The sequence below is a fragment of the Myodes glareolus genome, chromosome X, assembly GCF_982192425.1.
Source record: "Myodes glareolus chromosome X, mMyoGla1.1, whole genome shotgun sequence".
Lineage (NCBI taxonomy): Eukaryota > Metazoa > Chordata > Mammalia > Rodentia > Cricetidae > Myodes > Myodes glareolus.
The window spans coordinates 78,625,564-78,697,652 of record NC_142053.1 but is presented as its reverse complement, the minus strand read 5'-3'; the positions used below and the strand labels follow the sequence as shown (position 1 = coordinate 78,697,652).

At 39.8% G+C, this 72,089-nt stretch overlaps 3 protein-coding genes and 1 long non-coding RNA gene across 5 annotated transcripts; 2 read left to right on the top strand and 2 right to left on the bottom strand.

The window, feature by feature from the left end:
- Window positions 1–20,304: 20,304 nt before the first annotated feature.
- Window positions 20,305–23,314, bottom strand: LOC148117370 (uncharacterized). Its single transcript, XR_015736986.1, has 2 exons — window positions 22,910–23,314; window positions 20,305–20,597 (listed from the first exon to the last, which is right to left on the bottom strand). It is a non-coding gene; the product is annotated as an uncharacterized LOC148117370 (long non-coding RNA).
- A 77-nt stretch (window positions 23,315–23,391) lies between these two features.
- On the top strand, window positions 23,392–23,505 carry LOC125389465 (dolichyl-diphosphooligosaccharide--protein glycosyltransferase subunit 4-like). Its single transcript, XM_085684718.2, has one exon. It carries the CDS (start codon window positions 23,392–23,394, stop codon window positions 23,503–23,505), a length of 114 nt encoding a protein of 37 aa, XP_085540844.1.
- On the bottom strand, window positions 23,410–52,678 carry LOC125389466 (uncharacterized). Its single transcript, XM_087902902.1, has 12 exons — window positions 52,519–52,678; window positions 48,096–48,249; window positions 43,608–43,698; window positions 41,919–42,068; window positions 40,161–40,319; window positions 38,825–38,926; window positions 38,630–38,710; window positions 38,015–38,188; window positions 30,736–30,867; window positions 29,280–29,435; window positions 27,314–27,401; window positions 23,410–23,544 (listed from the first exon to the last, which is right to left on the bottom strand). The coding sequence occupies exons 7-10, from the start codon at window positions 38,642–38,644 to the stop codon at window positions 29,427–29,429; spliced, it is 330 nt and encodes a 109-aa protein (XP_087759028.1). The 5' UTR covers window positions 38,645–38,710; window positions 38,825–38,926; window positions 40,161–40,319; window positions 41,919–42,068; window positions 43,608–43,698; window positions 48,096–48,249; window positions 52,519–52,678; the 3' UTR covers window positions 23,410–23,544; window positions 27,314–27,401; window positions 29,280–29,426.
- A 54-nt stretch (window positions 52,679–52,732) lies between these two features.
- Window positions 52,733–63,605, top strand: Pbdc1 (polysaccharide biosynthesis domain containing 1). Of its 2 annotated transcripts, XM_048418025.3 has the most exons (6): window positions 52,739–53,065; window positions 53,167–53,232; window positions 54,624–54,683; window positions 61,916–62,056; window positions 63,012–63,123; window positions 63,283–63,605. In XM_048418025.3, exons 1-6 carry the CDS (start codon window positions 53,036–53,038, stop codon window positions 63,462–63,464), a joined length of 591 nt encoding a protein of 196 aa, XP_048273982.1. In that variant the 5' UTR covers window positions 52,739–53,035; the 3' UTR covers window positions 63,465–63,605. The 2 variants fall into 2 exon arrangements, with proteins under 2 accessions (XP_085540842.1, XP_048273982.1); XM_085684716.2 differs by lacking the exon at window positions 54,624–54,683 and having other exon boundaries at window positions 52,733–53,065.
- The last annotated feature ends 8,484 nt before the right edge of the window (window positions 63,606–72,089 follow it).

The window sequence follows — 72,089 nt, the reverse complement described above, 5'->3', positions numbered from 1 at the left end:
TGGACAGGTCAATCAAACAGAAACTCAAGAGAGAAATAAGAGAATTATTAGAGGCAATGAATCAAATGGACTTAACAGATATCTATAGAACATTCCACCCAAAAAGGAAAGAATATACCTTCTTCTCTGCAGCTCATGGAACCTTCTCAAAAATTGACCACATACCTGGAAACAAAGCAAACTTTCATAGATACAAAAAAATATTAGTAACCACCTGTGTCTTGTTAGATCACCACGGATTAAAGTTAGAATTCAATAAAAATTCTAACACCAGAAAGCCTACAAATGTGTGGAAGTTGAACAGTCAACTACTGAATCATCCCTGGGTCAAGGAAGAAATAAAGAAAGAAGTTAAAGTCTTCCTTGAATTTAATGAAAATAAAGACACAACATACTCAAATCTATGGGACACAATGAAAGCAGTGCTAAGAGGAACGTTCATAGCACTAAGTGCCCAATTAAAGAAAATGGAGAAAGCACATATTGGAGACTTAACAGCACACCTCAAAGCTCTGGAAAAAAAAGAAGCAGACTCTCCCAGGAGGAGTAGAAGATTGGAAATAATCAAATTGAGGGCTGAAATCAACAAAATAGAAACACAGAAAACAATCCAAAAAATCAACGAAACAAAAAGTTGGTTCTTGGAGAAAATCAACAAGATTGACAAACCCCTAGCCAAACTAATCAAACGGCAGAGAGAGAACATGCAAATTAATAAGATCAGAAATGAAAAGGGGGACATAACCACAGACAACATAACATAACAACATAACACATAACACATAACAACAGACATAGAGGAAATTCAGAGAATCATTAGATCTTACTACGAAAGTTTATATGCCACAAAGTTGGAAACTGTACGAGAAATGGATTGGTTTTTAGATAAATACCATATACCAAAGTTAAATCAAGACCAGGTGAACAATCTAAATAGACCTGTTAGTCGCAAAGAATTAGAAGCGGTTATCAAAAACCTCCCAACCAAAAAAAGCCCAGGGCCAGATGGTTTCAATGCAGAATTCTACCAGAACTTTCAAGAAGACCTGATACCTGTACTCCTTAAGGTATTTCACAATATAGAAACAGAAGAGTCATTGCCTAACTACTTTTATGAAGCTACAGTTACCCTGATACCAAAACCACATAAAGACACAACCAAGAAAGAGAATTACAGGCCAATCTCACTCATGAACATCGACGCAAAAATTCTCAACAAAATGCTGGCAAACCAATTCCAAGAACACATTAGAAAAATTATCCATTATGATCAAGTAGGCTTCATTCCAGAGATGCAGGACTGGTTCAACATACGCAAATCTATCAATGAAATCCATCATATAAATAAACTGAAAGAAAAAAACCATATCATCTCATTAGATGCTGAAAAAGCATTTGACAAAATCCAACATCCCTTTATGATAAAGGTGTTGGAGAGATTGGGGATACAAGGATCATACCTAAATATAATAAAGCTATTTACAGCAAGCCAACAGCTAACATCAAACTGAACGGAGAGAAACTCAAAGCCATTCCATTGAAATCGGGAACAAGACAAGGCTGTCCACTCTCCCCATAACTCTTCAATATAGTGCTTGAAGTTCTAGCAAAAGCAATACGACAACATAAGGGGATCAAGGGGAATCGAATTGGAAAGGAAGAAGTTAAACTCTCGTTATTTGCAGACGATATGATAGTATACATGAGCGACCCCAAAAACTCTACCAAAGAACTCCTACAGCTGATAAACACCTTTAGTAATGTGGCAGGATACAAAATCAACTCCAAAAAATCAGTTGCCCTCCTATACACAAAGGATAAAGAAGCAGGGAGGGAAATCAGAGAAACTTCACCTTTCACGATAGCCACAAATAGCATAAAATATCTTGGGATAACTCTGACCAAGGAAGTGAAAGACCTATTTGACAAGAACTTTAAGTCTTTGAAGAAAGAAATTGAGGAGGATACCAGAAAATGGAAAGATCTCCCTTGCTCTTGGATTGGGAGGATCAACATAGTAAAAATGGCAATTTCTACCAAGAGCAATCTATAGATTCAATGCAATCCCCATCAAAATCCCATCAAACTTCTTCACAGACCTTGAGAGAATAATAATTAATTTTATATGGAAAAACAAAAAACCCAGGATAGCCAAAACAATCTTATATAATAACGGAACGTCTGGAGGTATAACCATCCCTGACTTCAAACTCTATTACAGAGCTACAGTATTGAAAACAGCTTGGTACTGGCATAAGAACAGAGAAGTCGACCTATGGAATCGAATAGAAGACCCAGATATTAACCCACAAACCTATGAACACTTGATTTTCGACAAGGGGGCTAAAGGTATGCAATGGAAGAAGGAAAGCATCTTTAACAAATGGTGCTGGCATAACTGGATGTCAACCTGTAGAAGAATGAAAGTAGATCCATATCTATCACCATGCACAAAACTCAAGTCCAAATGGATTAAAGACCTCAACATTAATCTGACCACATTGAACCAGATAGAAGAGAAAGTAGGAAGTAGTCTACAAGACATAGGCACAGGAGACCACTTCCTAGGTAGAACCCCAATAGCACAGACAATAAGAGAATCAATGAAAAAATGGGACCTCCTGAAACTGAGAAGCTTCTGCAAAGCAAAGGACACCGTCAGTAAGACAAAAAGGCTGCCTTCTGACTGGGAGAAGATCTTCACCAACCCCTCATCAGATAAAGGCCTGATCTCCAAAATATACAAAGAACTCAAGAAACTAGACAATAAAACTCTAATTAACCCAATTAAAAAATGGGGTGCTGATCTGAACAGAGAATTCTCAACAGAAGAACTCCGAATGGCCAAAAGACACTTAAGGTCATGCTCAACATCCTTAGCGATCAGGGAAATGCAAATCAAAACAACTATGAGATTCCATTTTACACCGGTCAGATTAGCTAAAGTCAAAAACACCAATGATAGCCTATGCTGGAGAGGATGTGGAAAGAGGGGAACTCTCATCCATTGTTGGTGGGAATGCAAACTTGTGCAGCCACTGTGGAAATCAGTGTGGCAGTTTCTCAGGAAACTGGGAGTCAACCTCCCTCAGGACCCAGCAATTCCACTCTTGGGAATATACCCAAGAGATGCCCTATCATACCCCAAAAGCATTTGTTCAACTATGTTCATAGCAGCACTATTTGTAATAGCCAGAACCTGGAAACAACCTAGGTGCCCCTCAATAGAAGAATGGTTAAAGAAGGTGTGGAACATATATACACTAGAGTTTTACTCAGCGTTAAAAAACAATGACATCTTGAATTTTGCATGCAAATGGATGGACATAGAAAACACTTTACTGAGTGAGGTAAGCCAGACCCAAAAAGAGGAATATGGTATGTATTCACTCATAAGTGGATTCTAGCCATAATTAAAGGTCTTTGAGCCTATTATTCGAGATCCTAGAGAAGCTAAATGAGAAGGTGAACCTGAAGAAAATCATGTACTTATCCTCCTGGAGATTGGAAATAGACAAGAGTCCCAGGTAACCTCGGGTGCATGGTGGGGTGGGTGGGAGGGTTGTTGGAAGGGGAGAGGGTTAGAGAGAAGGGAGTAGGGGAGGAATGGGGAAAACTCGGGGGACTGAGATGGGGGGAGTGAGGAACGATGAATATGGGATCAGGGAAGAATATATCTCAACTAAGGGAGTCATTTTAGGGTTTACAAGAGACTTGATTATAAATGGGATCCCAGGTCCAAGGAGAGATCCCCAGACTGTTCTCTAGACAGAGGAGAGGGTGCCTGAACCGGCCTTGGCCTATAACCATACTGTAGAAGATTTTGCTTATCACCTTAGATCCTTCATCCGACGATGGATGGCGATACAGACGGAGACCCACATTGGAGCACCGGACTGAGCCCCCCATGGTCCAAATGAGGGGCAGAAAAAGGAAGAACATGAAAAAAAATTCAGGACCGCAAGGGGTGCGATCACCCACTGATACAAGGGGACTGATCTAATGAGAGTTTACCAAGGCCAGTTGGACTGGGACTGAACGAGCATGTGATCCAACCAGATTTTCTGAATGTGGCCGGATTCTCTGAATGAGGCTGGTCCGGAGCCTTTCTGAAAAGCCACTGACAATGACACTGGGACTTGTTTCCTCTGCATATACTGGATTTTTGGGATCCAGTCTGTTTGGATACTCACCTTCCTGGACCTGGAGAGAGGGGGGAGGAACTTGAACTTCCCACAGGGCTGGAAGCGCTGACTGCTCTTAGGGATGGAGAGGGAGGAGGAGGGGGAGGGAGGAGGGTGTTGGGAGGAGGGGCGGAAATGGACACTTTCATAATTTAATAAACTTTGAAAAAAAAAACCAGGAAGATGTAGAACACAGTTTTCATGTTACGTGTACATGTATAGCATTCTGTCTTGTGTAAAAAAAAATAGCTAAATGGTTGATTCAAGGCATTTGTCTTTACTGAACTTGGAACTAGGAAGGAGGCATTCACTACTGCTCACAAGACTGCAAGGAAACAAACTACAGGACAGGATGGGACAAGATGGGGCAAGCCATCATAAGAGGAAGCATACAAAGGCCCTGTAAAACACAAGGAAGTTGAAGGAAGACTGTCCAGGACGTCAGGATCTGTAACAGCTGCCATATCACGTGGGAATTCATGAAAGTCACTGGCCCGATGAGGCAAGCTGTGCACTCAGAAAATGACCTTGAGAAGCCTGATTTCACCCGCCACCCCCATCCCTGGGGAGCCTTTAGACTACCCTTTAGTCCTCAAGGACTGTCCCAAACAAATACCAAATCTGCAAAGCCTTGGAAAGCCCACAGACTTCAAAGAAACTTGTTAAAACGTTAGCAAAGGACTGGGCAAAGCTTAGTGGGTCAAGTGCTTGAATTGTAAACAGGAGGACCTGAGTTTAGAATAAACTTGAAAGTAAGACAATTGAAATTAATGACTTCAGACAACAGACCAAAGGCAAGAAAAAAACAAACCGAGTCTAGGAAATCTCTTTTAAGGGTTTAGCTCATAAAACTGTTGAGAGCAAAAACTACAAAATTACCAGGAAAGGCTGCTAAGTAAGGTTCATGAGCACACTAGTTCGGAAAGGTGCGTAGGTTCTTCAGTACCTGGCATCATTTCCCTTATGCCGAGTGGGCTTTAAGTCCAATTAGACAGATGCTAGTTGCTCTGACATGTGAGTGCCACTTCTTGCACCTTTAGGCATAGCTTGCCATGGTGGTCACTGTCCTTTTCCACAGATGTTGCAGCTGAATAGGGCTGTTCAACTGCTTATGTCCCTTAGCAGCTCACATAATATTTTCTGGTACCATGGATGCTAGACTACAGGAAAGTAGATTCCAGATCAGATCCAGTTTGAATTATACAGGTCTTGTGCCTTAAACTTGTGGTGTCTATCTACAGCAACAGCGGCCCACACTCAACCCATGAGATGCTACCAAGGGGCTACATCAATAGTCTGAATTGTTTGGGGAGTCATTTGGACTATCCTGACTAACCATTTGAAAAGAAGTTTCACATATTCAATGCAATGCCCATTAAAATCCCAGCAAAATTCTTCAGAGACCGCAAAAGAACGGTACTCAACATCATATGGAAAAGCAAAAAACCCAGGATAGACAAAACAATTCTGTACAATAAACGAACTTCTGAAGGCATCACAATCCCTAACTTCAAACTCTACTACAGAGCTACAGTACTGAAAACACTTTTGGTATTGGCATAAAAACAGACAGGAGGACCAATGGAACTAAATCGAAGACCCGGATATTAATCCACGCACCTTTTTTCGAACACCTGATTTTTGACAAAGAAGCAAAAATATCAAATGAAAAAAAAAGAAGGCATATTCAACAAGTGGTGCTGGCATAACTGGATTTCAACATGTAGAAGAATGAAAATAGATCCATATCTATCACCATGCACAAAACTCAAGTCCAAATGGATCAAAGACCTCAACATAAAGCCAGCCATACTGAACCTCACAGAAGAGAAAGTGGGAAGTACACTTGAATGCATTGGCACAGGAGACCACTTCCTAAATATAACCACAGTAGCACAGACACTGAGAACAACAATAAATAAATGGGACCTCCTGAAACTGAGAACCTTCTGTAAAGCAAAGGACACCGTCAATAAGACAAAAGGCAGCCTAGTGAATGGGAAAAGATCATCACTAACCCCACATCAGACAGATGACTGATCTCCAAAATAAACAAAGCTCAAAAAATTGGTCTTCAAAAGAACAAATAATCCAATTAAAAAAAAAATGGAATACACACCTAAACAGAGAACTTTCAACAGAGGAATCTAAAACGGCTGAAAGACACTTAAGGAACTTAAGGAAATGTTCAACATCCTTAGTCACCAGAGAAATGCAAATCAAAACAACTCTGAGATTCCATCTTACACCTGTAAGAATGGCCAAGATCAAAAACACTGATGACAACTTATGCTGAAGAAGTTGTGGGGTAAAGGGAACATTCCCGCATTGCTGATGGGAATGCAAGTTGGTAGAGCCTCTTTGAATGTCAGTGTGGCAATTTCTCAGAAAATTAGGAAACTACCTTCCTCAAGACCCAGTAATACCATTTTTGGGTATATATCCAAAGGATACTCAATCATGCCACAAGGACATGTGCTCAACTATGTTCATAGCAGCATTGTTTGTCATAGCCAGAACCTGGAAACAACCTAAATGCCCTCAACCGAAGAATGCATAAGGAAAAATGTGGTACATTGACACAATGGAGTCTACACAGCAGAAAAAAATAATGACATCTTGAATTTTGCAGGCAAATGGATGGAGCTAGACAACATCATTTTGAGTGAGGTAACCCAAACCTAGAAAGACAATTATCACATGTACTCACTGATAAGTGGTTTTTAAACATAAAGCAAAGAAAACCAGCCCACAAATCACAATCCCAGAGAACCTAGACAACAAGGCCCCTAAAAGAGGCATGCATAGATCTAACCTACAAGGGAAGTACAAAAAGACAAGATCTCCTGAGTAAATTGGTAGCATGGGGACACTGGGAGAGGGCTGAAGGGGACGGGAGAGGCAGGGAGCAGAGCAGAGAAAAATGTAGAGCACAATAAATATCAATAAAAAACAGAAAAAAAGATTTAACATTTTCTTTGATAAAAAAGAATATCAAAATTAACAAAATCAGAATCAAAAAGGGGGACATAACGACAGACCAAGAGAAAATCCAGATATAATTTAAAAACCTGCATTCCACCAAATTGGAAAATGTAAAAGACATGGATAATTTTTTGATAGGTTTACTTACCAAGCTTAAATGACACCAGATAAATAATTTGAATAGACACGAATTAGAAGCAATCATTAAAAGTTTTCCAACCAAAAATAGCCCAGGGCCAGATGGTTTTAACACATAACTCTACCAGATTTGCAAAGAAGAGCTAATACCAATACTCCTCAATTTATTCCACAAAATAGAAAAGGAAAATTTCCCAGTTGATTTAATGAGGACACAGTTACCCTGAAACCCAATCCACATAAAGATTCAATGAATAGAATTACAGACCAATTTCCCTTATGAACATAGGTACAAAAATTCAATAAAAATACTGTAAACCAAGTCCAAGAACACATAAGAAAGATCACCGTGTTCAAGTTAGGCTTCATCCCAGAGATGAAAAGAAGTTTCGATATATGAAAATAAACAAAATCCACCAAATAAATAAAATGAAAGATAAAACTCCCATGATCATCTCATTAGATGGAGAAAAGTCCTTTGACAAACGCTAACAACCCATTCAAATTTCTGGAGAGCTTATGGACACAAGGGACATACATAAACATCATAAAGGCAATTTAGAGAAGCCTAAAGCCAAAATCAAATTAGATGGAGAGAAACTCAAAGCAACTCCACTAAAATCAGGAACAAAACAAGGTTGTTCACTATCTCCATATCTATCCAATAAAGTACCTGATGCCCTTTCTAAAGCAACTAGACAACTGAAGAAGATTGTCTTAGTTACAGTTTTTATTGCTGTGAAGAGACACTGTGACTACAGCAACTTTCATAAACAAAACATTTAATTGGTGTTGCTTACTTACAGTTTAAGAGGTTCAGTCCATTACTATGACAGGGAACATAGAGGCACACAGGCAAACATGGTGATGAAACTGATAGTTCTACATCTTATAGGCAACAGGAAGTGGACTGATACACTGGGTGGTATCCTGAGCATAAGAAACCTTAAAGCCTGCCCACACAGTGGCACACTTCCTCCAAGAAGTCCATACCCACTCCAACAAAGCCACACCTCCAAATAGTACCATTATAAGATTATGGGGACCAATCACATTCTACTACAGAGATCAAGAGGATACAAATTGGGAAGAAAGAAGTCGAAGTATCATTATTTGCAAATGATATGGTAGCATACATAAGTAACACTAAAAATGTCACCAGGAACTCTTACAGTTGATAAACAGTTTCAGCAAAGTGGCTGGATACAAGATGTACAAAACAAACCCAAAACCAAACCAAACCAAAAACAGTAGTTCTCCTATATACAAATAACAAATGGACTGAGAAAAAAAAAAATTGGTGAAACAACACCTTCACAATAGCCTCAAATAATATAAAATACCTTGGGGTAATTCTAACCAAGCAAATGAAAGTCTTGTATGATGAAAAACTTCAAGTCTTTGAAGAAAGAATTGGAAAAAAGTGTCAGAAGATGAAAAAAACTCCGATGCTCATAAATTAGTAGGATTAATATAGTAAAAATGGCAATCCTACCAAAAGCAATCTAAAGATTCAATGCAATCCCCATCAAAATCCTAACATATTCTTTCAGACCTTGAAAGGCTAGTTCTCAACTTGATATGGAAAAAAAAAAAACCAAGATATTTAAAACAATCCTGAACAATGAAAGAACTTCTGGAGGTATCACCATCCCTAATTTCAAGTTGTTCTACAGAACTATAGTAATAAAAACATTTGCATAAAAGACACATTGATCAAGGGAATGGAAGACCCAAACATAAATCCAAACTCATATGAAAACCTGACGTTTGATAAAGAAATCATAAATACATACTGGATATAAGACAGCAACTTCAACAAATAGTGCTGGTCAAATTGGATGTTGGCATGCAGAAGAATGCAAATAGATCCATATCTATCACCCTGTAAAAAACTGAAGTCCAAGTGGATCAAAGACATCAACATAAATCCAGTTACACTGAAGCTAAGAGACAAGAATGTAGGAAGTAAAGTAGGAAGTATCCTTGAACACACTGGCATGGGAGACAATCTCCTGAACAGAACACAAATAGTGCAGGCACTGAGACTGGCAATTAATAAATAGGCCCTCATGAAACTGCAAAGTTCTGTAAGGAAAAGACACCATCATTCAGACAAAGTATCAGCCTACAGAACGGGAAAATATTTTTCAACTCCACATTAGAACTAATATATAAAATATATAAAGAACTCAAGAAACTAGATATCGCCAAACCAAATAATCCAATTTAAAAATGGGGAACAGGTGGGTGGTGGTGCATGCCTTTAATCCCAGCACTTGGGAGGGAGAGGTAGGTGGATCTCTGTGAGTTCAAAACCAGCCTGGTCTACAAAGAGGGGTTCCAGGACAGCCAGGCTACAAAGAGAGACCCTATCTCAAAAAGGAGAAGGGAAAGGAAGGGGAGAGGAGGGAAGAGAAGAAAGAGAGACAGACAGACATACAGACAGAGACAGAGAGAAAGCGACAGAGAGAGAGAGAGAGAGAGAGAGAGAGAGAGAGGGAATAATGGGGAACACATCTAAATAGAATTCTCAGCAAAGAAACTTCAAATGGCTGAGAAACACTTTAAAAATGTTCAGCATCTTTTGTCACCAGGGAATAGCAAATGAAAACAACTTTGACATTCCATCTTACAACTGTCAGAATGGCTAAGATCAAAAACACAAGTGACAGCTCATGATGGAGAGGATGAGGTATAAGGCGAAAACTCCTCCATTGCTGGTGGAAGTGTAAACGTGTATAGCCACTTTGGAAATCAATATGGCAGTTCCTCAGAAAATTGGGAACTGATCTACCTCAAGTCCCAGCTATATCACTATTGGGCATATACCCAATGTACGTCCCACCTGCTGTGGGAACTCCTTCTGCCAATAGCCTTTACGATACCAGCCCACTTTGAGAGTGGTCTCATGTACTAGTAATGCAGACGTAAAGCATGTTTGGGTCTCTTGGCTGTCGGATTTGGTTCCAGTCCCAGCGCATGCAAAGGACAGCGGATTGGTACCCTTTCTGTGAGTTCATCAACCTTATTATACTCCATCTGGGCTAGTGAGAGACGATTTTGTTATAAATTAAAACAGAGACCTGTTCAACTATGTTCATTGAGGCTCCATTCATAATCACCAGAAACTAGAAACAATTTAGATGTCCCTTAACCAAAGAATGGATAAAGAATATGTGGTACATTTGAGTATTTCTCAAACAGTAAAAAAATAAAATAAACATGACATCATGAAATTTGCAGATAAATAGAAAAAAAAAATCTTCCTGAGTGAGGTAACCAAGACCCAGATGAAACCAAGACCGTATGATGAAAAGAAAAAAATCATAGCAATGTATTTAAGGAGACAGTGGTGAGGCAGAGAAATGGCTCAGCAGGTAAAGACACTAGCCAGCAAGACTGGTAACCAGAGTGAGCTCCCCAGAACTCACATGGCAGAAGGAGAACACTACCCTGAGTGTTGTTTTTGGAAGTCCATGTACTAGTAGATAAAAGAGTAAATGAACAAATAACAAAGAAACAAGTTATATTCTTGAATGAGAAAACTAATTACTTAATTTATAATACTACTTTTATTTTTGAGATTCTAACTCCATCATTTCCTGCTTCCCTTTCCTCCCTCAAACACTCCCATGGACCTACTCCTCCTTAAACTCTTTTAAATTCAGTGGCTCATTTTTCATCAATTGTTGCTACATGCACACAAAACTATTTCAAAGAGCACAGAGATTTCAAGTTAATGATTATAGTTTACATAAAACCTTACTACTTATTATTTTAAAGTGAGCGAGTGAGTGTGTGTGTGTGTACGTGTGTGCTTACACACATGGAGGCCAGAGATCAATGCCAAGCATCTTCCTCTACCACTGTTATTTTTAAGACAGTATCTCAGACTTTACATTTTTTATTTACTTTAAAGGATACCTAGAAAAATATTAGTAAGATAGAAAGTCACCATAAATTTTATTTAAAAACTAGGAAGTAAGCTGGACAAAATAAATAATTTAAGCTCACAATACCTCACCAAAACATTAATAATCCAGGAATAGGTAAAATGTATTAAAATGTTAATAATGGTAATATGTAGGTTTTGCTTTCTTTTCTTAAGAGTGTTTTTGGTATTTTTAATTTTCCATAATGAGATATATATATTATTTTAATGATGATAGAAAAAGCAGTAAGTTTTTCTTTTAACCTCGAACAGGAAAATTAACAATAGAAATGAAAGGATAAATTAGAGGGGAGAAAATAGCCAATAATACATGTAAATGAAAACTCGGCCTACCATTTGTAAATAGCACTTACAAATAATAAATCTTTTTCTTGTCTAAAACTGGCAAATGTATTTAAAAGGGCTATTCTCCAAGGGAGTATTCCAGCTTTCAAGAAAGCAGAAAACACCCATTTCTGTTTCCTTAAAACACAAAGGATGAAGAAAAAGGAGTTGGTTTTTGCGTTGCTTTGCTACCACCCACAGGCAATTGTATAAAATACAGCTAAGAAATTATTCTCTTGACCTGAAATTTACATTAATAGTGAATTCCATGCACATCCAAACACACAGAAGCAGAAGAAATTTAAGAAAATTACATTTCTTAAGATTCTGGCTGCAGCTACAGAAGTAAAATGGAAATAATGAATGGGGAATTCTTTTGCAAGTGATTAGTTCTTAAATTGATGCATAGGGAATTCAGATGAATAGAAATGCATGTATCAAAGTACAGGAGCACAGATTGCATCTTAGAGCATAAAATAAATTCTACTAATTACAAAACAATGGAAATCATATGGAATGTATTACCTTACCATAATGGATTGGATCTAGAAAATATTAGAATAAGAGATTCCTAGTCTCTTATTCTCTATACCATGGTCAGTTATGGGTTTCTGTGTGGATCACCATCTACCGAAAATAGAAGCTTCTCTAGTGAGGGTCTAAAGATTCATTAATATATTAGTATATGGGTATAAATGTCAACTTAATATTGAATTCATTTAGGTTTACAAATGAACTCAGTGGTTTGACAGCTTTCAAAAGACCCGTGCAAGTCTAAGCCAGACTAGATACCAGCATGGAGAGGAAAGGTACACCTACCTCTACCAGAGCAGCTATTGGCAATTAATAACTAGCTGCCAGAAGAGGAAAATTCAGTTTTACCTAAGAATGTAGCTGCTGTTATGTTAACCATGCTCCAGTAGAAGGTCACATGTCCAAGAATATTTGGGCTTTCACAAATTGAACTTGATTTTTTTTTTTAAGGACACACAATTGAGCGGATGGGGAAGTGGAGGCTAAATCTAGAAGGAGTTGGAGAAGGGGGTGAAAGTGATTAAAGCACACATGAAAAACTCAAAGAACTACTAAAATATATACTTAAAAGAAATCTGATTCATTAAACGTATTAAACAATAATTTTAAAATTATGAACAGGAAATGAGAAAACTGCAATTTAAAAGTTCAGCAAGTATACCTATTTAAAATATATTTAAAAGAAACCTGATTCATTAAATAAACATGTTAAACAAATAATTTTAAAATTATGAACAGGAAATGAGAAAAATTGCAATTTAAAAGTATAGCAAGTGTACCTATTTAAAGGTGACAAACCTTAAAATTCTATTCTAAATTTAAGGAAAAGATCATGTATTATAAAAATTCTATTTATTTGGTATATCCAAACTAGGCAAGTCCATAGAGATGAAAATGAGTACTGGGTTTCTTTTTTCTGTGGTAATCAAATGTTCTAGAATTAGCAGTAATAGATATACAAGGTTGTATGAGTACTAAAACCAAATGAAATCTACATATCTAAGCAATGAATTCTCCATAAATGGAATGGTTAACTTGTTTTCTTAAAGCAACAATAACAAATGCTGATGAGAATGTAGGGAATTGGATCACTCTTGCATTGTTGATAGCAGTGTAAAAAGATCCAGAAATTCTGCAAAAATATTTGGAAGTTTCTTATAAACAAACTAACTAACTAACAACAACAAAAAAAAAAACAACTAAGTAAACACGTACCAATGATATAACACTGCCATTGAACCCCCTTCCAGAGATTATTTTTAAAAGCTTATATCCACACAAAAATCTGTACACAAATGTTGTAACAACTATCTGTAAGTGCTCTACAGATTGCTTCACTAGGCGAGTGACTTTTCAAGCTCTGGTAGATCCGCACCATGAACGGCTGCTTAGAACTGTTTTCACATGCCACTACACCATCTCCTGGTTCCAGTTATAGAACTTCCTTGTTTTGTTTGATTTTTTTGAGACAGGGTTTCAATGTGTAGTCCTGGCTGTCCTGGAACTCCCTATTAGACCAGGTTAGCCATGGACTCACAAGTACCTGTGCCTCCCAAGTGCTGGGATTAAAGGTGTGAGCAACCACAGCACATAAAAATGTTCCCCATTTTTAAATTGACTTTTATAACTTTTTAAAATATTTTTAAAGATTTAATACTTTATTATGTATACAGTGTTCTGCCTTCACGTATGCTTACAAACCAGAAGAGGGCACCATTATCTCATTACAAATGGCTGTGAGCCACCATGTCATTGCTGGGAATTGAACTCAGGACCTTTGGAAGAACAGTCAGTGCTCTTAACTGCTGAGCCATCTCTCCAGCCCTAAATTTTGTAACTGTTTTTTTAATCAGCCATCAAATTTGTGCTTTGACAGTATGTGAATTTCAAACATGTACATTTTTCATACTGACTACTCTAACTGCCACCCTTTCCCATCTCCCAAATCAATGCTGTCTGCCCCATATCTTCCCTACAAATTTTTTTCACATTCATGTTTATTTGGTTTGTTTTGTACTCTACTGAGTGCAACCGGAGCCACCTGTATGGGTAGGAAGCTATGTGTTAGAGCCTGGTGGTCTCACCAGTGGGTATACAACTCAAAACAAGGACTGTTCCTCTCTCCAAACTCAGTCAATAGCCAATAGTTCAGCACTAAGGGGGAGAGGCCGGTGAACCCCTCCTTCGTCTATGGCTGACTGCTGATGAGGCCAGTATAATGTAAGCTAAATTCAGGCAATTACAGTTCTTCTAAATTCATCTTGCAATGGTTATATTGAATCTAGAGGACGGAATTTTGCAGCCCTTCACCTTATCTTCCAACTCCAAGTTCCTGCCTCCTCATCTGCAGTATTTTTCTGAGACTTAGACAACAAAGGAAGCCCTTCTCCACATCCACATCAGCACTTGCTCTCATGGGTATTCCTAATGATAACCATTCTAACTAGTGAAATGGAATCTTAAAATTGCTTTAATCTGTATTTCTCTGAGGGCTAGGAGGTGGAGTAGTTTGTGTGTGTGTGCTTCCTAGTCATCAGTAGTGTTAAACTGTAGTTCTACAGATCATTTTTAATTGGATTGTTGGCTTTCTTGGTGTATAGTTTTTACCAGGAGAGGTGATCTTCCTCAGAAAAGAACACACAAATGTGTTGTCCAGTGCCATATAGTCAGCCCTGTAAACATAAATGCAAGTAACATTATATGGATTAGACAACCTATATTTAATAATATATATGTATTAGAATAACCAATTGCGCTCTTCCCTGGGGAAGACCATTTCTTCTGCCCTTAGCATTCCTTGGCTGCCTGTAGTTGTTCCTGTAGGGCTGTTGGCTCCTGGACGGTCCCTTACCCACATTAGCATGCCAAGTGTTGATGTCCTTGTTCAGCACATGTTGAGGCTGTCATGTTGGTAAAACTTCATGTATGTAGTGTCTGACATTCTTAGAAGATATAATCTCATAGCAAACTCCATGATCCTCTAGCTTCTACACTGTCCACACCCTCTTCCACAATAATCCTTGAGCCTTTTGTGCAGAACTGTAGATACATCTACTGGAACAGGGTTCCATAATTCTGCACCCTGATTGGTGGTGGGTTTTTGTAATGGTCTTTGTTGGAAAGAGAAGTTTCCAAAGAAGCGAGGACTACACTCATCTGATAGTATATGGACAAATATTTAGAACCTTGTTAGGGATTATGCTGATTTAGTAACGTGACAATTGTATGTTCTCCAAGATCCTTGACTTTACTAGTTCTGGGTAACTGGCTAGATGTCTAGTACCAGGCACGATTCCCTCTTGTTATGCAGGTCATAAGTCCAATCAGAGAGCTGTTGGTTACCATCAAGGGTATGTGTGCCACTACTGCACCGTTAGGGTTATTGCACCATCCTGGTTGCTGTGGTTCACAGGCTTCAGAGCTGAGTAAGACTGTAGGTTGCTGTCCTCCTTTGGAAGCTTGCACGGCACTTTCTGGTGCCTTGAAAGCTAGTGCTTAGGAAGGGGGCTTTCAGGTCAGTTCTAGTTTAGGGGCCTGTGAACTCTATGTCCAAAGTACATGGTGTTTTCAGAAATAGGGACTTACCTTACCCGGTTTTTTTTTGGGGGGGGGGGCACAACTAAGGGCAATAGCTATAGTCTGTAATGTTTTGAGAGTCCCTTGGACAGCCCTGACTAAAAACTCAAGAGGGCTTTTTATGTTTGGTGTTGAAGTAATGTCAGCCTAGATGGGAAATTTTCATTTAAAATATTTACGTATATTTATACACTGACTTATGTATTTTTAGGTAAATAGTTAAGAGTATAATTTCTTATGACTTTTTCAGATATCCTTACTGCTCCTTATTCTCTTCCTTGCTTTTTCTGTATTACTATCCCCCCTCCTCCCGAATTAGAGGCGTCATTTTCCCATTTCCCCCATCAGATCACTTGTACCCGGCTATTCACCTCTTTATTGCTCCTCTACCCACATCCCCTCAGCACAGCAAGGGTCCGTTTTTACCTTCCTTGTTTCTGCAGTTAGTGCTGGATATGCACTCACATCTGAAGATATGGAAGTAGGAGCCCCTGATGAAAAAGAGCATGTAATGTTTGTCTTTCCTACCTGGGTTTTATCTGCTCTTGATAGGGGTAATACTGGCTTCATAAACTGCTTGCCAATTTTTCCTTTTCTGGTTTATGGAATAATCTGAATTTTATTTGAGTATGTAACATGCATCTAGGAATTCACTCATTTCTTTTAGATTTTTCAATTTAACAGAATATAGATTCTTAAGGTATGTTCCTATGATGTTCTTAATTTCATTTGGATCTGTTGTAATGTCTCCCTTCTGTCTCGAATTTTATTAGTTTGGTTTTGGTTAATTTGGTTAAATGTACGTCAATCTTATTAATTTTTTTCGAAGAACCAACTCTTCATTTCATCGATTCTTTGTAGTTTTTCATTTCTAGTTCATTAAATTTCTTTCCTGCTCTTAATTATGTCTCCCCATCTACCATTGGGATTTGGATTGTTGTTCTTTTTCCAAAGCCTTAAGGTACATAATTAAGTTAGTGATTTGAGGTCCTGCAAATTATTATATTTTTTAATATTTTAAAACTTAAGCTTTATTATCAGAAATTGCAACTAAAAAAAAAACCCCATACACTAAAATTAGTAAGAACCAAAGATTATCCAACTCCATAAACTCCTCTACAGTTAGAGCAGCCATTTGAAAAGTGGGCTGAGGCGCTTCACACTGACTTTATGCTTTCGCTATTGTAGAACCAGAGAGCCATTGCTCAGCCCTCAGGCTTTTATGAGACCAGAGTGCACCTTGTGGTCAGGACTCCACTCCAATGGCTTTAGAGGTGAGTTCAGGGCCTGGGCTTTGGTTCCAGTGTGCCTAGCATCCTCTAAGAGACAAGCATTGGTTCCTGTAATCTCTGGGGTTGTTAAAGGGTGGGATTCTGATTTCTACCATTCCAGTGGTCACTGCAAGATCTGGAGTTTATATTGGTGTAATTCCAGAGGCTACTTCGGGTCTGTGGCTCTAACCATAGCCCCAGATAGTAGACAAATTTCTGGGTCTGAAATTTGGTATCCTGTCTCCAGCAGGTTCATATAATCCAAAGAGTGATCAAGATTTTGGTCTTGTTGGCACATAGCCAAGATGAGATCATTTCAGCAACCCATTCAATAATCATCACCAAGTTTCACTAGTCCCCTTAACTGAACTTCATCCAGATATTCCTCTAGGCAGAAAACAAAATATCCTAATAGGCTTGGAAGAAGAGGAAAGTAAAAAAAAAAAACCCACTTCAACAGACGCATAAAACACAATAAAGCAACATAAAAAATGACACAACCACTACCTATGGCCTGTGATCAACTGAGCAACTCCCCTACAAGGGAATCCTAAATTATAGAGATAGCTGAACTGAGAAATTAGTCTTACTGTTCAAAAGAAGTAATGATCATAACGAAGAATAAACAAACACATACATGAACTAAGGATATCTAGCCAAGACCCTGACACGGAAGTCTCCAAAGTAAATTTACCCATTAGTAAATTGGAGATAAAAGTACAAAATATGGAAGAAAATTTTAGAAATGATATTGAAAACTGAAAATAAAACAGAAATAACCTTTTCCTGTCCAATTTGTTTTTGTCATGGCTTTATCACAAAAGATTAATGTCTATCCAATACCTCCTGGATTTTAAACTTTCACTGAATAATCAGTTATTTGGATTTTTTTTTTTTTGGCTTGTGAGCTGGGAGGTGTTTATGTTTTGTTACCATTTTATTTATTCTTTATGGCTTTCACATTATGAATCGTGATGTCATTCATCTCCCCATCCTTTCATATCCACCCTCTTCTGCCCAACCCAAATAAAATAAAGTAAGATAAAATTTAAAAGAAAAAGAGGGCTGGACAGATGGCTGAACAGTTAAGAGCAGTGGCTGATCTTCCAGAGGTCCTGAGTTCAATTCCCAGCAACCACATGGTGGCTCACAAGCATCCATGAGATCTAGTGCCCTCTTCTAGCCTGTAGGCAGACAGGCAGGCAGAACACTATATACATAATAAATAAAATCTGAAGAAAAAAAATAAAAGGAAAAATCTCGCCGTGGAAGCTGTAGTGTGACACAGTGAGTCACATAGTATATTCTTTGGTCCATGTATCTTTACTTGCAGTGGGTCACTGGTCTGGTTTGAGACCTCTGGTTGCTGCTACATCATCAATACTGAGCGCCCACTGGGACTCCTCTTAGATATCCTGCCCTTGCTCTGTCATGCAGATCCTGCAGCTTTGGATCTGCAAGACAGGCCCCTTCAAATGCTCCAGCAGATTATACACAAATGAGGTGGAGGTGGAGGTTGGGGTGGGCCAACTCATAGCCCTGCTTCTGGGCCTGGTGGTTGCAGGGTTGGCCAGCCTGCCAGCTCTACCCCATCCCCACCACCAAGGTGATCTCTCCAGCAATGTGACGGGCTAGTTCATCCTATGAGCAAGGGGCAGGGGCAGATTCTCCTGCTTTCATGCCCTCCCTCAGGCTTGGCTCTCCCACACCTACATCAAGAGGGCCAGCTCTGTGTTGCCCAGGCGATGCATAGGGCCCTCTTTCTCGAGTGTTGCTAACTTTCCTACTTTTATGATGTAAAGGCCAACTCTCCCCATAGGCAGTGGGGGGAAGGTAGCATCTCTCCCTTGTCCACACCACTTTATAGCAGATGAAGGGTGGGACCAGATCGCCCACACTCACATTTTCAGAGCAGCTCCCCCTCAACAGGGTCAGGCTTGTAACTGATTGCTACACTCACTCTACCTTGTGTCTTCAAAGATCTGATTATCTTTTATGTGATCCATTCTGCTGTTGACACTTTTCCACTGAGCTTTTTAGTAGACTTTAAGTTCACTTGTTATTTTGTTTCAGTAGCTTATTTTTTAATTTTGATCGTTTGTTTTGGTGTTGCTATCTTTACTAAATTTAATTTCCATATATTTATATATCCTCATTGTTTGTTTAGCTGTTGTTTTTGTTAGTGTGGACATCTATCATTTTATTCCTGTTTTCTTTAAGTTCATTTATGTAGCTATTTATGCCCTCTCTGAATGCTTTGAAATTGTTGAACATGCTTATAATTGCCTTTTGGAATTCTGTGTCTTGAATTTCTTCTACTTATTCTCTTTAGGGTATATTACTAAGAGATTGGTGATTTGGAGGATGACGAGACACTGAGTTCATCTGGATTTGTGCTGTAACCTGGGCATTCAAATTTACAATGTTAGTTAGGCTTTCGCATGGGGTTTTAACCCACCAGATCAGAATCCTAAAGTAGGACTGTTAGCTTAGAGGACCCTTGAGATGGCAGAACAGATGGGTCTTTGGTGGGGACAAGGTGTCATATATAGTATGAGTGGAGTGGTTATGGATCAAGTGACCAGAGGCCAATGGCTGAAGAGTTGAGATGGGAGGGTCACTTACTGGGGTCAGGGCTTGGTGACTACATGGGGTGACTGTGGTGCATAGATGCCAAGGTCAGCGTAGGTCAGGATGGAGTCACTTTCCCAGTCTAAGCCAGAGCAACCTTGTGAAATGGTTATGGTGCATTGAAGTGGAGGCAGAACAGGTCAGGGGGCAGGGAAGGTGGGTAGTTTTTTTTTCAGGGCCCACACGGAAAAGGAGGCTGTGGAATAGTTGTGACATGAGCAACCAGAGGTAGATTGTGCTGGGTTTAGGCCAGGGGGAATATGCTGGGGCAGATGTAGGATATGGGACCAGAGGCAGTAATTTAACTTTTTTGATAATACAAAATTAAAGAGATGTACCAGAGATTTATGGTTCTCAAATGCTAGGGAAATGCATGGAGGATAAGGAGGCAGAGGTGGTATGTATGGCTATGAAAGAACATTCAAGGAATCTGCAGTGATAAACACTCAAGTTTCTTGACTATGACGGCCATGGATTCACAAACCTACACATGTGATGAAATTATATAGAATTAAACTCATACACATGCAAAAATGAACAAAACTCGCACACATGTGTGACTGCACATATAAATAACTAGGAAAGAAACATGGATTAGATTAATAAATTATATTAATGTCCATTTTCTGCTTGTGATACTGTTTTGGAAGATGTCATTAGGGAAAACAAGGTAAAGAATACATAACTACATACGAATACACAACTGTTTCAAAGTTAAACTTTTTATTAAAACTTTAAAAACTATAAGAAATTATGTATAACATAAAAGTTGAAGAGTCTTAAATCTAGACATATAGAATTCCTTAGAAAAAAAAGTATATATTCAACTACATAAAATAATTTAAATGGCAGAAATATCTAAATTAAAAGGTTTATTTAGCCATACCATGGAATATTTTGTGGCTACTCAAGACTAAGCACGGGCTAGGGAGGTGGCTCAGTCAGTAGTAGAGTGCTTGCTTGCTGGCAGATGTGAGACTCTGAGCTTGATCCCAAGCTCTGGAAAGAAAGAAAGGACTTAACTCAGTTAACTTGAAGGAACTGCCCAGACAGCAAATCAAGCTGCAAATACAAGCCAGGTTACAACAAGGGTTCCTGAAATTTCCTGAAATCAGGAGCAAGAGTAGCTAAACGTCTGTAAAGTTTTCATTTGAGTAGCAGACCAGATAAAAGCTTCAAGTGAAGGTCTGGCTTGTAACGGTTTGAGCAACACATGCCCATATTTCCATTTCCTAGAAAAGGAGCTTCAGGTAGTAAGAAAACTTCACTGAGACACACAGTTTCGCTGGTGTTGAATTCCTATGATATACCTAGTATGTTACTGATTTGTCTCAGCTTAAGAGGAAGGATGTACTTTCTTTCAGTTTAAGTTCATGGTCACTTAGTTCCACTGTTTTGTGTCTATGGTGGCATAATACATCATGGCAGAGTATGTGGCAGAGGAGGCTTGACCATTCAAGCAGCTGGGATGCAAAGAGAAAGAGTCCGAAATCTCCAAATGTCCTTAAAGCCCATACCCCTAATAACCTAACTTCCTTCCATTAGGTTCCATTCCCTGAAAGTTCAGGTATCTCCCATCAGTGCTAAAGACTGTGCACCAGATCTTTTATCATGTGTGTCTGCATAGAAACTTTATGATTTAATTAGCACCTAGGGAAATCTAAGTGGATGTGTGAGTCTGGGATGTCTTCTCTCCTTCATGTATAAAATGGGAATTAACACCAGCATCTATGTCACAGAAGTGTTAAGAATAGGGAAAAGATAAGTTTTTTTAAATTAATTTAAAAAAAAGAATTAAATAGGTTAATGCATGTCATTAGATTTTTGCCTGGTTTAACGTGTTAATGAAAGGCTGTCACCTATTGTCACTATTTCCTTTCAAACTTAAGTATTTTAAACTTTAATTTTATTTTGTGTGCATGTAAGTATGTCACAAGTATAGATGCCCTCAGAATCCAGAAGAGGGTACTGGATGGTTATGAGCCCCCTAACCCGAGTGTTTAGAACTGAACTAAGTACTTGGCAAGAGCAGCACCAACCACTGAGAATTCCAGACTCTAAAGAATATTTAAGATCATTTTCCTTAAATCAACTCAGCTGTCCTTTCCCTAGTGCACTGTCTTACAAAGAACCGTGGCTGTAAACCACACCATGGACACCTTGAGTAAGGAGGCTAACACCCTACAGGATGGTCACTTCCTTCAGTCGTGGTTGCCTTTCTATCTCCTGCTTTAAGAATTGCTTTTGTGGATTTACAACGAGTACCATAACAGGATGGAAATGTCTCCTAGGAATCTATCCCCAGCTTTCTGACTGAACATGGTGGTGCACTCTTGTGATCCTAGCGTTTGAGTGACTGAGGCAGGAAAGATTTGCAAATTCCAGACTAGTTTGTACTACATAGTAACTTCCAGGTCAGCCTGGGCTACAGAGTAAGAACTATCAAAAGAAATCAAACAAGGGAAATAAACAGTCTAACAAACAAAGAAGCCATAAACTTCTTAAACACAGAGGGAATTGATGGTTGCAGAGAACCCAGCATAAATTAAGCCTATAGCTTTAAAAAATTTCCCTTTATTCCTGATCCTTGGGCAAGGATAACTCCACCCTCTGAGAAGTATTATGAGATGAACAGGGTGCTTCTAGGGATATCACAGGACAAAGTTTCTGTATTGCATGTCTGATTCTCCTCCACGATTCAAAATGTCTTGAAACTGGGATGATTTCTCGCCTTTTGGCCTTGTTAAGCCTTGGTGGCACCTATGGCTCTCTTGGGCTTGGTGCCTTGGCTCCTCCTACTCTGTGTCTGACAAATCACTGAGCAGCCTATGCCTTCTCGACCCTCTTTGAATTCCTGAAATGCTAGGAATTACAGACCCTTGAGTCTCACTTATCTGCCTCACTCATGAGAACTTTGGCATCATCTATTCCTTCAACTTTTGCACTCCGTGCAAAAATTTTAAGGGCTGTGCCCACCTTTGCAGTCAGATCTGCCCAAATATCCCTTAGATATCAGTACAAATAGCAGCTTCCCGCCTGATATTTTACAGGACATTTGCAACATTCTGCCAGCGATACAACAGATGGAAGGAGTGAAAGTATTACCCTTTCACTCTTTCGCTCTCCCCCTCCCAATAAATCTCTTGCACTAACTGCTGCATGTGGCATGTTTGCTTAGTGGTATACCTTGGTAAGGTCCCTCCAAGGTACTAACTTCACACTAGGATCCTAACCGCCTCTTCCACCTACAACAAAGGTACTTTCTCACTCACTGGCAGCTTCGCAATATGGTCTCTGGCAGGGCTACTCACCTCTGACCACGACACAGGATGTGAGGCTTCATTTCTCAAGCACAGTTCTCTCCTTGTCTTCTGACTTTTCTCGAAAGTCCTGGTACCAGGCTACTGTGTCTCTTTCGGGCTCAGAGCCCTTGGCCCCTGTTCTTGTGTGAGGACATATGCAACAGCCTCTGATCCCCTCTGAATTTCTGAGATGCTCTGTAAACCAGTTTGAACCCAAACTCACAGAGATCCTCCTGCCTCTGCCTCCTGAGTACTGGGATTAAAGACCTGTATGACCACTGCCCAGCTTGGCTTCCTTTCTCTTGAAGCGGTGAAATAAACATGAAGTTGGGTAAACTGAGGGAGGGGGATCTAGGAGGAGTTGGGAAAGAAGAAAAACATGATCAAAATATATTGGATAAAAAATTTTAACTATCCTACCTTGAGCTTGTACAGTGAACAGTAGCATCGGAGCCGAGTGGTAGAATCGGAGCCGAGTGGAGCTGGTCAGGATGGTCACGGATGTGCAGGTCGCTATCTTCGCCAATATGCCGGGCATGACGTTTTTCCTGCTTGTGGTTCTCTATTACTATGTGGCTGTCAACAATCCCAAGAAGCAGCAATGAAAGTAGTGTTTTCTCCGCCCCAGGGTTCCAGGACATAGTCTGAGGCAAGAAGGAGAGTGTGAGGGGCCTTCACACTTCACTGTACCCCACCTACCCATCATAGCATACAAAGCAACTACACCTGGATTTTTCCAAACAAATTTTATTTCCTCAAAGCCTTCCTTAACCCTATGGAACATGAAGCTGCCACTGAACAGGGCCCAGTATAGGGGTTGCTTTCTTTTCTATTCCCTCCCCCAATATATATATATATAGTGGTTAAAAGAAAATGACCCAAAAAATAAGACCTAGAAATATAGCTCATTGCTCAACAGTAGCCAATTTGCCTACCATGTGCAAGGCTCTGTGTTCAAGCTCTACTACTAGAAAACTTTTTAATTAAAAATAGAAAATAAGGAAAGGGATACAATAAAAAGTATCCCTTCTAACTTAATCTCCCATTTCCTTTGCTCCTACTTACCCACTCACACAAAGTTAACCAGTTTCTGTAAATCTAAAGTACAAATGCTTATGTTCAAGAATATACAACATGGGGTCTGGAGAGATGGCTTAGTGGTTAAGAGCATTGCCTGCTCTTCCAAAGGTCCTGAGTTCAATTCCCAGCAACCACATGGTGGCTCACAACCATCTGTTATGAGTTCTGGTCTGCAGGTATACACACAGAAAGAATATTGTATACATAATAAATAAATAAATATTTTTAAAAATATATAACATTCAACATACACTTTAACAAACACTTCCTGTTCACTTAAAGGTATATAAAACAAACATTTCCTCATTCACAATTTATTTAATGGGTGCTTTGATGAACATTTGAGTTTTGCTATTAAAAACAATGCTGTAGTGAATGACTTGGTATACATGTTTTTCTCAAATATATACAAACACTGGTATATTTTTGGATATATTTTTGGAAGTAAACTACTGGGTTACAACCTATTTGCAGTCAAAATTTCAAACTGCTTTTATTGCCTTCATTAAGACATACCAAATTATACTATTACACTTAACAGATTCCCTCTCAGAGCCCTGATGACAATACTTTTTCAAATGTTTTGTCACTAAAATCAGTAAAATAATAGTTAAATGTCTTTTAGGTTTTTACTTTTGGATTTTCAGTTCGTAATAGCCATTGGCAAACATGCTTTGATGCTTCCTCCCCCAGCTTCTGGCTAAAATATTTAAGAATACCCAGAAAAGGGGAAGGCTTGTGCCAACTCTGCAAAGTAAAAATGACAAGGACTTCAGTGCCAGAATGTGTGAAACATTTTCATTAACTCTAAGATAAAGCACATGCTCATATGCATGCAGGTTCTCGTTCTCTCTCTCACCCCTGCCCCCCATCTCCCTCCTATATTTTTCCCTCAGGACATTCTCAATGATTCTATATAGTATTGCAAGACATATTTGACAAGTGAAAAAGCCATGGCTCAGAAAGCTGAAATTATCTGCTCATCTACAGACAGATCTTATCCTAAGAGTCAGAGCTAGGGGCTAGAATGATGGCTCAGAGGTTAAGCACACTTGCTACGCTTAAAGACCTGGGTTCAGTTCAGCACCTACATGGCAGCCCATATCCATCTGTACCTCCAGGTCCAGGGTATCCAGCACCCTTTCCTGGCCTCCTTGGGCATGTGCATAGGCACTCAAAAACATAAAATAAATACATCCTATTCTTTAAAAAAAAAAAGTGGAAGAACTGAGGTTCAAACATAGGTCTGCATACTACAAAGTGACACTCTTTTCAATAACACACATTTAATCCCTTTCTGTTTTTACTCTTGGTACAGGGACACAATGTTTACAATCAGAAAAATTATCACTCCCTCAGATTGAGTACTGACTTCTGAGAAAGTTCAAAATGCTTTTCTTTCGTCTACTCCTTCATAGCTACAGTATTTTCCCCTATATCCATAGAAAACTAGATCATTTGGAAAATTCTAGTGTATGTGTAAAATGGTGAAAAAATGGAGAAGTGAAAAGAGGGGTGCATTTGGTGGTCACTGGAGAAGATAATGCACAAGTTGGGTTAATATCAAGCCTTTAGTAGTCAGGGATTGGCCAAGGGTTTTCATTAGAACAGCTCAAATGGTGTAGAGACTGTTAGTCCTTCAAGGTGGAGAAACTGAAGCCTGAAGAAGTTAACTTACTTGCTCAAGTCAGCAAAATCCTAGGTGGAACTTGGCTATTTCTGGGAAGAATTATCTGCTCACAGACTGAATGAAAAGACTGTGGCATGGCTGCTCATTTGCAGTTTATATCAATGGCTGTGCCTTTCCTTATGCCATTGTTTCAAATTGCAAATCATTTCCTTCTGTGACTTCAGAGACTCCCAGATCACTAGAGAAGAATTTGAAATTTGGAGGGAGTCCAGAACACCTAAGACTAGAAGTGAAAACAAAACTTGTTTGCTTAAGATATGGTACTAGGTAGACCTGGTGGTGGCGGTGCATGGCTTTAATCCCAGCACTCGGGAGGCGAGGCAGGCAGATCTCTGTGAGTTCGAGGCCAGCTTGGTTTACAGAGCAACTTCCAGGTTAGGCTCCAAAGCTACAGACAAATTTTGTCTCAAACCGCCCCCACAAAACAAAACAAAACAAACATGATACTAGGATGCAGTTTCCATGTGCTTTCATCCTGCTTCAGTTCTTCAATCCTTCCCACCTGTTCACCAGTTCATGAAGTCTCTTCCCTGCCATAGCTGCAGATCTAAATAAAGTCTGATAGAAACCTGACACAATCTGAAAACAAGGAAACTTCAAAAAGATGCTACTTTTGAGACTTTCTTTTAAGTTCCTTTGGGTTTCTGCCATCTCTTGGTTTAAGAGTTGAGGAAAGCCACCCATGATTTCCAGAGTCTATGTCAAGGAAGTGAGTTGGAGACTTCCAGGTAAATGGTAGGCTAGAAGCTGCCTTCATGTAAGCCTGCGAAGGAGAGAATCAGAATAAGAGAACCCAGACACTATCTAAACAGAAGAGCTTTGGTAATCCACAAAGGAAAGGAAAGGAAACCTGTACTGTACAGAGAGGCAACAAAGTCCTAGAAATTAAGTTGAACATGGCTCTTAGGGGAGGGGAGGAGAGGGAAGCTAAAGCACTTGCTTCCTCTCTCAGTAGGAGTGGAAACTGAATAGGCTGCTCAACAAGAAGATTCCCAAATAAAACCGGAAGATTTACCAGTAGATGTACAAACCACAATACAAACACAAGTAAAATAAAGCAAGGCCACATGACTCCCCCAGAAAGATAATTCCTCAACTACAGAGGGGCTAATAAGTAAAATGCTGGATAAAAACTTCCAAAGTTTCCTGATAAGAATGATCAATGACCTCAAAGAGGAAACAAACAAGCAGATGAATTCAGTGAAGGAAGTGGAAAGTGAAGATACAAGGAAACACTGAGGAAAACGTCACCAAAATTGATATTAGGAACCTGGAAAAAAAAACAATGGGAATACGGAGAAAAGTTCAGCAAGGAAATTGAAATTTCTATGGCATGTGTTCATACACACAAGTACCACACACACACACACACACAAATAATTAAGTATCATTTTAAAAAGCTATTAAGGGAACCATGTGTTGGTACACGCCTGCAATCCCAGAATCTCAGAAGTAGACATGATAGGATCAGAAACTCCAAGTCATCACTACTATGTATCTTCAGCTACACAGTAAAATTCAAGGTCAGGATGGACTACATAAAACACTGTCTCAAAGTAAGCAAGCAAGCAAGCAAACAAACAAACAAACAAAACAACTTCTTAAATAAGCAAAAAAGCTACAAGGGAAAAACATGAACTCACCTACAAAGCAGAACCATCAGAATAACATGAGACTATCGGCTCAACAACCCTAAATGCCAGGAAAGTGTGGAATGACACATTGCAAGTCCTGAAAATGACCATAAAACAAAAGTGTTATCTCCAGGAAAACTGTCTTTCAGAATTGATTGAGCAATAGACATTTCAAGCACAAACTGAGGCAGTTCATGACCATCAAGTCAGCACTGTAGGCGATATTTAAAGGAGTACCATATAGAGAGGACAGTCTCAACAATAAGAGAACAGAAAAATAAATTTCATGAGGGGAACACATGAAAACAGGAATAGGAAGGAAATTATCATGTCCAACTCAGTAAACCAGACAGTCCTCAATAGTAACAGAAGAGATAGTAAAGAACAACCAATATCAATCAACAAGGAAAACAACCAGCAAAATACAGGAATTGGTAAACGTCTCTCTCGGCAATAACCACATAGGTAAATGACCTTGACTTACCAATAAAAGGACAAAGGTCAAGTAAAAGGATTAAAAATCTAGATTCAGCTATTTGTTGTCTCCAAGAAACACACATCACCCATAGTCATATACAGATGGAAAATCAGAGGGAAAAAACAATTCATCATGAACAGAAACTGAAAAGAGGCTAGTAAAGTTGTCCTGACACCTCACAAAAAGACTTCAAGCAAAAATTATTCGAAGAGTTAAAGCAGGCCACTGGGTATGAAAAAGGGAAAATAAAAAGCTATAACAATTATAAATATTTATGAACCAAAAGCTGGGGCTTCAAATTCCATAAGACAAAGACGAATAGTCATTAAAAAAAAAAATCACCCAAGTCCTGATCCAATCATATTGGGTGATTTCACTATATCCCACTTTCTTCTTTAAATAGGACACCCAAACAAAAAACAACAAACCAGAGTTAAGCTACAGCACAGACCAGATATAAACAGAACATTTCACCTAAAAGGGAAAGAGCAGATTCTTCTAAGCAGCCCACAGAACATTCTCTAAAATAGACTACATTCTATGCTACAAACCAATCCCTTACCAAATATAAAAGAAATAAAAAAACTTTCTGAATATCATCAGACCTCCGTAAACTAGAGATCAACAAGGAAAAACCACAGAAACCACACAAACATATAGAGATTGGACACATTAATGAACATCCAATGGGTTATTGAAAAAAAACAGGGAGGAAATAAAAAGTTCCCGGAATCAAATAAACACTAAATTATAACTTACCAAACCTTTGTATGACCCTGGGAAGACGATTTTACCTTGCTAAATCTGTTTTCTTCAACTGCTTCAAGGTCAAACATCCTATAACCCATGAAGGTTTAACATTATTGTTAATTGTGTTGCTCAGGGTGACAGTGGTTTATGCAGAGGAATGAATAGGCTAAGTGTGACCTTCTTCCAGAGACATAATTTTTTCCAATTCAATATAAATGTTCAAAAAGCATACTCAGCTAGCAGAGCTGCGGGGAGTCAGCCTGATAAGACTGCATGGGTGGGAATCCAGAATCCAGCTCCTAACCAAGCAGAGTATCACATTAAGGGAAATGGACACATGAGAGTGCACACGCAAGGTGAAAAGGTATCAGGACAATGACAAAGACAATGAGAGAACTGTGAACACACAAGGAAGAGCAGAAGAGACCAGAGATGACAAGCAAGAGAAGCTCTTCCTGAAAATCTGGGTCCTGTTCCCAGCTGTCTGAAGAAATCTAAAAGAGAGGAATGCTCAATCAACAGATATCACAGAGGATGCAGACTGAGGCTGATGGTCAAATTACAAGTAAAATGTTTTAGAGAAATTTTCAAAATGAAACCAGTCTTATATAGAATAAGCTGAATATAAAACTATAAACCTGTTGCATGAGTTCTAATGTTTTAATAATAAAAAAACTAAGAGCCAGATATTGGGGTAAATGCTGAAAGGTCAGAGAGACAAAGGAGCAAGCCACAGCCAACTCTTACCTTGCTAAGCCTTCAGCTGAAAAAGGGCTCAGCTCCTGTCTCCTCCTGCCTTATATTTGTCTCTCCATCCAGCCATATCACTTCCTGTCTCTGTACAGAACTCCAGACTTCTGTGGTTAACTAGTCGCTAGCTCTGCCTTCTGATCTTCAGTCAAGCTTCATGAGAGTACAAACAAATATCACCACATAAACCAGAAGATAAAAATCAGTACTCAAGTTGGAGGATGTTCTGCTGTGTGCTGTGTGACTTTAAGGGCGAAAAGCAACTGAAATTATGGAGAGTGAGTCGGGTGACACTGAGTGCTGCCAACAGTGAGATGCTTAGGTGTGTGTAGGAATCTCACTGAATATCTCAATAAATACTCCTGGGAATTTAGGAGGACAGCGCTAGAAATCCTAAAGTAATTTAAGGGGGTACATTAAGAGAGATACTTCATATTTATGGATCCTTCCAAAATTTCAATGATAGAAACTTCTATGGCTCCTACGTAAAGTGCTCTCCAAACCACACTAAAGAAAAAGACCTAAATAACTGTGTCTCCTTGGAGTTCAGCATCAGAATAAAATAGTAGCTCTTCAGACCACCTGTATAATCCTTTAATAAGAAACATGTGTCCCAGGTTTGTACTTGAGCATCTTAGTGTAAAGGGCCATTGAGTCCTTAGTCAGTATGTAAAACCTACGTGTGGTCTTCCTACTTTAGACGAATAGACTGCCAGACTGCAGACTGGGAGGCCCAGGGCTATTAAGCTGTTCTATAGAAGAGGACTGGGTTTTGCCCATGGTTGCCTCAGTTTAGCTCTAGACCAGTGGTTCTCAACCTGTGAGTCATGACCTCTTTGGGGGGGTGTCAAATGGCCCCTTCACAGGGATTGCATATCAGATATTTACATGATTCATAACAGTAGCAAAATTACAGTTATGAAGTAGGATGAACATTATTTTATGACTGGGGGCCACCACAACATGAAGAACCATATTAAAGACTTGCAGCATTAGGAAAGTTAAGAACCACTGTTCTAGACAGAACAGAGACTTCCACAGAGATTATCCTGAGACTTCACTTCTATGCCTGGAGATGCAGGAAGCTGAGTTAGCCCTTTCCTTCAAATGGTTGCAATATAGAAAAGACAAACTTGCCTGGCCGAGAAAATGTTTGGTATTACCTCATCTTGTAACTCTTGAAACTCTTTTAGGATACAGTGCCCAAATGCACTTTCACTGAATTACAGGCTTATGCTAATTTTGACTGCTATTATGAACTATTATATACTAGATGACATGCAAAAACAGCCAAAGTAATGAATCAGGAAGCAAGCAGCTATGTGTCCCAATTACTTCATGAATGGGTGTCAGATATAAGCTGATCACTGTCTGTCTACCACTGGCTGATAATCAGGCTTGTCCTCAAGGCTGATTATCAAGGATACAATAACAGGAAGTAAACATCGCTCACTGTGCTGGAGCCTTGGAAGTCGGAAATCACAGTGGCAGCACAGCTGGGATCTGATGAGTATTTTCTTCCAAGCCACAAACTGTTAACATCTGTATATGCAGATGGTAGGAGAGCTGGCTCTCTGGCTTCATGCTGTAAGGGAGATAATCCAATTCGCAAGGGTGACACATTCATGACTATTTTCTTAATATTTATATTTTCTTAACTATTAACTATTTTCTTAATACCCATAACTAAATACCATCACATTAGGGGTTAGAAACAAGGCCACACTGAGATGCTGTTTCTGAGTCACTTGGAAAATCTTCATCTGCTTAAAAACTTGTTTTTTTGATAACAGGGTGGTTATTTGGAATGCTACAAAGATGTCTATTAGTATAGCATGGGAAAAATGACTCAAAGTAAAGGCAGAATTTCGGTTGCCTAAAAAAACTACAAGTCCATGGGCCATATATTTCAGAATAGAAGAAACACTGCATAGAGGCTGGGTGAGGATCAGTAGAGAAAGTGCTTGCTGTACAAGTGTGAGGACCTGAGATGCGAGTTCCTGGAACTCACACAAAGCCTAGTACAAGAACTTGCATCTGAAATCTCAGTGCTCCTATAGCAAAGTAGGAGGAAGAGACTCTCCAGGGCTCAAGAGCCAGCTGACTTGGTGTACACAGCAGCAATGTGTATAGATGACACCTACGGATCCCCACATACGCACGCCCACACACAAACGAGCACATGTATCACTCACACACCCACAGGAAAGAAAAAGGGAATAAATAATGAAGTGGGGAGTGATGGAGAAAAACACTTAATTTTGACCACGGGCACATATAGGTGTTAAGTTATTTTGGCCCGACAAACCTCTCCGCCGACACAATAATCCAAATCAGACCAAATCAGAAAAATACCCAGATTTAATGGTGCCAGCTCTCCCAAGTGGCCCTCCAGGAAAACATGGAGCAGGGAAAGGTAGAATGAGCACGTGTTTGTTCTGGGAGAGGGAGTTTAAACAGGCTGTGGGAGTGGTCTTGACCCTCTCTAGAGAGGGGCTGCCATTTGTTGGGTTTTCCCAGAGGTGGAGTCTGGACTGTGGCAACTCCCAGGGGAGGGGAGGCTTGAAATGGACCTTTTCCACCCAATGATCCAAAATGGATGCCAGAGTTGAGGTAAAGCTCCACTCAAACGTTTCAAACTCTTTGGGTAAGGATGTTAGGGACTGAGGTGACATTTCCAACCAAATAATAGGCACATGCATCGCATGTATGTATACAAGTATGTATATTTTTTAAACATTTTTTAACTTATTTATTAAGCATAGTGTTCTGTCTGCATGTATCCCTGCAGGTTAGAGGAAGGCACCAGATCCTATTATACATGGTTGTGAACCACCATGTGGGTGCTGGGAATTGAACTCAGGACCTCTGGAAGAACAGTCAGTGTTCTTAACCTCTGAGCCATCTCTCCAGCCCCACACACAAGTATATTCACACGCAGAGAGAAACAGTGCTAAAGTTGACAGCCATTAACAAGGTTTATTTTGGGGTTAAGCCGATTAAACCTCTCGGGGGTTCAGAAAGATTCACTATGGCAGGTGAAAACTAGCAATTGGATCTGAGGGTAAACGGAATAAATCAACTCAGGTACATTCCCACTACATGTTCTTTATTCCTTTGCAAGAAAAAGCAGCAAGAAGAAGAATAATAAGGGGTGATCTCCATAAGGTTTCTAGTTATTACAGATATCATTGAAAAATTCCATAGGCAAAGACAATGATAATATGCATATCAAAATCACAAAAAGGGCAGGTAGACAAGAAGCCAGAGAGAGAGAGAGAGAGAGAGAGAGAGAGAGAGAGAGAGAGAGAGAGAGAGAGAGAGAGAGAAGCTCCTCTTCAGGGGCAGGAGAAAGACGGTGGGCAGTGATGGCGCACGCCTTTAATCCCAGCACTTGGGAGGCAGAGGCAGGTGGATCTCCGAGTTTGAGGTCAGTCTGGTCTACAAGAGCTAGTTACAGGACAGGCTCTAAAGCTACAGAGAAATTCTGTCTCTAAAAACAAAAAGACAAAAAAAAAAACAAAAACAAACAAAGAGCAGGTAGAACCTGGAAAAGCAGCACACAGGAAATAGCCAGAATCCAAGAGGAAATACCTGACATTCCAAATCATTAGATGAAGTTACTAACAGTCCCTGAACCCACACCCACACCCAGACCTGTCTATCTAGAAAGGGTGGGGCCTGCTATCTTCCTGCACAGTGGTTGTCTTCTATAGACATTTCTGGGCAACCTGTTAGCAGATAATTTTGTGGAATAAGCTTTAAAGTTGACTGTTAGAACAGTGAATGTTACTGCCCTAAGGCCTCATGGTGTTGAGGAATGGAACAAGGTCACTCAGTTGCTCCTGCAGACCTTACACTGCTGTTTTGGGAATAAATCCCATTTTAGAAAATCATGGCCTCACAAGGTTTTTTACAGATATGACAGCAGCTTTTCCAAAAGACAAGTGCTCCCACACCTCTGTAAAACAGGTTATTCCATGTGGACGTGTACGCATACACTTCCCATGGATTGGTCTATAGGTCTGTCAGCTGTACATTTACTGTATATAGTCTTGTGGCCTCCAACAAGCCATCCAAACACAAAATAAGAATCTAGCAACTGTGTAAAGCAAAGGACACGGTCAACAAAACAAAACGACAGCCTACAGAATGGGAAAAGATCTTCACTAACCCTACATGAGACAGAGGTCTGATCTCCAAAATATACAAAGAACTTAAGAAATTGGACACCAAAAGATCACATAATCCAATAAAAAAAAAAAATGGAGTACAGACCTAAACAGAAAACTCTCAACAGAGGGATCTAAAATGGCTGAAAGACACTTAAGGAAATGTTCAACATCCTTAGTCATCAGAGAAACGCAAATCAAAACAACTCTGAGATTCAATCTTACACCAAGATCAAAAACACTGATGACAACTTATGCTGGAGAGGTTATGGGGAAAAGGGAACAAACACTCCTACATTGCAGGTGGAAATGCAAGCTGGTACAACCCCTTTGGATGTCAGTGTGGTGGCTTCTCAGAAAATTAGGAAACAACCTTCCTCAAAACCCAGTAATACCACTTTTGGGTATATATCCAAAGGATGCCCAATTGTGTCACAAGGACATGTGCTCAACTATGTTCATAGCAGCTTTGTTTGTCATAGCCAGAACCTGGAAACAACCTAAATGCCCCTCGACCAAATAATGGATAAGGAAAATGTGGTACATTTACACAATATTACACAGAAGAAAAAAATAATCACAGCTTGAATTTTGCAGGCAAATGGATGGACCTAGAAAACATCATTTTGAGTGAGGTAACCCAGACACAGAAAAACAATTATCACATGTACTCACAGGTGGTTTTTAAACATAAAGCAAAGAAAGCCAGCCTACAAACCACAATCCCAGAGAACTTAGACAACAATACAGACACTAAGAGAGACTTACATATATCTAATTTACACAGGAAGTAGAAAGTAAAAAAAGACAAGATCTCCTTAGTAAATTGGGAGCATGGAGACCTTGGGGGAGGATTAAAGCGGGGGAGGGGGAGAGGCAGGGAAGGGGAGCAGAGAAAAATGTAGAGCGCTCAATAAATATCAATAAACAATGTATTAAAAATGCAAAAAAGTATCTAACAACTGGCTAGGTGTGGTACTGCACACCTTTAATACTAGTACTCAGGAGGTGGAGGCAAGCGGATCTCAAAATCAAGGCCAATGTTGTCTACAGAGTGAGTACCAGAACAGCCAGGGCTTCACAGATAGACTCTACTCTCAAGAAAAGAAAGGGGGGGGGGGGGGAAATCAAGCCGTCATGTCTCACAATGACTTTAATAATGATAATTAATTAATTACCAGTGCTTGATAATCAGTCTTGTCCTCATAGTAAATCTCAAGCATAAAATGCAGGTAATAAAGAGATGAAAAGGTTGATACGCAGTCTGTTGTATAAAACTGTCTATACCCATATTTGATTACAGGTGGTCAGGAACATTTCCTAGGCAATTAGCAAAAAGGTGAAGGGAAAAGAAACAATTTATAGGAAAGATAACTTCTTGGGGCTGGAGAGATGGCTCAGAGGTTAAGAGCATTGCCTGCTCTTCCCAAGGTCCTAAGTTTAATTCCCAGGAACCACATGGTGGCTCACAACCATCTGTAATGAGGTCTGGTGCGCTCTTCTAGCCTGCAGGCATACATGTAGAAAGAATATTATATATACAATAAATAAAAAAATAAATAACTTCTTTGTTCCTATTATGTAGTTCTGGGGTTTTCCTGGCACCACCTCCTATATCACCATAGGAACAATGGTATTACAGACAAATAAATGCTACCATGCCAGGTTTTACAAGGTTGTGGAGATTTGAAATTGGTTCTTCATACTGGCATGACAAGTACTTTAAACACTGAGCCATATCTGCAGCCTGTGATTTGATATATACATACACAAAGTGAAATGCTTCAATTAAAATAATGAACACATCCATCACCAAACAGATTTATTACTGAGACCATAAAAAATTACTTCACAAACCTAAAATAGACAATATCTTATTAAGTCACCAAGATGAACATTAGGTCACCCAAACTGTCTCCTCTTGTTCTAAGTGAAGCTTGCATCTTTTGACCAACATGTCCTCATGTTTATCACCTATCCCCCACCCCACCCTCTGGTAACTATCCAAATATTCACACAATTGTGAGAGTCTACATATAAGTTATCTAAAACAATAGTCGTTTTTCTGTACTCAGCTTACTTCATTTAGCGTAATGTCCTCCAGGTTCATTCACTTCACTTCTACTGTAAGACTACGTAGTATTCCAGTGATGGAATTTCTGCATTCACAAATGTGTGTAAAAACACGTACAGAATAAACACAGGGTATGCTAACTTAAGAAAGCCACCATAAGTTGCCATCAATAGTAAGATAAAACGGTTTTACAAGGCTCATGAGTTACTGGCGGTTGACAGTTTCTGGGAAAAGTAGAGTAAGATTTCTTCAGGGAAATGATCCCCTGTAGGTTAACCACAATCTCATGGATGGCTGCCACCAATGTGTATTTTATGAGCACTAATTTTAGACTTTGGTTTTACACTTAAAAAACAAAAACAAAAACCAAAAAAAAAACAGGACATGAAGATAATCTGGGAGGAGTTGGAGACAAGGAGTGGAGCTAGATACAACTAAAATACATTGTATACATGTATGAATCTCAAAAGTAAGTTTAAATGGAAACACTGTGAAAGGTTTGGAAACACTGTGAAAGGTTAGCCAGAGTGAAATGGGGTTCAGTACTGTAAGGGCTTATTAGCTAACAACTGGCCTTTTCCCCTGTGTGACATCAGAAGCCAGTGTATTCCTGCAATGTCTTGTGCAGAACAAGAAATGCATCAATTTGAAATATGTGGCTTTAAAATATTTTAGATGAAGAATTGAAGTCCCAAACAAGGACTTCTGATAAATGACCTGAACAGAACGCATGTATAAGGTTTTAGACATCGGCTCCCAGATGGCCAGAGATGTGGACTTAAGCTTGATAGTTAAACAGATGTAAAAAAGGAAATGTGATCCCCCGAAAGACTCAGGGCATCGCTTAAATCAGATCCAGCTAACTGCTCAAAAGGAACAACCGCCCTTTTCCCTGACATGAACTTTCCCCAGGAAAGATTCTATGTCATGAGAGGACTTTTTTTTAATGCTAATCATAACATGGCATACAAGATTTGTGGAGACCGGTTCTTACTCTCACGCTGAGTAGTTTAACCAAAGCCATCTACTTCCCACACAAAACTGCTCACAAACAATGTATATGTATTTATGCTATTAATGTGTTTTATTTACTATTTTTATATGACATGATATTGATTATTCCTTTCCTACCTCCCTATCTCCATCTCTTCCTTCACAGTGTCTCTAGCCCAAACTGGCCTTGAACTCCCGATGTAGCCAAGGATAACCTCCAACTTCTAATCTTCTTGCCTCCACCTCTAGAATGCTGGGATTATTACACCAGGTTTATGGGGTGCTAGGCCTCAAGAATTCTAAACAAGTATTCTATCAATTGAAATCTTTTTAAAAAAAATTATTTTTCGTTTTGAAATAGGATCTCCCTGTATAGTCAAGGAGGCTATTTTGAACTTTGAGTGATCCTCTTGTCCCAAACTCAATCCCTAGTGTTTCTGTTATAGAGCTCCACCATCATGTCCAGCATGTTTCTTTCTTAGAGTTATTTACTGTTTGCTTGTGGTACATATTACAAATATTATTTTTTCTTTATTTTGTCCATGATGGTACAACAACAAAAAAACCTAAGAGAAAGATAATGTTATGGGGCACTTTCATATCTCACTCATTCTTCACTGGATTAAAAAAATAGCCAGAAAAAAACACAATATTTGTAATATATGTTTACTCATTCAGCAATTGTGAATGGAACCCCTACAACCAGTCCCAACAGGAAAAAATAGTCAATAAAAAACACACTAAAGATAAGAAGCCAACCTGATCCAACTGACCTTCTACTGGGCAGAGAAAGGCAAAAATCGATTCACTGTCTATTTAATGTCCTAAGAAATTCACACTGTGGCTACAAAGACGACTGTGAAAGCGCCTCCTCCACTACCACCTAAGAAAGCCAGGTGCCAAGGCACATGGAAGTAGAGCTTTCTCTACCAATATCTCAGTGGGTAGGAGAGCCTATCTTGGATCACACTGATTCTACTAAGGCTACTGCTTGACTCTACCCTGTGCTCTAGGCAGGATCTTCTTTCATTCCATCATTAGGCAGAGAGGCTCCACTTCCCTTTTATTAGGGAGGAAACCTTGGCATTCAACAATTTTGGTCCCTCCCATTGTAGTTTCTGACATTCTAGGGAGGATATACAGATAGTTTTGTCTGGATTGCTATGAACTAAAGTAGTGGCCAATCTGAGATCGCTGCACGGTCCCTCTCTATTGACATCCATAGTGTTGTGCTTCTTAGCCACCATTCCTATCAATAAGGACATTCTTATCAAAATAAGGACAATTATAATCCCAGACAGTTGGCCTGCTGGGAGCAACAGGAACTCTAGTTCTGGATACTAGCTGCCCTCATGTTCTCCAGAAGCCTTTAAGAACCAGAATCTATGAAGTCTCTCTTTTAGAAGCTCTATGGCCAAGAGCTGGGGCTTTAAGGATCAGCAGCTTACATCCTTGTACTGCACGACCCACAAGAGATCCTGTAGGTAGCCTACCTCCTCCAGGTGTACATGTAGCTCATCACTGACTGGATGAAGCTCTGGAACCATCAGCAGGGCCATGGAGATGCCTGGGTATTCATTCTCTCCATCTAATCCAGAAGTCCTTCGTGCTCCACTCTGCCACAAATCAGGCACAATCTGTTTCTGCTTTGTCCTCATTTGTTGTATCTATAACAAACACACATGAAATCACTTACACTAGAAGACAAGGAGCTTCCTAGAAGCAGTCCTGTGCCTTAGAAACCAGGAAATGTGCCCTTTAACACGAGTTCACATAACAGTTGAGAACATATAGCATCCCAAACAAATTACTTGGATACCACCCCCACATAACACACGTTTGGAGAAGCACACCAATCTTAATTTATCACTAGTTTGGTAATAAGACCATCCATACTCTTCATTTACAACATGGTAATCCCAATAATTCCAAAAATTATTTTGAGTTATTTGAGGTGATTACTGGACAATAAGCACACATCTAATTCAGAGAGTGAATATTTAGACTGCTTCTTACCTCTGTTTTTTTTTCCCACCAGGGCCCAGCATTTCCAAATGAAGCTTAGGAAGAATTTCTTCCTGGTGCCAAAATTAGAATCTTCTAGTTACCCCAGTCTGGTTCATGCTTGTTGGTTCCTTCCTGTTCCCTTCTCCTGTATCTTAGATTTCTCTATCTTTCTGTTCAAGCAGCTACTTGAAAAAAAAAAAAGACAATGGGGGTTACTAGATCCTATAGCCTGTCTGATCTTAGAAGGCAGAACTTCAAAAAGGCTAATCCTTCATTTCATTAATAAGCAAGCTCACCTAAGAAAGTCAGGGTAAAATACAGCACAGGGGCTATAGCACGGTCAATGGACCAGCCTATGACTCAGACATTGCAAGTGATGTGTAAGTGAATCAAAGTTCCTGAAAAAAAAAAATCAGTTTTATTGGTTACTGGTTACAGTTTTAATGGTTTATTGGTTGGCTGGGTCCAAAACCCAGTTTCTGATTTACTGAGTCTAGGTTTTGCACTTCTGACAAGGCCTCTTGTGATGCCATTGTTGTTGGTCTGGGGAACTAAGCTTATAAACACTGGGTTAGAGATGAAGCTGGACTGTGTAGTGCTATTTTATTTATGTTTTAATAAATAAAGCTTGCCTGAAGATCAGAGTGCAGAGCTAGTAAGCCACTAGAGGCCAGGAGTGGTGGTGACACACACCTTTAATCCCAGGACTCAAGAGACAGAGGCAGAGAGATCTGTTAGTTCAAGGACACCCTGAGAGGAATATAAGGCCGGAGGAGACAGGAGCTCAGAGCTGTCTGAGGCAGTCAGTCTGAGGACAGGATCAAAGCCACTTTGGTCTGTGCTTTGGTAGAGATAAGAACTCTAGTGGCTGGCTTCTCTGTTTCTCTAGTTTTTACCCCTATTACCTGACTCTGGGTTTTTATTATTAATACCAATTAAAATTTGTGCTACAGGACTGTAACCACGGCCATATTTCTTTGTTGTTAAATTGCTGCAATTACCTCAGCCTAAATTTCTTATATTTAAGGAGTTCAGCTAGCAATGTGTCCAGGACATTTGAATGAGGAATATGGAGAAAGCCCTTGGCATCTTATATTTAAGGAGTTCAGCTAGCAATGTGTCCAGGTCATTTGAATGAGGAATATGGAGAAAGCCCTTGGCATGAGTTAGCATTTGGTAAATCACAAATGGATGCAAACAACCAACCAGTAATGATTATGGCTCAAAACATACCATGGTGTGACATTGCATCTTCCTCTAACCTTCCTTTCCCAAACAAAGAATTTCTATCCTCAAAATAATGGACCTAAATTATGCATAAACTAAAGACAATCTTAAATCACCCTATGGCCTGGATCCGGATGAGGTGGATGCTGACTGAAGAAAGAACTGCTACTACAACCTGCCATCCAGCACAATGGGACAAGAATTTGGCATTGTCTTTAACTAAAGAAACAGCTGGGTGTCCTTAATATTCCAACCAAAGTCAAGGAGCGAGGTGTCTTTAAGCAGGAAATGCAGAAATCTTTCCAGGCTGTACCTTACACTACAGCAATATTCCAAGCCACCTGCCATTCTCAACCCTCCCCTGCAAAGCCCAGCTCATGCCTCCCTGCCTACTTAGCCATTTACCTTGCCTTAGTCTAGTAACACTTCTTTTGCCATGAATCCAATTCAGATCATTTGGTCAAGAATCTATGGACATTAGCGTGGACTGTGAAATCTTGAATCTTATGGCTTCTTTCTGGAAATCTTTTTCCTTTTTATTTCTCATCATTGTGCATCCCAAACCTAGAAAGGGAGAATCAGGTCAAGTGTGATGCTAGAATATATACCTGTAATCTCGGCACTTGGGAGAAGGACGGCAAATTCATGGTTGAAGTCGGCCTACATTACTTCAGACACTATAAAAGGGAGGGAAAGGGAGGGAAGGGGACTAGGGGAAGGTGAACTGAAACTGGGAGGGAGAGCATAGGGAGGAAAGAGGAAGGGGGATACTGAACAAGGAGCTAACTGTAAGATGTGGACATAACTGGAAGGATTCCAGTTTTGCCCACCAACAATAGGTCTATGTTTATTTTACTCAATTTGCCACGTTGTTATTGTCATGGCTGCACCATGCTGGACATGACATAGGATCTTTAAAACACCAGTCATGATCACATTGCAGCAAGGTCCCATGCCAAACTCTTAACCAGAATTAAAACTCCACTGGCATTGCACTGATGCCCTGGAGATCTGTCTGTGCCACACTCCTTCCTCAAGCAAAGGAAACCCACAGACACCCAGTCTGGATGGATGAGATCCCAGGACACATAAAGAAGACAAGACAGAAAAGCAGAACACAAAAAGGAAGGGAATAACGTCCCCACCAAAGGGACTCTGGGGTTTAGTCTTATTTGGAGTCTCATTAGTGGGAGTTTTATTTGGGAGCTTGGATCCAAATGCTCAAAGCCCTAACCTAGCCTGCGCTGCCAACCAAGCTCTGGTGCTGGTACTTCTGCACCCCACTAACCTTTTCTAGTGGTATCTCCTACTCTGAGGCTAGTTTTCAAAGTCCGGAATGAAGATGAAGAAGCAGTAAACATCTGTATTTTGGCTGTGAGTCTAACCTTTAACGGCTGAGCCATCTCTCCAGCCCAACATCTGTATTTTAATCTATGCTAGCTCATTAAACCCATACCACACCATTCCTAATGTCTTCAATCATTCCCGGAGGAGGTTGGATCTGACCGCTTAGGTCAAATGAAGATAGATACATACACTGTAATTTTTTCGGGTTTTCTATTACTCGTTTATCTGAAATTAACTCAATAATTTGCTTACTATCTGTCTCCACCTATCAGAATGAATTGTACCTGAAAAGCGAGACGATGTGTCTCAGGTCTCCAGGATCTGGCACATAAGGTCAGATTGTTTCCTCAACGAAAAGGACAGACGGAAGTCTGGACAGGGGCATGGATTACGCCCTCAGAATTCCAGCGCTAACTGGCTTCCCCTTCCCTCCCCCACAACCCTCCACAACCCCAGCCCAGCCCAGCCCAAACTTCCCGCCAAAATCTATCCAGCCCAATGCACATGTCCATGTTGCTCTTTGCGTTATTCCCCAGGATTTCTCTCAGAACTGAGACCTTCAGCCTTCTCGCGTTCATTCCTACCAGCAAAGGAAGTCACCTCAGTCCGTATGGAGGAAGCGGGGGCGGGGGGGGACACGGGACACCTCTCAGGCCACGCGGAACGGCGAGCCGAACAGTCTCCGTACAGGAAAAACAAACAACTAGAGCTTCCCATCATTCCTGGCGGTCCGAGCACCGGAACCGCGACTTTTAAGCAGCCGGGACTTCCTGTACTGTTGCTATGGTTTCCAGGCTCTGATTTGCAGTGACTTACGTATCAATCAATTTCGAATTTACTTCCGGGGCACCCTCACGAGCCACGTGGGGGAGTTTTCTGCTTAGCCGGTTTTCTGCGTTCGCCTTCCCTTTTCCCTTTTTCTCGCTTTGGAGTTTCACTGGTCCGTTCCAGTCCAAACATCAAAGTCTGGAGATAAAGAAAACATTCTTCTGGCCTTTTTTTAACCTGTGAAACAGTAGCCGCTTGGTGGCAGCATGGTTTCATGAATGCGTGCAGGGCCGCTCTTCCCCCGCCCTTTGTGTTTAGAAAAAAAGGTACCCCAGTCAAGAACTACTTCCTTATAGAAATGCAGTATTTTCTGGCATTTTTATGGGCCCCCCAGGTTGTTCTAATTCTGAGCCAATTTGATGAGTGGAAGAGTGTTTGGAAAAAAAATGTTTTTAGCTTGTTTATTTGATTAATAAACTTAATAAATACTATCTGGGATATGCATTTTAATTTTTAAAAGACAGAGCTATAGCTTTCCATAGATCACATTTTCTTTATAGAGTTGATTATTAATAGTAAATATAAGCATAGTATAAGCATAATTTATGCTGCTGTAAAAAATTTCAGGCTGAGTGTTAGGAATATTTCCTACCGTGCGCTCCCTGCCGACGCAAAATTCCCAATCAAGACAAATCAAAACAAGCCAAATTAAGAAATATCCAGGCTTTTTAAAAGGAGTTCCGCATTCTCAGGTGGCCCAAGGGGGAAAACCTGGAGGCCGCAAAAAAGGGAGGGGTCAAGACCTGGCCTCCTGGGATTTGGAGTCCAGACCAGGCCTGAGGGCTGGGATAGATGTAAGGGGCAGAGGCCTAAGCTCCCAACTTGACACCGGGTAGTTTATAACTCTTAGAAATTAATGTTTCTCATTTTAGAGGTTGGGAAGAAAAAGACAAAGGAACGAACTGGTTTTGCCCTCTCACGGCTTTCAAGATAGAGCATTGTTCTGTGGTACTCAGAGGAACTGTGAGCGATGGAAGAGGTGTCCAGGAATTCACTTGCCGTGACATGTCTCTTTATACAATCACCTAATCTTGTTTATAGAGTTCGCCACCAAAAACCTTCCAAACCCACACCTCCAAGTACAGTTGCATTAGTGATTGAGTTCTGTGACCAAAATATGAATAGCTAACTGCCATATATTGAGCGGGCCTCCTAGGTTAGCTAACTGCCTGAGTAGTTACTACAAGATGGGTAGTTTTGTTCTCATTTTAGAAGTGTATGTGTGTGTATATGATATACATAATTATACATATAATTATATAGATATATATGATACTTTAAAAATAGCATAATTAGGAATCTAATTCAAAGATTTAGTTTACCACATGTTGGAATTATGAGTTTGATGTTGATTTCTGCGTTTTCCTTCCTGAAAAGCAAATATGTTCACTGGGTACTAAAAAACCAGTGGCTGGAGTTTCTGGCTGGCCTGTTGGAATTAATTTTTTTTACCTCATGTTGGATTATTAAAAGGCATCGGTAGAGAGACAGAAAGCAGAAAGAATTAGAGGTCTGGTCCGACCTTAGGCAGGCCCATGTTTATTCACAGTGAGCGAGCATTTTGTCACCCTCATGAGCAATGACCAAAATGCCTACAGGGATTGTGGGCCCCTTAGAAGGCCAGCAATGAAGTCCATATGGGAAGCTCAGAAGTGTATTATTTGATCAGGAACTTACCACCTCACACATTGGAAAAGCTAGCTGTGCTTGATGGCAGGGAGCCTGCAGGAAGGAGGCAGGCTGGACAACAGTACTATGTTGAGAGATACTGTGGAGACAACACATCAAATAGCCATGTTAGTTTTCTGTAAACTTGACAAAAGCTACAGTCATCTGGGAAAGGGATTTTCAGCTAAGAATATGGCTCTCCAAAGTTTGGCTTAGAGACAAATCTGTAGGGCATTTTCTTGATTGATTGATGTGGGAGGGTTCAACTCACTGGGGGCAGTACCATCTCTGGGCATGTGATCCTGGGTGGCATAGGAAAGCAGACTGAGCCAACCTTAGGGAGCAAACCAGTAAGTTTAACTTGCTTTTGCTTCACTTCCCACCTCTAGGTTCTTTCCTTGAGTTTCTGCCCTAACTTCCTTCAGAAATAGACTGTGTTGAAGAAAACAGGTTTCTTAGCACATCAATAGAAACCCTAAGACAGCCAATAAATAAATTCAGAGGATTTGAGAAACATAATAAGCAAATTTAACTGAATGCCTATAAATTGGACTCTGAAACCAGCAATCATATAATACTCATTATTTTCCAGCCATGGAAAATGATGATTACATTACAGTACATGATACACAATCAAACAGTGGGACTGGAGAGATGGCTCAGTGGTTAAGAGTGATTGCTGCTCTTGCAGAGGACCTGAATTTGTGTTTCCAGCATCCACATCTCGCAGATGACAACTTCCTATAACTTCAACTTCAGAGTATCTGAGGCTTCTGGCCTCCATGGGCAACCACATGTACATGCAAACACACACAAATACATACACATTTGTAGCAGCACTGCCAGCACCAAATCATGACACAGAGACTTATTCTTAATTATGAATGCTCAGCCTTAGCTTAGACTTGTTTCTACCTAGCTTTTTTTATTTTAACTTAAATTAACCCATTTCCATTCATCTGTGTGTTGCCCTGAAGGCCATTTACCTCATCTACATACTGTCCATCCTGCTTTCCTGCTTCCTCTGAGTCTGACTGGCTAGCTCCCCTTTTGTCTCTGCCACTATCCCTGCCTATCACTTCTCTGCCTAGATATTGGCCATCCAGCTTTTTATTAGAACAATCAGGTGCCTTAAGCAGGCAAAGCAAAACAGCAACATATAATTTTTACATAATTAAACAAATGCAGCAAAAACAAATGCAATCCATCTTTACAGAGCTAAACAATTATCCTGCAACACAATCAAATACAACACATCTTTACATAGTTAAACAAATATTCTATTCCACAAAACACATTAATAAAAAATCTTTATACATAGTTTTCAAAAAGTAATGGAAATTCAGCTCATATAGAAAGGCCTGAAACCCTATCTGGTATAAATTAGTGATACCAGGGTCAGCAGTTATTCAGCAGGAATCAAGGCTCACACCTGCCATGTAGACATTGTTTGGGGCACAGTTACTATGGAGTTCTTAGATATTGGACTATGAAAAGCAAAGTAGACATGATTGCCCTTGAAATTTGTTCTCATAACCAGAGAGAAGAAAAAAATGAAAAAAAAAAAAAACAAAGCTGTGGTCAGAAATGGTGTGATAGAACATTCCACCATGGTATCAATGGCTCGAGAAAATACAATGGTAATATTTGCTTTTCTATTTACAAGGTCTCAAAATCTCACACAGTCACACAGTGCATATTTTCATCTCTAGCTAAATCCAAGATCCATCTCTTCTCTGGAACACTTAGGATGTCAGTGACCTGGTGCACCATCTACTTCATGTGTCTGTCTATGAAAAAGACCTCACGGTATCTCCTTTATGGGGCACACTGGATTTCTTTCTACAGTAAGTTTCCTATGGAGTTCGAAGAAACATATTTAAGAGAAATTTGTTTTTCAAGATACAAGTTGATTTTCAAATTTCAGCTATTCTTGATACAAATGTTGGAAAGTTAGTAAAAATTTGAATCAGGCTAATAGCACATTGATTAATAATGTTCTTATTGTTAGAAATAACATCTGATGGATAACTCTTCAAAGATACTTTGAGCCAGCTTACGTCTAGCTACAAATGAAATCATGAGAACCCTGTTTATTTCTACTAGTCTAGCTATTTCTCCCACCCAAACTCAAATTAGATACCCTCACTAACCAAAATGAAAAATGTTGAATAAAAATTATTAACAGCCAAGTTTGCCTGCAAAGTCATGTGTCTGATAAACTTTAAAATATGTAGGATGTAAAACATAGAGATGAATGCATGCACAGTTTATTGAGAGAAAGACACAGGGAAGATAACACCTTGATGTGTAAGATTGTGCCCTCCTGATTTTTCAAAGAAGGGTCATGTTTTAGAGTGTATAAACTAACTGTACTCTACACTCAGGCAACCTACCAGTCTAGGTTGATGCCTTACTTTGCAATATTGAAAAACTGCCTCACTTTTGCTACTTTGAATCTTCAGTATTCTTATTATGAAGTGAGAATCATTTCTCACAACTTAGAAATGTTTCCAAGAATATAATTTTTCTTCAAGTTGATTTGTCACTATTGGTACCAATTGAAGAGACCCAAAAACTCTTTCTCAGATTCCAGATCAACCTATAGTCACCCACAAAACCATTCCCAAATAATAAGTAATGACTAGAGACTTGATATATATACACACAAACCATGGGCTTCCAAAAATAATGGCAAAATATCAGATTCACTCTTGCAAAAACAAAGATTATTGAACATAATTTTGGTGTCGATCTTTAGCTTCAAACCTTTATTCCACTAAAAATGTCCTTTCATAGGAAAACAATCCCCTTTTCATTTTTCGTGCACTGGGCAATCAAAACACTTCTGAAATGAAGAATATGACCAGAATATAAGCACCAATAGTTACCATCAGATTTTAACAACTGTTTGCTACTATTAGGTCATCATCATTTAAGATTATATAGTAAATTTTATTTTAAGTATCTGCTGAAGTGATCAACAGAAAACCTTATGGAACAGAAAAAGCCAAAATTAGTTATGTGAAATCAAGGTGACTGTACCTTTTTAATTTTTAAAATATGGATAGATCTTATGATGACATGGAAATAAAGCTATTAAAAGGAAGAACTATTACTGTTATTACTGATTGTGTACATCTTTATGCCAACTTTAATTGGCTTTTATTGAGTTAAGTTTGTGTGCTTTGTGATATGATTAAAAAATAATTGAGTTTGACTTGAAGCTCAGTTATGTCAATGATTAATACTATTTTACATTGTTTAAAAAGTCGATATAACAGAAAGCCAAACACACACACACACACACACTCTCTCTCTCTCTCTCTCTCTCTCTCTCATTTTTTTTTTTTCAAAACAGGATTTCTCTGTGTAGCTTTGGAGTCTGTCCTGGAACTAGGTCTGTAGACCAGGCTGGCCTCGAACTCCCAGAGACCCCTCTGCCTCTGCCTCCAGAGTGCTGGGATTAAAGGCGTGCACCACCACCGCCCAGCTAAACACTCTTATTTAAGTTATATGTGGAATTCACAAAATGCAGCACAGAAGCAGCAAAAACTAAGTGGAACCTGGTTGGGGTATGTAGGATGCTGTTTAAAACAAAGTTTCAAAATGAAAAATCCATGAAAATTGTTGAAAAATGTGCTTTCACAAGAAAATGAAGCTATTGCATTTATTGACTCCTTTTATATATATATATAAAATATATATATATATTTCAAGAGATGGTTTAGAGCAGCGGTTCTCAACCTTCCTAATGTTGTAACCCTTTAAGACAGTACCTCATGTTGTGGTGACCCCAATCATAAAATTATTTCATTGCTACTTCACAGTTATAATTTTGCTACTATTATGAATCACAATGTAAATATCATATACATGATATATGACATGCGACTCCTATGGGTGATGAAATTCACAGGTTGAGAACCACCTGTTTAAAGGATAAATATATAGGTTTTTAAAATCAGCTCTTGAAGTTAGTGTGCCAATTTTCATGGCATTTTCATACATGCTTCAGCCTTCCTCATCCATTTGCTTCATGGTACTCCCCTTTTGCTAATCCCCTTCCTCTTCCACATAGCCCCCTTTCTGACTTCCTGTCACAGATGTTGTACCACTCTTTCTCCCCAAGATCTCTTTTTCATGTCTGTGTCCCCTTTTCTTTTCTATGACCACATACAGAAACATATTTAAATCTAGATTCTTCAGATGTGAGAAAATGTAATATTTGTCTTTCTTTGGCCTATTTCCCATAACATGGTGATTTCCATTTCTATCCGCTTTCCTCATCACGGGATGAATCTTTCTAGATTTTTGGATTTCTCTGAGTTTTCTGTTTCTTGGTATTTTGTTTCTTGAAGTTTATCTAAGATATTTTTGGTTTCAGAAAGCATGTCTGGTGTGCAGGAAAGAATGTTACTGTCCTCTTGTTGCCTGATACTTTCCTATTGTTCTTAGGATTAGAATTTTGATCCATAGCATTTTTTCCAATCTTACCGTTGAGACCCTCCTTTCCAGCTGTCAGTGGACATCAGTACAGTGCTGTTCGTCAGGCATTGAGCGTTAATTCAGAACGTCTTCCTTGAAGTTCATTGACCCCTTGTGAACTCCATTTACTTCTAATCCTTTCTTCTCTCCAATGTTTGAATAGCTACTTTGAGTCAGAAAAAATAGGCATAGTGAAAATTATTATAATAACTCCATCTGGGCTAGTTTCCTAGAGAAGAAAACTCTAGGTGATAGTCTTGTCTCTTGCAGTTTTAAGTTGGAAGAAGTAGCCTTACTCAATATTGTTAAGATCTATGTACTGGTCAATGCAAATATCTGTCTGCAAACAGTTGAATAGTAAACAGTTATTTTAAAATATTAAAAATAAGTCCAATATACTTTTCACATAACATTTTTAATTTAAAAATTTAAAGCAACATATCTACTTAAAACATTAAACAAAACAAATTACCTAAGTTGCTTCATGAAATAAAAGGCCCGTTGAGTCTCTTGAGTTTGCTTGTAATGTAGCCATTTGGCAATCAGCTTCAGTCTACTCTGCCACATTACTCTTGTCTATTGACTTCTACATTGGCCAACATTCAACATCCACATGGACAATCCACCCTACATCCAGATCTCTGGGTAGCACATGAACTCATGAACGCTTAGTTTAGCTGTTCCTTGCAAACCCTCCATCTGCTTCTTAAATTGGTTCTTCTACTCCTGTGACTGGCTAGTCAACACTTACAAAAGCAGGGTTTTTTTTTTTTTCTTTCTTTTTTAAGATTTTTTTTTATTACATATACAGTGTTCTATCTGAATGTATGCTGCAGGCCAGATCTCATTAAAGATGGCTGTGAGCCACCATGTGATTGCTGGAAATTGAACTCAGGACCTCTGGAAGAGCAGTTAAGTGCTCTTAACCTCTGAGGCATCTCTCCAGCCCCCCAAAGCAGTTTTCTTTCTTTCTTTCTTTCTTTCTTTCTTTCTTTCTTTCTTTCTTTCTTTTCTTTCTTTTTTTGTGAGACAGGGTTTCTCTGTAGCTTTGGAGCCTGTCCTGGAACTAGCTCTTGTAGACCAGGCTGGCCTCGAACTCACAAAGATCTGCCTGCCTCTGCCTCCCAAATGCTTGAATTAAAGGTGTGTGGACCACCGCCAGGCAAAAAAGCAGTTTTCCTAAGGTCAGACTTAGTACATCTTCCTCTCAGCTGTACCCTGGTACTTTGTATAAGAGAACAAGTGGCCCCTGGAGGCAACACCTCTACTTCTGCTGTTTGTGTGGAGATTCACCTACTCCCCCACCAATCGTCTTTTGCGTAAGACCAATTTCTAAGAAAATAGTATAGGTTCTCCAAACTGAAAATAATAATTTTTAAGGTTCCACAGATTCTGCAAATAAACAAAAACACTTAAAAATATAATCCATTAAGCACATGAGTAAACATACTGTTCAGGAATATAACTGAAGGCAGGATTTCAAGGTGGTATTTACATACACATGTTCACAGTAGTCAAAAGGTGAAGGTAACCCAAGTGCTTCTCCATGGAAAAGAAGTCATGCTACTTACATACAATGGACTATCACTCAGCTTTAAAATCAAAAGAAATCCTGTTAGTCTTTAGGTCACGTGAAAAAAGCCAGTCACGAAACAGAAAAACTGCATGAGCTGACCTATATGGAGCATCTAAACAGTCAAATTCAGAGAAACTAAATGCTGATTTCAGGAACTTGGAAGAAGGGGAAATAGGAATGTATTGTTTAGTGAACATGGAATTTTTAGTTTTGCGACATAAGTAATTGCTGGAGATCTGCTACAGAAAAACATGAATACATGTACCACTTGAATTATTTACTTATGAATGGTAAAAAAAAATACAATTTTAAGTTATTTGTCCTTTACCACAACTCAGAGTTCCTAGACCTGATAGCTCTTTCTATTTGCAGCTTCTCAGAACTTTCTATTGGTACTGTCGTCTTTGTCTCTCCTGCCTGCTTTAGGCCACTACCATCTGATTTCAATTACCTCTCCACATTTCTAGTCTCAGTATACTCAGGGTATTGGCCTTTGTTCACCACTTATTTCTGGAAGTTCTCTGATCCCTTGACTTCTGTGAGACTCTGCCTTATACTTTGCTGATGTCTCAGTGACAACTCTTTTTCTGTTTAGTCTTTGTTTTTCTGCCTGTTCATAGATGCTTATGTCCTTGCCCTGTCTCTATTTTGTGCCTTTTACAATCTTAACATTTTCCTTGTGAAAGCACAATTAAACAATGGCTGCTAGCTATCAGATTTTTATCTCTGCTCAGGACTCTCTCTGCCTTGTGGATTCTATATGAGTCCAATAAGCTATTTCAATTCAGTTCATCAAATGACACTCATTCTTCCTCTTGTGTCTTTAACTAATATATCCCTCCACATTTTGTTCTAAAGCCTGGGGTTCATATTAGGATCCTGATTCTCTTTTATTCTTCGTATCAAATTGGTCCAGAAGGTGTTACTCATTCTCAAACTTTATCTCAACTGCCGGTGTTTTCTTTCCATCGCCGACCACTTTCAAGCTGGTCTGCTTTTAATTTTGTCTTCAAGTTAACTTTCCACATCATTTTATTTTTTTGGGAGTCTCTTGAACTCCCCCAATCAACAACTTGAAGGAAGGCAGCCCATGCCTGACACTGGGGGTTTTGTTAGGTAGTCTATAGCTTTGGGGAAGCATTATTGCCACAAAAGATGTAACTTCATTTACATTTTCATTTAAATTACATATACACACATACACTTAGTGTTTATGTATGGCCTTTTTTTTTCATCTGTAATGTCCTTTATCCCTCTTTCCTCCCTCTCCTTCTGGAGTGCCCTCCTTCCCGCCAGATAAACTACCCTTAGTTTTCCAATTTCCCAATTCATCCTATGCTCCTGTTTTCTATAGCTCCTTCTACCCCTGGTTCCTGTGAGAACTTCAGGTTATACACTAACATCTTAAGATGCAGAAGTAGGATCCACAAATATGCAGAGAATATGCAGCACTTGTCTTTCTGGGTCTGGATTACTCCCATTCAGTATAATATTTTCTAGTTTCATTCATTTACTTGCAATTTTTTCTTTACACCTGACATAGAATTGCATTGTGTTTATATACCACATTTTCATTATCTTTCATCAGTTGAAGAACATTTAGGTTGCCTCTATTTCCTAGTTATTATGATGAACGTGATGAATATAGCTGAGCAAATATCTGTAAAACAGGACATTGAGTCCTTTAGAAATATACCAGGAAGTGAATATAATGTGGTAAGATTTCAGTACTACAGTAATAATAATAAAAACAGCACAGTAATGGCAATAATAATAGTAGCATAGTAATGGAATAAAAGCAGACTAGTAAATCAGTAGAACAAAATAGAAGTCCCAAACATGAGTGCATGTAATTTTACAGCCATCTGATATTTGACAGAGACGCCAAAAATACACACTGAAGAAACAGCTTCTTCAACAAATGGTGGTATGAGAACTGGATGTCGACGTGTAGAAGATGGAAGTTAGACCCATATGCATTACCCTGAACTCAAATCAACATGAAATGGATCAAAGAACTCAATGTGAAATATGAAGTGCTGTAACTGCTAGGAGAAAACATAGGTGGTACCCCACAAGATAAAGGTGTATGAAGAGACTTTCTGACCAGGTCTTCATTCCGTTAGGAATTAAGACAATTAACAAATAAGACCTCATAAAACTAAAATACTTCTGTAGGGCTCAAAGAACAATAAGCTAGTGAATAGGAAACCCACAGAGTGGGAGGAATCTTTGGCAGTTAGTCATTTGTTAGAGTATACAGAATATATGAAGGGAAAAAAGAATCAAGAAATCCAATGATCCAGTTAAAAAAGGGCTCGGGGGGGGGGGGGCAGCTGTAGCTCTCAATTGAGAATTCTCAAAAGAAGAGATAAAAAATGGCTAAGAATTATCTTTAAACATGTTCATCATTTTAGCAATTAGGGAAATGCCAATTAAAACAACTTTGAGATTCCACATTACCACAATTAGAATAGCTAAGATCAAGAAAACTGACAATAAATGCTGGTGAGGATGTGGGAATGGGAACTCTTTGTTCACTGCTGATAGGATTCCAAACTGGTTCAGCCACTCTGGAAGTGAGAGGCAAAGTCTCAAAAGAAACAAAACCAAAGACAAAAACAGACAAACAAACAAAAACCTGATTTAAAAAAATCTCATGTCTTTAAAATTCACCACACAAAGATCCGGTCTGCACTCTGCTCCAGCTAGATGGTTCTTTGCAAGGTCTTATGCTTTTTCAGTAATACTTTTGCCCATGCCATTCCCTCTGCTTCAAGTCTTTCCGACCTGCTTGGCTAAGCGCCAATCATGACTCAGCTCAGGTATCCTCCTGCAGTATAGGATAATGCTCACCTCGTGGTTACCTCACTCTAGCTCGTTCTTCCAAAGTAGGTAGCAAAGTCTTTTCCTTCATCCCAAATTGCACAATCCAGCCTCTGATACCATATGGGGCTTGTAAGGGGCTTACTGTTCCCCGATTTGCGTGTGTGCGTGCGTGCGTGCCTGTATGTGCGTGCGTGCGCGCGCACGCGCGCGCTGCAATGCAGTGTGAATTGAACTTTCTGCTGAGAACACACAGGACTTAAAAACAGCATCACAATTTATGTAACAAATATCTTTCATACAACATATATTCCCCAATTGACTTATCGAATTCCTCTATCACCTCGGATAGAGGACTAGCGTTGTTAAGCAATAACGTGACACTTTGGCGCCTGCGGGAGGCTTCCTTTGGTAAGGGAGGACGCACGCAGACGCAGACGGAAAAACCGGTCTCCGTTTCCGCCCTACTATTCTCAATCAACTGTTAAAGCAGCGAGCACAGCAAACCACTTCCGGAAAGGTGAAGCTGCAGTTACCCGGTTGTAACATGGATGCTGCAAGCGAAAGCGAAGAGCCGGTAAGATGCTGTTCTGGGGCTCGGTAAATACCCATGTAGAGATTGAATGGTGTGCGATCTAGGCCTGGGTTCGCTCACCCAGTCCTGCTTTTCTTTCTCAGGTTTGTGGGGAAGTGGTGTCCGTGGCCCATGCTCTTTCCCTCCCAGCCGAGTCCTATGGCAATGACGTGAGTATGACTTGCCCACTCTTCCCGCCCTCGCAGCTATCTCAGAATGTCTGAATGCCGCTGCAATGAATTCTAAGTCCCTTTCCTGTTGTCGTCTTCAGACCTCCCCACGTCATCCCTAACTTTTCTATGATTTAGAAACACCGGGGGGGGGGGTGTCTAAACACCCCACATGCCTAGATTACAACCCACACCAAGTCAAATCAGAATACAGAATGTCTGGGGGTAGAGAGCAAATACTTGGTAAGTTTTTTTTTTTTCGATACAGTGTTTCGCTGTAGTTTTAGAGCATGTCCTGGAACTAGCTTTTGTAGACCAGGCTGGCCTCGAACTCACAACTTGGCAGTTTTTAAAGGGCCTTAAATGATCCCATTGTGTAGCAAAGTTGCACTGGTTTGTGGTGTGCTTCATTTGGATCCTTATACATGACATGCTGTGTGTTGAGAGACAAGAAGGAAAAAAAAAAAACAGCCGGAATAGTAATACCACCCAAATCAGAATGTAATATGTACTAGATGGGTGGCCCAGGCAAGGATGGAGGCAGTAGATTCCATCAGGGAAATGTAACTTGAACTGGACCCTCAAAGTGTAAGTGGACAGAAGATATGGATTTGTAAGTAGAAACACTATTTTCCCTAAGTTGGAGAGGTGCATATGCAGATGGATGTTTCTGACCTCATGAAGGAGACAACAGGTGGGTTGGAAAAGGAGAGTCCGATGGAACAGCTAGCTAGTGGGTACTTGGTCAGACTTATTTATAATCTGGCTGCATCATTTCTTCTGGGGTTTTACAGAGTGGAAAATAGCTACCTGATAAACACAAATGATGAGTATAACATGCTACACTGATTAAAGTGAAACAGTTTCATGTGTATTTTTGTCCTCTAAACAACTCTGAGACACATAGGTGGGTATATTAATGTAACTTTAATAATTATTTAAGTCACACCTGATTTTCCACTTTTGCTGGCTGCTGGGAAAAGATGTCCAGTGGTCATTGTTTTTATTATTCCGTATTGGTCATTATAAGAGCAAAAGGTTTATATTGCCAAATCTTTTAGTTCAGCTTTTATCCCTTGACGGCAACATCATTTTCTGTAGACCTCTTGAGATTTAGCAAAGCATCTTTAATATATTATCCTTTACAGAACTGAGAGAGTGGGGGTTTTTTGGTTTTTTGTTGTTGTTTTGATTTGGTTTGGTTTTGGTTTTTGGAGACTGGGTTTCTCTGTGGCCTTGGAGCCTGTCCTGGAACTAGCTCTTGTACACCAGACTGACCTCGAACTCACAGAGATCTTCCTCTGCCTCCCGAGTGCTGGGATTAAAGGCATGCCACCACTGCCTGGCTAGAACTGAGAGATTTTTGAGCTGATGTTCTTCCTCTTTTGCAGCCTGATATTGAGATGGCTTGGGCCATTCGAGCAATGCAGCATGCTGAAGTCTATTACAAAGTGAGTCGTCTTCATCATTAAGCAGAAGTCAACGTGTAATTTTAGTGTATGATGGATGCTATGCTAATCATACTTCTCAGCAACTTAAACTGTTAAGTTTTTTTTCTTTTTATTTTTCCATTCAAATATTTGCACTTCCTTCCCTCCTCCCAATCCCCTCCCACTCCCCCACTCACCCTCCTCCCTCCCCCTTCCTGCTTGAGAGAGGGCAGAGAAGCCTTCCCTATGGGAGTCCAAGGCCCTCCCCCTACATCCAGGCCTAGGAAGTTATGCATCCATATAGACTAGGGTCCCAAAAAGCCAGAACATGCCATAAAAACAAGTCCCAGTACCATTATCAATGGCTTCTCAGTCAGCCCCATTGTCAACCACAATCAGAGAGTTTGGTTTGATCACATGCTCGTTCAGGCCTGGTCCAGCTGGATTTGGTGAGCTCCCATTAGAACAGACCTCAGTTGGTGGACTCACCCCTCACGGTCCTGACTTCCTTGCTCATCTTCTCCCTCCTTCTGCCTTTCAACTTGACCTTGCTCTGATGAGGGTCTCTGTCTCTATCTTCATTCATAGCCGGATGAAGATTCTATGGTGATATTCAAGATAATCATCAGTGTGATAGTGGGGCAAGGCCAGTTCAGGCACCCTCTCCTCTGCTGCCCAAGGACCTAGCTGGGGAAATCCCCGTGGACACCTGGGATACCCTCTAGAGCCAAGTCTCTTGCCAACCCTAAAATGGCTCCCTTAATGTAGATATCTTCTTCCCTGATCCTATATCTGCCCTTCCTCCATCACCACCCTCCCACTCCTCCAAGCTCTTGCCAGTCCTTCCCTTCTCCCTTCTCTCTTCCCCTCTCCCCTTCCTACAACCTCACCCCCACCCCCATGCTCCCAACTTTTGTCCTGCAATCTTCTTTGCTTCCAATTTCCAGAAGGATCTATATATGTTTTTTGTTGGGTTCACCTTGTTATTTGGCTTCTCTAGGCTTGTGAAATATAGGCTTAATGTCCTTGGTTTATGGCTAGAGTCTACTAATGAATGAGTACATACCATATTCATCTTTTTGGGTCTGGGTTATCTTACTCATGATAGTGTTTTCTATTTCCATCCATTTGCATGCAAAATTCAAGATGTCATTGTTTTTTTACCACTGTGTAGTACTCTAATGTGTATATATTCCACACTTTTCTTAATCCATTCTTCCATTAAGGGGCACCTAGATTGTTTCCAGGTTCTGGCTATTACAAATAATGCTGCTCTAAACATAGTTGAACAAATGCTTTTGTAGTATGATTGGTCATCTCTTGGGTATATTCCCAAGAGTGGTATTGCTGGGTCCTGGGGTAGGTTGATCCCGAATTGCCTGAGAAACCGCCACACTGATTTCCAAAGTTGTTACAAAAGTTTGAATTCCCACCAGAAATGGATGAGTGTTCCCCTCACTCCACTTCCTCTCCAGCATAGGTTATCATTGGTGTTTTTGATTTTAGCCATTCTGACAGGTGTAAGATGGTATCTCAAAGCTATTTTGATTTGTATTTCCCTGATTGCTAAGGAAGTTGAACATGACCTTAAGTGTCTTTTGGCCATTTGAACTTCTCTTGGGAATTCTCTGTTCAGTTCAGTACCCCGTTTTTTAATTGGGTTAATTAGAATTTTAAAGTCTAGTTTCTTGAGTTCTTTATATATTTTGGAGATCAGACCTTTGTCTGATGCAGGGTTGGTGTAGATCTCCCATTCAGTAGGATGCCTTTTTGTCTTAATGACAGTGTCCTTGCTTTACAGAAGCTTCTCAGTTATAGGAAGTCCCATTTATTCAATGTTGCCCTTATTGTCTGTGCTACTGGGGTTATATGTAGGAAGTGGTCTCCTGTGCCCATGTATTGCAGTCTACTTCCCACTTTCTCTTCTATCAGGTTCAGTGTGGTCAGATTTATATTGAGGTCTTTAATCCATTTGGACTTGAGTTTTGTACATGGTGATAGATATGGATCTATTTTCATTCTTCTACAGGTTGACATTCAGTTATGCCAGCACCATTTGTTGAAGATGCTTTCTTTCTTGTATACTTTTAGCTCCTTTGTCAAAAATCAAATGTTCATAGGTTTGTGGGTTAATATCCGGGTCTTCAACTCAATGCCATAGGTCGACTTCTCTGTTTTTATGCCAATACCAAGCTGTTTTTATTACTGTAGCTCTGTAATAGAGTTTGAAGTCAGGGATGCTAATGCCTCCAGAAGTTCCTTTATTGTATAGGATTGTTTTGTCCATCCTGGGTTTTTTGTTTTTCCATATAAAGTTGATTATTGTTCTCTCGAGGTCTGTGAAGAATTTTGTTGGGATTTTGATGGGGATTGCGTTGAATTTATAGATTGCCTTTGGTAGAATTGCCATTTTTTCTATGTTGATCCTACCCATCCAAGAGCATGGGAGATCCTTTCATTTTCTGGTATCCTCTTCAATTTTTTTCCTCAAAGCCTTAAAGTTCTTGTCAAATAGGTCTTTCACTTCCTTGGTTAGAGTTACCCCAAGATACTTTATGTTATTTGTGGCTATCATGAAAGGTGAAGTTTCTCTGATTTCCCTATATGCTTCTCTATTCTTTGTGTACAGGAGGGCTACTGATTTTTTTGAGTTGATCTTGTATCCTGCCACATCACTGAAGGTATTTATCAACTGTAGGAGTTCTTTGGTAGAGGTTTTGGGGTCAATAATGTACACTATCATATCATCTGCAAATAACAAAAGTTTGACTTTACTTTCCGATTTGAATCCTCTTGATCATTTTATGTTTTCTTATTGCTATTGTTAGAACTTCAACCACTATGTTGAAGAGATATGGTGAGTGGACAGCCTTGTCTTGTTCCTGATTTTAGTGGAATTACTTTGAGTTTCTCTCCATTTAATTTGATATTAGCTGTTGACTTGCTGTATATTGCTTTTATTATATTTAGGTATGATCCTTGTATCCCTAGCCTCTTCAAGACTTTTGTCATAAAGGGGTGTTGAATTATGTCAAAAGCTTTTTCAGCATCTAATGAAATGATCATATGGTTTTTTCTTTCAGTTTATTTATATGATGAATTACATTGATAGATTTTTGTATGTTGAACCAGTCCTGCATCTCTGGGATGAAGCCTACTTGATCATAATAGATAATTTTTCTAATGTGTTCTCGGATTCGGTTTGCCAGTATTTTATTGAGTATTTCGCGTCGATGTTCATGAGTGAGATTGGCCTGTAATTCTCTTTCTTGGTTGTGTCTTTATGTGGTTTTGGTATCAGGGTAACTGTAGCTTCATAAAAAGAGTTTGGCAGTGACTCTTGTGTTTCTATTATGTGAAACACATTCAGGAGTATAGGTATCAGCTCTTCTTGGAAGTTCTGGTAAAATTCTGCATTAAAACCATCTGGTCCTGGGCTTTTTTTGGTTGGGAGGTTTTTTATGACTGCTTCTATTTCCTCATGGCTTACATGTTTATTTAAATTGTTCACCTGGTCTTGATTTAATTTTGATATATGGTATTTATCTAAAAACAAGTTCATTTCTTTTACATTTTTCAACTTTGTGGCATATAGGCTTTTGTAGTAAGACCTAATGATTCTCTGAATTTCCTCAGTGTCTGTTGTTATGTCCTCCGTTTCATTTCTGATCTTGTTAATTTGCGTGTTCTCTCTCTGCCTTTTGATTAGTTTGGATAGGGGTTTGTCAATCTTGTTGACTTTCTCAAAGAACCAGCTCTTTGTTTTGTTGATTCTTTGGATTGTTTTCTGTGTTTCTATTTTGTTGATTTCAACCCTCAGTTTGATTATTTCCAGTCTTCTACTCCTCCTGGGTGAGTCTGCTTTTTTTTCTAGAGCTTTCAGCTGTGTTGTTAAGTCTCTAATGTGAGCTTTCTCCGTTTTTGTTTTTTTTAAAAAAAAAAAATGTGGGCACTTAGAGCTATGAACTTTCCTCTTAGCACTGCTTTCACAGTGTCCCATAGGTTTGGGTATGTTATGTCTTTATTTTTGTTGAATTCAGCGAAGACTTTGATTTCTTTCTTTATTTCTTCCCTGACCCAGGGGTGGGTCAGTAGTTGACTGTTCAGTTTCCATGAGTTTCTAGGCTTTCTGGGGGTAGAATTAAAGAAAATTCTAACTTTATTCCATGGTGATCCGATAAGACATAGATGGTTACTAAAATTGTTTTGTATCTGTGAAAGTTTGCTTTGTTACCAAGTATGTGATCAATTTTCGAGAAGGTTCCATGAGCTGCAGAGAAGAAGGTATATTCTTTCCTATTTGGGTGGAATGTTCTATAGATATCTGTTAAGTCCATTTGATTCATTACCTCCATTTGTTCCTCTTATTTGTCTGTTAGTTTTCTGTCTGATTGACCTGTCCGTTGGTGAGAGAGGAGTGTTGAAGTCTCCTACTATTGGTGTGTGTGGTTTGATGTGTGCCTTGAGTTCTAGTAATGTTTCTTTTACATATGTGGGTGCATTTATATTAGGGGCATAGATATTCAGGATTGAGACTTCATCCTGATGAATTGTCCCTGTTATGAGTATAAAGTGTCCATCTCCATCTCTTAACCTGTGCCTTTTTATAGGTGAATTGAGTCCATTCGTATTAAGTGATATTAATGACCTGTGGTTGTTAACTCTGATTGTTATTATTATTATTATTATTATTATTATTATTATTATTATTATTTGGTGGTGGTAGAGTTTGTGTTTCCCTTCTTTGAGTTGTGCTTGTGGAGGGTTGTTAGATGTCTGAGTTATTGTGGGCATTGTTGGGTTCCTTGGATTGTGATTTTCCTTCTATTACTTTCTGTGAGGGTGGATTTGTGGCTACGTATTGTTTAAATTTGTTTTTATCCTGGAATATCTTGTTTTCTCCATTGATGGTGAACGAAAGCTTGGCTGGGTATAGTAGTCTGGGCTTGCATCCATGGTCTCTTAGTGTCTGCAGCACATCTATCCAAGACCTTCTGGCCTTCATGGTTTCCATAGAGAAGTCAGGTGTAATTCTGATAGGTTTACCTTTATAAGTTACTTGACCTTTTTCCTTTGCAGCTGTTAATATCTTTCTTTATTCTGTATGTTTTGTGTTTTGATTGTTATATGGCAACGGGATTTTTTTTTCCCAGTCTATTCGATGTTCTGTGTGCTTCTTGTACCTTCAAAGAAATATCCTTCTTTAGGTTGGGAAAGTTTTCTTCTATCATTTTGTTGAATATAATTTCTGGGCCTTTGAGCTGTAATTCTTCTACCCCTATTATTCTTAGGTTTCGTCTTTTTATGGTGTCCCAGATTTCCTGGATGTTTTGTGATGAGAATTTGTTGAATTTGCTGTTTTCTTTGATCAATTTGTTTATTTTCTCTATAGTGTCTTCAGCATCTGAGATTCTTTCTTCCATCCCTTGTATTCTGTTGGTTATACTTGTCTCTATCGTTCCTGTTCGTTTACCCAGATTTTCCATATCCAGCCAGCCCTCGGTTTGTGTTTTCTTCATTGCCTCCATTTCAGTTTTCAAGTCTTGGACTGTTTCCCTTACCTGTTTAATTGCTTTTTCTTAGTTTTCTTGGGTTTCTTTGAGGGATTTATTCATTTCTTCAAACTTTTTGTTAGTCTTCTCATCCATTTCTTTAAAGGAGTTTTTCATATCCTGTTTAATTGTCTCTAACATTTTCATCATGTAACGTCTAAAGTCAATTTCTTCTAGTTCTTCTGGATTAGCGTGTTCAAGTCTGTTGTATGTTCCTGTTGTATGTTCGCTGGATTCTGGTGTTATCGTGTTGCTTTTCAGATTGTTGGAGGAATTCTTCCATTGGTGCCTGCCCATCTCTTCTTTCAAATGCTGTTAGGAGAGTCTTGGCGGCTTGGTCTGATCTTTGCTGTGGCTACCTGTGTACTTGGGGGGTTTTCTTGGTCTGCCTTCTCTTAGGTCCCCTCAGCACTGGTGTTGTCTCTCGGATCCTCTCCACCCTGCAATAGGCCCTCCGGATGGATCTTCTGGTACAGGATCAGGGCCACTTCTTGGCCAGAGACCTCGCAGACGAAAGGGCAGGCTTGCTGTGTGCAGGCTTGTAACATGAAAGCCGGCTTGTTGGGGTTTCTGTCCTGCCCAGTTCCCCACAGCCGGCAAGTCCCAAAGAAAAATCACACAGAGGTCTCCATAAGTTACAAAACTGATTGGCCCATTAGCTAAGGCTATTTATTAGTTCTTGAAGCCCATATTAACCCATTGTTCTTATCTATGCTAGCCACATGACTCAGTACCTTTCTCAGTCGGGCAGGTTACATCTTCCTTCTTGGTGGTCTGGGCAGGAATGGGGGGAATGGGCTTCCTCCTTCCTAGCAGTCTCCTGTTCTCATTGCCCCGCCTCTACTTCCTGTCTAGTTGACCCACCTATACTTCCTGCCTGACCAATCAGCATTTATTCAGAATAAACAGATTGACAGAATACAGACAATTCTCCTGCACCACAGGCTCAGTGAAACAAAGAATCTCCTGCAGCAGTTGCACTTACCACCTATTCCCCAGACCCTCAACCCCAAAGCAGGCTGAGTTGTGGGATCCTATGACCCTGCAGATGGGAAGGGGTGCCTGGGGGCAAGCTGGGATGGGATAAGAAGAGAAAGGCAGTAGCCGGGAAGAGAAGCCCCCTCTAAATGACCAGAAAGTTTAGGGGATTGGAGGTTGCCTGTGCTCCCTTCCCGGGGTGTCTGGCCAGCCGGTTGGGTACACACTCACCTCTCTGGATGGAACTTCTGGTACAGGATCAGGGCCACTTGCTGGCCAGGGCTAAACTGGTAAGTTTTGAAGATTATTTTAACTAACAAAGAAATCTTACCTCCAAGGAATAAGAGTAGAATTGAATTTGATAATGAGAAGTTCTGTTTGTCTACCCCTGTTGTTTGCTACCTGGAGAAAAGATGACTGGACCATGCATAGCAAGCACTTAAATGTTGAATGAATGAACAATCCACAGAACGAGAGCCAGGCAATGCTAGGACTAAAGGGTTCATTCAGTTGCCAAATTGGTAAAAGGAAGAAAAAGAGAGAGATTTTTTTATTATGGCTCTTAAAACCATTTTAATGACTTCATGCAAGACCTGGGCTTTTAATATTGCCTAAGGTAATCTTCTGTCCTGCGAAACATACTGTTTCCTGATGGTGTGGCACTGGAGGGGTTGAAGTGTAATTAGTGACTAGCATCTTTATGTTTATTTTACTTTCTGGCAGCTGATTTCATCAGTTGACCCACAGTTCCTGAAACTCACCAAAGTAGATGACCAAATCTACTCTGAGTTCCGTGAAAATTTTGAGAAGCTCAGAGTAGATGTATTGGACCCAGAAGAACTCAAATCAGAATCAGCTAAAGAGGCAAGTATCATCTTAAGTGTTACCTAACATCTGGCCAGTGATATTGATTGTATGTTTTTATGTAAGCGCAAAATTTGTTCAAGGGACTTACAATAAGGAGCCTGAATTTTATAATTCTGAAGTCAATTATGGAATGAATTATTTTCTGTCTTATGCATTTTTTGTGTTTATGGAAACTATTTTTTTTTCTTTCCTTGGGCACTTCAAATACCCCATTTACCTATTCCTTTCAGTGAGAAGGAAGGATGAGTTTATTTTAGCAGGAAATTTAGCTGTCAAGATTAGATGATGGAATAGTTAATAGGGTACAGGGAAGATAGGGAGATATTTTGATTCTCTGGCTATTTGTTCCATTAATCTTAGGTTCTGGATATCATACAAGTGGTGTTTCTTGCTTATGTGATCATCTCTTACTGACACAGAATATGATATTATAATAGGAAAAACATTTTCCTTAAAATGGGCTCTTGACTAATGAAGAATTTAAACTTAACAGGCTGTCACTGATCTTTGAGAACTTGCCCCTACTCAGTGGACATGTATAACCTAAAAGTATAACCCTGTCCTCTTTGTCTCATTGGTACTTTGGTGAGGATGAATAACCATTTTGACTTGAGCTGCCTGATAAACAGCTCAGAGCAAAACAGAGATCCATTTTAATTAAATCCATTAGAAATAACATTTTAATTTTGTAGTAAAAAGATTGAAGTGGTTGCTTTTGTTGTTTGTTTTTCCTGATCAAAATGTTATATAGGGAGACACCAGCCTGAAAGCATAATGTAGCATTGAAATGTACAATTTTCACCATGAAGCTGACAGTCACCTCAGTACTAGTCTCTTTCTCTCTGGCTTTTATTCTCACTGGGGAATCAAACTTCTTTCCTGACTTGAGTACATTAGACTCTTGGATTCATCAGCTAAGGTGTCTTGTCTTTTCTTTTTTTTGTCTGTATAGAAGTGGAGGCCATTCTGCTTAAAATTTGAAGGTATTGTGGAAGACTACAACTATGGTACTTTGTTGCGACTTGATTGTTCTCAGGGCTACACTGAAGAGAACACCATCTTTGGTGAGTTTCTTGCCTCCCCTGCCCCCCCACCCCCACCCCCGCAATTGTTTCACTTATATATTTGAATGGCTTTCATGTGAGTTAAGATTTGTCTGTGGGTTTCTAGCCAGTATACATAATTACCTAAGACCAGGACAATTAATTCTGTTTACCTTTCAGCACCCAGGATTCAATTTTTTGCAATTGAAATTGCTCGGAACCGGGAAGGCTATAACAAAGCAGTTGCCGTCAGTGTTCAGGACAAAGAAGGAGAGAAAGGAACTGACAATGAAGAAGAGGAAGCTGAGAAAGGAGCTGATAGTGGAGGAGAAAAAGAGGAAGGAGTCAACAGAGAAAATTAAAACAAAACAAAACAAAAAACTAACCAGGGAGGAGGAAAAGAAAGCCAAGAAACTTGTGACTCAGCTGAACCCACAAGTATCAGGTGCTCCTTGCACAGACCCCTTGTGCACATGGAGGACTCAGAAGGACATCTTTCTAGCAAACAAGAGAAGCTGCTCTGGGCATAATAGCCTTAACACAATTAGCAGAGTCTCTTAGCTAATTGTTGCTTGATACCCTGTTTCTTGATTGTAACTTGTTGAAGTAAGACATTTTGTAAATATATTCCTTTTGGTTTGTATTATTTATGACTGATTTTGGAAAATATTTACATTTGTTTGCTACTTCAAAAAAAATCAATTGTATATTCTCATCACCATAGCTCATATAAAACTGTCTATTTTTTAAGTTTTCTCACTGTTCTCAGTAATGAAATTCTCTTAATGTGTTAGCTTCCACTTGGACTCGGTATTAGAAGTTCATATGTATGAATTGACTCTTAGCCAGGCCAGTGGCTCATACCTGTAATTCCAACACCTGGGAGGCCAAGGAAAGAGAATTGCATGATTTTTAAGCCTGGCTGAGTTACAGAGTGAGACTCTGTTTCAAAAAATAAATTGTCTAAAAAAGAATTGGTGTTTGCCTTTGTGGTGACTATAGCTCTCTGATTTCCTTTGCTCTTTTGGTAAGAGCAGCCGCAGCTGTCAGGTTAGAGAGTGCAGCCCAGTTAGAGAAGAGCAAGAGCCTTCACCTCCTTCTTTTAGAGATTTTTTTCTGTCAGTCTTGTATGTTTTTCTGTTAGAGATTTTTTTCTTTCAGTCTTTTTGTTTGTTTTTCTGAGACAGAGTCTTGCCTTATAGACCATTCTGGCCTAGTGCTTCCTATGTAAATCAAAGCTAGTTTCATACTCAGAATCCTGCCTTGTTTATCCTCTGATAACTTAGTTGTTATCTGAAATTTAATCAATAATAGTAAATGCTAGTATAGTATTTGTATCTAATGTAAGTCTGATGAAGTGGCTTCTAGTTTATAACTATGGGCAAGAACATGTATTTGTATTTGACTCATAACAAACATTTGTTGATTTGATATGGGAGGGAGGTGTTTGCTTCTCAAATGATGCTGTTTAGAATGAAGACTTCAGTTACCTGCACAGGTATATGAAGAAGGTTTCTGGTGCCCCCAGACAGCCTGAGCTTGATCGCTGGAAATAAAAGGAAAACGGGATACTTGTGATACATCCAGATGCTACAACCACAGCATTCTTGTATGAGGAAGGATTTATTGCCACATCTTTAATTCCAGCACTCAGGAAGCAAAGGTAGGTGGATGTCCATCGAGGTCAGCCTGGTCTACAAAGTAAGTTCCAGAACAGCCAGGGGTACATAGTGAGACTCTGTCTTAAAGAGAGAGAGAGAGAGAGAAAGAGGAAAGAAAAAGAGAAAGGAAGGAAGGATTTGTTGGACTATTGAAAGGAAAAAAAAGACCTTCATCCCTTAGTAAACACAAAAGAAAAGTAAAAGTTAAATCTAATTGATATATTGTACTGTACAAGGAAATGAAAAGAAAATCATGTAGCTAGCAGTAACACTTGTATACAAAGCAAATAGGTTTCTTTCTAAGTTCTATTAAATTCTTAAGAATATTTTGAACATTTATTAAAATTTTCCTTTTATACAAATGTATAGTTTTGTTTTTTTTGAGAGTAAATTTTATTAAATTATAAAAGTTTCCATTTCCGCCCCTCTTCCCAACACCCTCCCACTCCCCCCACTCCCTCTCCTCCTCCCTCTTCGTCCCTTAGGGCAGTCAGGGTTTCCTGCCCTGTGGGAAGTTCAACTTACTCCCCCCTCCCTCCAGGTCCAGGCAGGTGAGTATCCAAACAGACTGGATCCCCAAAGTCCAGTACATGCAGAGGAAACAAGTCCCAGTATCATAGTCAATGGCTTTTCAGAAAGACTTCGGGCCAGCCACATTCAGAGAATCCGACCAAATTCCGAGAATCTGGTTAGATCACGTCCTCGTTCAGTCCCAATCCAACTGGCCTTGGTAAACTCTCATTAGATCCGTTCCCTTGTATCAGTGGGTGATAGCATCCCTCGCAGTCCTGATTTCCTTTTTCATGTTCTTCCTCCTTCTGCTCCTCATTTGGACCTTGGGGGGCACAGTCCGGTGCTCCAATGTGGGTCTCCGTCTGTATCGCCGTCCTTCGCCAGATGAAGGATCTATGGTGATAAGCAAAGTCTTCATCAGTATGGTTATGGGCCAAGGCCGGTTCAGGCACCCTCTCCTCAGTCCAGAGAACAATCTGGGGGATCTCTCCTTGGACCTGGGATCCCATATATAAACAAGTCTCCTGTAAACCATAAAATGACTGACTTAGTTGAAATATATTCTTCCCTGATCCCATATTCATCCTTCCTCCCTCCCCCCCCATCCCAGGCCACCGAGCTTTCCCCATTCCTCCCCTACTCCCTTCTCTCTAACCCTCTCCCCTTCCAACAACCCTCCCACCCACGCCCCCATGCACCCGAGGTTACCTGGGACTCTTGTCTATTTCCTACCTCCTGGCGGATAGCTAAATAATCTTCATCAGGTTCATCTTCTTATTTAGCTTCTCTAGGATCACGAATAATAGGCTCAAAGACCTTTAATTATGGTTAGAATCCACTTATGAGTGAATACATACCGTGTTCCTCTTTTTGGGTCTGGCTTACCTCACTCAGTAAAGCGTTTTCTATTTCCATCCATTTGCATGCAAAATTCAAGATGTCATTGTTTTTTACCGCTGAGTAAAACTCTAATGTGTATATGTTCCACACCTTTTTTAACCATTCTTCTATTGAGGGACACCTAGGCTGTTTCCAGGTTCTGGCTATTACAAATAGTGCTGCTATGAACATAGTAGAACAAATGCTTTTGTAGTATGTTAGAGAATCTCTAGGGTATATACCCAAGAGTGGAATTGCTGGGTCCTGAGGGAGGTTGACTCCCAGTTTCCTGAGAAACCGCCACACTGATTTCCACAGTGGCTGCACAAGTTTGCATTCCCACCAACAATGGATGAGTGTTCCCCTCACCCCACATCCTCTCCAGCATAGGCTATCATTGGTGTTTTTGACTTTAGCTATTCTGACAGGTGTAAGATGGTATCTCAAAGTTGTTTTGATTTGCATTTCCCTGATCGCTAAGGAGGTTGAGCATGACCTTAAGTGTCTTCTGGCCATTCGAAGTTCATCTGTTGTGAATTCAAATGTATAGTTTTTAAAGAATAGGAGAACTTTATTTCTTACTAGCCAGACTGTTAAGAAAAATCTATACTGTGAATTTTCTCTAGTTCTAGTTGGTTACAATTGTATGTTCATATATACTGTCTTAGAAGTTGAAGAAGGAAAATTACTGACCTTATATAATTGCAGTTGTAACAAAGACTAAGGCAGCATACACAGGGCCTGCTTGAGTCGTGTATATGTTAAAGTTTCCAGATTAGTGTTTTTATGGGACTCCTGAGTGTGCAAATAAGTGGATCTCTGCTTCTTGTGCCTTCTTTTGGGCTTTTTCCTTCTCTTTGTGTTGCCCAGTTCCAATGTGTTAGTTTTTGTTTTATCCTATCATATTTTATTTTTATTTATTATCTCTTCGAAGCCTGTTTGTTTTCTAATGAGAGACAGAAAGGGTGTGGATCCACATGGGAGGGAACAGGAGGGGAAACCATAATCAGAATAATATATTATGAAAGAAAAAAAACTATTTTCAATAAAACAAAAAAATGTCTCTTTACAGGTTGTTTCCTGGCAGAACAACTACCTTAATGACACTGTACAATTTTTAGGAAATAAGAAACGTGAAAATCAGACTGCCTTGAAGCAAGAGGCCTCTCCCAAGGAGCAGGTGATAAAAAATGGAAATTAAGAATTGTAGTGGCATTTCATTTGTTTTTTAATAAATAAAGCTTGCCTGAAGATCAGAGAGTAAAACAGCCCCACTGATCAGCCTCACAGACCAGGCAGTGGTAATACACACCTTCAATCGCAGTAGCCACATTAATTGACATAGAAACCAGGCAGTACATGCTTTAATGCCAGTGGTGCATGCCTTTAATCCCAGCCCTAGAGAAGATTATAAAATGGGTGGAGACAGCTCTCAGTCTTATTCTCATTCTGAGGTTCCTGGAGGAGGACTGAGGTCGATGTAAGGGCCAGTGGCTGGCTGCTTTGCTTTTCTAACCTTCAGGTTGAACCCTAATTGGAAAAAGAAACGGCCGGCAGCTACCTTCAGGTTGAACCCTAATTGGAAAAAGAAACGGCGTGTAGCTTCCCGCCGCCCACCTCCTGGCTAGCTTTACCCGAAATAATTACACGGAAACTGTAAACACTGCCTGGCCCATTATCTGTAGCATCTTTTTGGCTAACTCTCTCATATTGATTTAACGCATTTCTAATAATCTGTGTCTCACCACGAGCTCGTGGCTTACCGGGAAAGATTCAGCATGTCTAACCTGGCAGCTTTATGGCGGGCAGCTCTCTGACTCTACTTTTTTCCTCCCAGAATTCAGTTCTGTCTTCCCCACCTACCTATGTTCTGACCTATCAGGCCAGGCAGTTTTCTTTATTAATTAACCAATGAAAGCAACAGATAGGTAGAAAACTCTCCTACATCACCTAATTTCTGTCTCTGAGTTTTTATTAATCATGCTACAAAGAATAAATATAGAGAAGGCAGATGGACTGTAAGAGTCCAGGACATTAAGGCAGTCTCTCAGATTAGAGGGGAAAGAGTAGGCAAAATGGTCCTGATACTTTAGATGAATCTTAAGATGATTTCAGTATTCTCCCCTTTTCGTGAGTGCTCCTATGTAATTCCCTGCTGTTTAGTATGGACAAAGCCTATGAATATGAACAGATTTCATTCCTAAATTGTATATAATTTGATTTTTAATCAAAGGAATCTTAGGTAGGTCCTTCCTAATAGGCGAGTCTTTCAAAAAGACAAGCAAAACCAGAAAGTGTAGAAAACAACAGCCATCTTTGAGAGGTCATGTGGAAGACTAAAGGTGATATTTTTCTCTGGGGATTCCAGTTAGTTCTAAGGAACTTTATTCTGCCTATTATTAGTAAGGTGGAAGAGAACTATGACACTCAGATGAGATTGATAGTATGATTTGGGCCCCAGAGCAGATGATCTAGTTAAGCTGTTCTTGGACTCCTAGACAATAAATGGATGTTGTTTCATGACCAAAAATATGATGAGTGCTTACATAATATTGGAAAAACACATACTTTGTTACTAAAAGGGAGGTGTTATACTTCACCAATACCTAAAAGTTGGAAATTGTGTTTGAAATCAGACAGTGGGTAAAAGCTGAAGAATTTTGAAGGAAAAAGTCCTAAACTGTTTTGAACAGACTGTCAATAGGAATGTGGACTTTTTAGTGGTTTGGGCTTTTTTCTTTCTTTCTTTTTTATATGTATATGTGGTTTTTGTTTGTTTGCTTGTTTTTTTCTTTGAGACAGGATTTCTCTATATCGTCCTGGAACTTGCTTTGTAGACCAGGCTGGCCTCAAACTCAAAAGGATTCTCCAAGCTCTGCCTCCTGAGTGCTGGGATTAAAGGTGTGCGCCACCAGACCCAGGCCAGGTATGTGGACTTTAAGGGTGGTGCTAGAAAGAGCTCAGAAGGAGATGGGGGAGCGTGTTATTGAAAACTTGGGGTAAAGGGTTTCTTTCCTTTTTTTTTTTAAGATTTGTTTATTTATTATGTGTACAGTGTTCTGCCTGCACACCAGAAGAGGGCACCAGATCTCATTATAGGTACTTGTGAGCCACTATGTGGTTGCTGGTTGAACTCAGGACCTCTGGAAGAGCAGTCATTGCTCCTAACCTCTGAGCCATCTCTCCAGCCCCAGAGATTCTTAAAAGATGTAGCATTGAAGTAAGATCCCAGGAAGTTTGAGATTTGAACTCTGACTTTGAGCCAGGCTGAACATAGAAATCTATGATTTATTCAAAATAGGGCAATATTCTAGTTATCTCAGTATCTTTTTCAATGTCTTTTAGAGCTAGAAAAAAGTAACTATTTGTACTTGCGAGAGGACAGATGATAGATTTAATAAGTCAATGATTGTGTAATACTTTGTCATAGGAAGTACAAAATGACTAAAGGAAACATACTGGAACCTGCCCTCAAAGTAGAGGCTTCCACTGTACTGGCATTGCTTATTTTGAAACTATAGTTTAAACATGGGGATGTCCTTTACCAGAGGATTAGAACTATAAACTCCATTCAAAATGACCTAGAATCATTTTGAACGTACAGGAAGTACTATAGTCATTATGGGAAATATGCTAATGTGGTTTGAAATTGGAATGTTTTTATATATATATATATATATATATGCTGTTCACTTAACAGTAATGGCTTTTTTTCTTTGTTTTTCAAGACAGGGTTTCTCTGAATAATAGTCATGACTGTCCTGGAACTCACTTTGTAGGCCAGGCTGGCCTGGAACTCATAGACATCCGCCTGCCTCTGCCTCCTAAGTGTTGGGATTGAAGGTGTGCCCCACACCTCCTGCAACATTAGCGGCTTTGTGTATGCACATGTGTGTTTGTGCACATTCACATGCATGTTTATGTGTGGAGATCAGAGGTCATGTCGGGCATCTTCTTCAATTGCTCTCCATCTTTTTTTAGAGTCTCTCAGCGAACCTGGAGCTTGGTGGCTCTGCTACATTGGCTAGTCAGCATGCACTAAAGATTTTCCTGCCTCTGCCTTTTCCTTTTGCCTGGGCTCTGGTGATTGAACTCAGGTCTTCATGTTTATGTGACAAAGACTTGACCAATTAAACCATCTCCCAAACACTTACTTGATAACTTACAATGACTTCAAGTGTGAAGAGTTTTCTTTGGCACAATGTTTTATGATGAATATAGTTTACAGTTTCTAGAGCATAGTGGTAATTTTAGCAGACCAGTGGTTTATTAATTATGTTGATGACCCTGGCACTTGACTCCACAGGAACAAGCCCAGAGCCTGAGTTATCTGGAGTTGAACAGGCCTGGAACTTGAGTGTATGATGGCGAGCCTGAAGCATTCCTGGCTGGAGCCTGGGCTTGTGGATGCCAGAGACTGCTGGAGTGGCCTTGACATTAGATATATTGGAGTTTGGAGCCAGCCTAGCCAGTGTAGGGTCTAAAGTGCAGGTCCTTAAGAGACAGTTTGGAGTCTAGTCTGAATGGTAGCCTGACACGTCAGCTATAGAGGGTAACTCTTTGAGTGATGGCCTGAGCCTATTCCTATAGGTAATAGCGTGGGGGTTTTGGGGTTTTTTTTGGTCACTGCACTTAGCCTGTGTTTGATATGGAAATAAAGGCTGTGTTTTCAAGGCAGACCTAGATCCTGAGGACAATTGGGGCTGGCCTCATCACTGGGTTTGCTGAAATGAGCCTGGTCCCTGAGCCCTCTGAAGGATGGGGCTGTGGTGACTAGTGTGAATCCCTGGGCAAGCGAGAGGCTGCTATGTGTGCCAACCAGCCTAAAATCTGCGTCTCTGTCAGAATGACCTGGGCTAGTTTAGAGTCTGGAACTGTAAGGACGAGCCTGGTGTCGAAATGAGCCTGAATTCTGCGAATATGGCGCTAACCTGACACTGGGGTTGGCTTACAGTCTATGGAGTCTGGTTTTTCAGTGGTCTAGGCCTGGAGGCTGGGCCTGGTGTAGAACCTGGGGTGGGTCTGAATCACGGGTGTGCAGGGTTTTTGGGCCTGCCTGACTTTGAGGTTCATGGTTGGGGGTCTGATGCTGTGCCCTGTAGCCCTCAGGTGTTCAGTTTCCTCTGTTTCCTGCTGTGCTGGTTGGGCTGCATGAAGGGTGATGCAGGTGAGGTGAAGCCATGCTTCCTTCTTTAATACGTCTTTCCTCATCGCCACATGGCAGCCAGGTGCTGCAAGCTGTCACCTGGATTGCTGAGCTCTGGCACACATCTGTTTTGATGTGTGACTAGTAGTTGGATGTGATGGTTTTGGAGGGCAAGAACATTGGAAAGTCCTAATCAGCCATCTTTCTATTGTAACTCCTAAAATATAACCTTTAAAAGGGGTTCATTAAGGTTGGGCTTTCTCTTTTGCTTTACAGATCAAGTATATGTAGCAACATAAACACTACAAGTAGGGATACAATTCTCTTCTGTTATAAAAGTCATGTTCAGATTATGGGTATTCTATTCAGCCAAAAAGTGTTGCTAGTGACTAAAGGAAAAGTCTAGAAATGAATCTCCTGGGTTTGATTCTCAACCAGTCACCTTGTAATCCATCTCCAAAATGCTTTGAACTCATGGTGATCCACCTGCCTCAGGCTTCAAGAGGCTAGGATTACAAGTCTGTATCACCATGCCCAGCTCAGAAATTGACTCTTGAGACAAGGTCCTAGTATGTTAGTATGTAGCTCATGCTGGTGTGGAATTCGCTGTGTAGCCCAAGCTGGCCTTGAACCTAGGATTCTTATATCTGTTTCCTAAGTACTAGGATCATGGGCACATGCTACCACACCTGGTTTATCATGTCATATTTTTATGTTACAGAGAACATAATTCTCCTTGCCCTGCTCTGTGGACCAGGCAGGCCTTGAACTCAGAGATTTACCGCCTC

Excerpts from the sequence above, each read along its gene's own strand:
- LOC125389465 (XM_085684718.2), top strand. The coding sequence starts at position 23,392 with ATGGTCACGGATGTGCAGGTCGCTATCTTCGCCAATATGCCGGGCATG.
- LOC125389466 (XM_087902902.1), bottom strand. Across the intron at positions 30,868-38,014 it reads TACATGTACACCTGGAGGAG|CATGAAGCCAGAGAGCCAGC; the intron begins GTAGGCTACCTA and ends TCTCCCTTACAG.
- Pbdc1 (XM_048418025.3), top strand. The coding sequence starts at position 53,036 with ATGGATGCTGCAAGCGAAAGCGAAGAGCCG. Across the intron at positions 54,684-61,915 it reads ATGCTGAAGTCTATTACAAA|CTGATTTCATCAGTTGACCC; the intron begins GTGAGTCGTCTT and ends ACTTTCTGGCAG. Across the intron at positions 62,057-63,011 it reads AATCAGAATCAGCTAAAGAG|AAGTGGAGGCCATTCTGCTT; the intron begins GCAAGTATCATC and ends TTGTCTGTATAG.